Here is a 72,089-nt window from a genome sequence, read left to right on the forward strand (position 1 = left end):
AATTTTATCTTCCAAAATGAAATTTTTTTCAGAAATTTATATTTTCAAAGTTTTCTGAAAAATAATATAATATAATAAGATATGAATTCTATTCTTGTTGTGAAAAGCATAATAAATTAATTCCTTTTATTCCTTGGTTTATTAGAACTTACGTAATTGATTATATCAATGTTATTGAAAAAAAATTATAAACTTTCTTCTGGATCTATACAGAAATCCTGATATCCTCCACCAATAATCTTTTCAAATTGAAAAGAATAATAAAATCATAAATGTTGCTTCTTTCTCTAAACTGTTTGAGAATGATATTTTACAGGTTACTGTCAAACATATTAACCAAATTTTAGAAAAACAAAATTACACTAATTTATATTTAACTATTTTAGGAAAAGAAATTATTTCTTTACATAATAGAATTAAAATGATTATTTTTGCTATAAATCAAATAAAACCATATGTTCATATACAACATAAGGAAAAAACTAATATTGTTTCTATAACATCTTCTTCTATTCAGCCACCCCCTGAAATAAAAGATTTTAAATTAAAATCTTCAATGTCTGAATTATAAAAATTTATAGAAGAAAAATTACATTTTTTTAATGTTTCCACTTTAGATGGAAAGATGGATGAAAATTCTTCTATCTCAGATGATGAGATTAATAAATTAAAATGGGCTGATAGACCTACTCATAATAAGTATTATTATAGTAGACCTATTCCCATGGATGTTCTTCATGAAGAAAAATAATATATTATTTCTAATAATTATAATGATAAAAGTATATATGAATGGAATATTGATGATTTTGCGGATAAGCATATATAATATTGCTCACCATATGCTTATGTATAGCACTATTTGTAAGAATAATGGTAATACTGACAAAAATATTGCTAAAATTATTACAGCAGGTTTTACTGGCCAACTTAAAGGTTGCTGGGATAACCATTTATCTTAATCTCAAGGAGATGAAATTTTAGGAACTATAAAAATTGAGAATAATATTCCAATTGAAAATTCAGTTTATACTTTAATTATGACTGTGATTGAGCATTTTACAGGTAGATTTACTGATAATAGTGAGAATATTCGTATTTTGCTTAGTAATTTACGTTGCAAAACTCTCACTGATTTTAGATGGTATAAAGATACTTTTCTTTCAATAATTTATGAATTACTTGACTGTAGTACTAGTCAATGAAAAGCCAAATTTATTGATGGTCTTCCAGGTTTATTTGCTGAAAGAATTATAAAAATTTTAAGAAAAGATATTTGTCTATTCCTTATGATAGTTATACTTGTGAAAAACTTATTATTACTTGTGTCCAAGAAGGGCTAGCTCTTTGTAATGAATTAAAGCTAGATAAACAAATAAAAAGAAAAAATTTGTTAGAAAAAAGATAACTTGGTAAATTTTGTGACCAATTTGGTATTGATATGCCTATGTATAAGAAAACATTACCTGATCTAGGTAGATCTAATAGATTTAACAAATTTTATAAAAGACGCCGTCACTTATCTGAAAAAAAAAAAGATAAGAAAGAAAAAAAAGAGCTGCGTAGGCAGAAAATGACATATCCTAAGAAAAAATATAAAATTATTTATCATAAATGTGTCAAAAAAGATCATTATGCTAATAAGTATTGGACCAAAGAAAAGATTAAAAATCTTGACATTGATGATAATATTAAAGAAAAATTATTTAATATATTTTTAACTTCTGATTCTGATAATTGTTCGGAACAAGAATCTCATAGTTTTGAGGATATTAATGTCTTAGAAATTTATTCGATTATCTCAGATTATGATACTGAAAATTGTGATGCTTGTATTCAAGGACAAGTATGCACTAAGAAATATGATAATAATGATGAGTTTTATAAACTCATGTCTCAATTTGAGGATATTAATATTAATGTTTTTGACAATAACAATATTTTAGAATTCCTTAAAATGAATAAGGATCTCAGTTTATGATCAAGTATCATTGATAAAATGGATAGAAATCCATCTACTAGTAATATATAAGACATATAGTCTTATTAATCCTACTTATATTATGACAGAAGTCAAAAAGCTTCTTAAACAGAAGTATGAAAGCCAGAATCCTGTGACTATTCAAGATTTAGTTGATGAGATTAATAATCTCAAAAAAGAGATAAAATTTTACAAAATGAGAATTTAGTTCTACATAAAAGAATCAATAAAATTGATAAAGGGAAAGAAAAAGTGTATGATCAAGGAAATTTTCAGGATACTAAAATGATTATAATCAAACTGATTATTTTCAAAAAAAAATATCTTTATTTGAAGACAATCACCTTTCTGTGTTAAGCATGATAATATCTAAAAAAAAGGTATACTATTATTACCATTTTGATTGATAACTCTTATAAGAGAAATTTTATTAGTATGATCGATAGTGGTGCAGATTTAAATATTATACAAGAAGATCTTATACCCACAAAATATTTTCATAAGACTACTCATTCTTTATCTCATGCAGGAGGAGAACCTCTTGATATAAATTATAAATTACCTAAAGCTTATATTTGCAAGGATAAAAATTATATTGCTACAAGTTTTTTACTAGCTAAAAATATTTCTAGCCAACTTAAACTTGGTCTTTCTTTTATTTATAAAATTTATCCTTTAACTCACATAGATGAGAAAGGAATTACAGGTACCTTTGAAGGGAAACCTATTTCTTTTCAGTTTATTAAAAACCTATCAATAGGGTTTTAAATGAATTACAAGATAAAATTGATAGAAATATTTTTCATATAAATTTTTTAAAAGAGAAAGTCAATTTCTTAACTATTGAAGAAAAATTGAAGAATCCTAAATTACAGGAAAAAATTCCAATTTGTTCAAAACAAATTTTCTCCAGAAATCTTTAATGATCACCCAAATGCTTTTTGAGATAGAAAAAAATATATTGTTTCTCTTCCTTATGAAGATACTTTTGATGAAAAAAAGTATTCCTACCAAGGCTCGCCCTTGTCAAATGAATTCTGAATATTTAGAATTATGTAAGAATGAGATAAAATCTTTATTATAAAAATTTAATTACTCTTTCTCAATCTTCTTGGTCTTGTACTATTTTTTATGTTAATAATCATTCAGAAAAGAAAGAGGAGTTCTCAGGTTAGTAATAAATTACAAACCTCTTAATAAAGTTTGAAATGGATTAGGCATCATATTTCTAACAAAAAAAATTTCTTAGATAGACTTTTGAATGCTTTAATATTTTCAAATTTTGATTTAAAATAAGGATATTGGCAGATTCAAATACAAGAATCTGATAGATATAAAACTATTTTTAATGTTCTAATAGGACATTATGAATGAAAAGTTATGTCATTTGGTCTGAAAAATGCCCCTTCAGAATTTTAACAAATCATGAATGATATTTTTTATCCGTTTAGTAATTTAATAATTGTTTATATTGATGATATTTTAGTTTTTGCTAAAGATATTAAATCTCATTTTAAACACTTGAAAATATTTAGAAAAGTGGTTATTCAAAATAGTCTTGTTATATCAAAAACAAAAATGTCTTTATTTCATATCAATATCAGATTTCTTGGTCATATTATAATATCGAATTTTCGACATATACAATTTTTTTGGGTTCGATATATATGGTATTTCTACATTCGGTATTATTTCTCATCCCTAGTCACACATGTTATCAAATTTTAATTTTTGTCATATGTTAGTGACACAATAATGTTAATTCAAATCCATGTTGTAGTAAGTTTTCGAAGACGATTATTTTGTAAACTATTATAGAGTTTTGGGATAAAATGATTTCATAGTTTGGTATTTTTGGATTTGCATGGACTTGGCAATAGTTGGCATGACTCATTGTGAGACCGCTGTCCCACATGAAAAAAATAAAATCTTTAAAATGAGTTTAAAATGGATTACAATGAACTTCTATATCAACTTGGGTTAATCATTTTTGTAAAGCGAGGACGAATGCGAAGTAGTTGTTATAGGAGCCTATTGTACAATCGCGCTTGCGCGGGCCTGGGCCAGGGGCGTGACAGAATGGTATCAGAGACGGTCACCAGCCGGCAGACCCCGGAAAATAAGTGCTATGCGGGATAAAGTGCTACGTGCATGGGAGCCACCTCTTGAACCTGCGGGGCAAAATGCTATATGACGGGAGCTGCCTCTTGAACCCATAGGAGCCACCTCTAGATTCTCGGTGTTGGTGGATCGAGAGTTCAGGTCGCGACGAGGACGTCGCGTTCTGAAGGAGGGGTGATTGGGAGCCGCCTCTTGAACCCGTAGGAGCCACCTCTAGATTATCGGTGCTGGTGGATCGAGATTCTCGGTGCTGATGGATCGAGAGTTCAGGTCGCGACAAGGACGTCGCGTTCTGAAGGACGACGCGTTCTGAAGGAGGGGTGATTGTGAGACCCCTGTTCCACATGAGAAAAATGAAATCTTTAAAATGAGTTTAAAATGGGCTACAATGGACTTCTATAGCAACTTGAGTTAATCATTTTCGTAAAGCGAGAACGAATACGAAGTAATTGCTATAAGCACTCATTGTGCAGTCTTGCTTGCGCAGGCCTATGCTCGGGGCGTGACACTCATGAAGCAGAAAAAGTTTTTCAGAAGTCAAAACCTTTAAAGAGGAGCTGAAAATGTATGCTTATTTTAAGCCACCTGACGCCCAAATATTCAAAGTTCCCATTTTAAATATATATACTTTCCATTTCTTCTCTTTGACTAGTCTTATTATTTCGAAGGCCATTTCATTAATGAATATTTGTTTTCTGTATTCGATGCATATTTACATTTTTTTTTTATGAATCAATTCAGATTGCATGTAGATCCGTCTCATAAAAATAAACAATATAATGTTACGTTTTCATGAAAGTTTTTGTGTTAATTGAATATTCCATCAAAACTATGTACGTGCATTTTACCAATGTATATAATAGAATATATAAATATTAACGTGAAATCGAATTCAAATACAAAAAATTTTAAAAAAAAATTGACAAGAAAAATATTTTATTATTATGAAAAAGCCAACTTTCTATTTAAAGAAACCGAATTTAAATGTAACACCCGGAAATTTTAATACGTAAATTCGCATGCATAATTAGGAGAAATTAATTTTAAAATAAGGGTTAAATGAATTTATGTGTTATTATGTGATTTATATGCATAATTTAAGTTATTTTAGCATTTAACCCAAAATTAGTGATTTTTGTGATTTATGGAAATTAATTGGTTTTGATCGCGTAGACGGGACCGTGGACGGACGAGATACCAAAATATTTAGCCAAAAATATTTTATGAGTTTTATGAGCCTTAAAATAATATTTTAAGGTATTTTGTCAAGAAAATTTTAGTATTTAATTATATATTTATTTAAGGGGCTATTTTTAGCCAAAATTAGTCTCTTTATTGACTTTTATTAATTTTTAAAATTAGCCTATTTAATAATTTCGAGATTTGGAGTTATCTTAGCAGATTATTATTATTATGATTAGAGTTTTAATTATATTTTCTATGATATATTATCTATATTAATTAGTTAATATTTATTATACAAAAATTAATCTAAAAACCTAAACCTACCCCAAACCCCACCACCCACTACAAATTATTTAGCCGACACTCATCTCCCTCCTTCACGCCTCCATCTTCTTTTTCAGCAGAAAACAAGCCACCATAGCCGATCAACTTTTATTTGAGGATTTATTTGGTCGTTCGTCGTCCCGGAGTCCCGTAAACGCATCATCCGTTCGTCAATAATTTAAAGGCATGTCTAAAACTTTTCTTTGGCCACCATATGAGCTATTATTCATGCATGATTGTTTTTGTTCAGAAATTTCATAAGTATTTCGAATTTATGCAAACTTTTGATGTTTGATGCATGTATATGAGAATTCATGATCATAACTCATGTTTTTGCCTAGCATGGTTCGGTCCAGGGCTAAGGGCTTGGTCAAGGGGTGTCCTAGGGTCCCTAGGGTCGAGTAGTGTGGTCGGTTTGAGGCTGGAGGGGTCCAAGTCGAAGCCTTCCATTTCTGTTGCACAGCTCGCGCAGATTAGGGTCCTGAGGAAGAAGACTTCGTTCTCCTTCCTCAGGCCATTATTTTGGGTGAGGTTTGTTGGGTTTGAAAGCTTAGGATGTTGGCTAAGATTGAGGACTGGTTTCGTGGCCTTTGTTGGTCTGAGTCATCGGCACGAAGCAAAACGCTGGGACTGCTCCGGCTGCGCGCGAGCTGAGGAAGGGCCAACTTGCAGGGCTTCGTTCTCTGTCTCTAGGCAATGGTTTGGGCTGGTTCTTGTCGTGAAAGAACCGCCTAGGAGTTGGCTTGTTGAGGGTGGTGGTGCTCCGGCCATTTGTGGTCGGAGTTGGCCGGCCGAATGCCGGAATAGGGGGCTGCTCGCACGGCCGAAAGTAAGGAGAGGAGGGGGAATCGGGTTGGGGGTTCTGGGTGGTTCCGGGTCGGGTCAGGGTAGTGGGTCGGGTCAGTAGGGTCTAGGGTCGGGTCAGGTAGGTTCGGGTCCGGGCTAGGTGGGCCGGGCTCGAGTATTTTAATTTTAAAATGTTTAATGCTTTAATTGGATTTTTGGGCCATTTAATTAGAAATAAAATTCTTTGGGCTTCCAAATAATTTTATTTGGGCTTTTTAAATTTATTTTAAGTTAACCCAATAATTTTATGGGCCCGTGGGCCCATCGGAATTTTTGGGCTAGTCAGTGATTTTATTGGGCCAGTCTAGGAATTTTTATGAATTAATTAGTTATTGGGCCTAAATATTTTTATTTAAGCCCAATAACATTTAAGTATTTTATTTTAGTAAAAATTATATTTTTTTAAAAGTAGTTATTTAATTATGGGCTTTAAGTTAGTTAGCAGGCTTTAAGTCAGTTAAGGGGTTTAGTAGAGAGACCAGCAGTCGGGACCAATCCATGAAAATGAACTAAGTCCGGAATATATATTTAATTATTTTTATGCATGAAGTCTATTTTAAGTAAAAGTATATTTATTATTAAAATTAATTAAATATATATTACGGACATATTTTAAGTGCATGCATACATGAAATATTTTATGATGTGTTTATGATTAAGAATTGAGCATGAAAAATATTTTTATGGAAATTGAAGTGATGTGACAGCATAGAAGTGGTTTTACCACTGACACAGAGGTAGTTCTACTACCGGCATAGAAGTGGTTTTACCACTGGCACAGAGGTAGTTTACTACCAGCATAGAGGTGGATTATTCCACCGCCACGTACGATGGTTCTTTAGACTGATCAGTCGGCACAGTTATTAGTCACATTCATTGATATGACCATACTCAGTTTTTATGTTTATGACATGCTCAATTATGTTATGTATGATGAAGAAAGTTATGTTATGTATAAGATTTATGATTCAGCATTTATGTTATGAAAAATGTTTCCATGCATGCTCATATACATGTATATGTATTAGTATTTACGTGATGCATTATTTTAACCCTTGTTATAAAGGATTAGACATGTTGAGCCTCTAGGCTCACTACGCTTATATGGTGCAGGTGAGTATGATGTAGCTCCTACCGGTGGCGAGGACGTATGAGCGAGCATGGCAGTGGCCCCGTGACCGTCTCACTAGAATTTTATTTATGCATGAGTTATTTATTCAGGATATTTTTATGTTTTCAGTGGTTATGATTACTTATTGATTTTTCATGGTTTTTAGTAGACATAAGTTATAAATTTTCACCATAGACATTATTTTATCTATTGCATGACTCGAGATTTTATCAAATAACTGTTTATTATTTTATTAAGCGAGTTATGATTTGAAATATTATTTTTAATATTTATACATATATGTATGGGCGTATATGTATATAGTAGATAAAAAAAAAAAAAGTTTTTCCGCATTTTATTAGTAGTGGGCGTTTCAATTGGTATCAGAGCACGGTCCTCGGAGGGTGTCCATCTGCCACGTGAAGCTCAGAAATCCTGCTACTGGTCTGTAAGTTTTAAATGTTTTAATAAGATTTAGAAGGAGCATATGTATTAATTTTAAGTATTTCATGTTCAGTAAGATTTTTGAAACCCTTAGTTATGCATTGCGATTTACGTAAAGAAATATGTGGTGGTACAGAATGCCTCCCAGACAGATGAATAGACGCGGAAGACCTCCACCGCCACCGCCACCTCCGCAGAACCCTATGACAGCACTGGAGCAGGCCAGTGCTACGATGATGGCAGGGATTATTGCTCTGTTGGAGCAGCAGGCTGCACGTCCCAGACTATCCCATGAGGAGGACGTGGCTGAGAGGTTCCAGAAGAAGGGACCTAAAGAGTTTGCTGGGACCACCGATCCTTTGGTGGCTGAGGGATGGATTCGCTCTCTTGAGTCCATCTTTGATTACATGGGGATCACAGACACCGACAGGGTGAACTGTGCGACGTACATGATGAGAGGGGATGCAGCCCTTTGGTGGGAGGGTGCAGTTAGGGGAGTTCACTTGCCCACACTGACGTGGACGGAGTTTAGGCGTATCTTCTACGCCAAGTACTTTACTGAGGATGTGCGTAGCCGCATGATCCGTGAGTTCATGAGTCTCCGTCAGGGGGACAGGTCTGTTGTGGAGTATGTGAGCCAGTTTGAGAGGGGCTGTCACTTTGTGCCCATGATTGCTGACAGTCCGCAGGAGAAGCTGCGACAGTTTGTGGAGGGCCTGAAGGCTGAGATCAGGCATGATGTGCGTATGGCAGACGTCTTTACATACGAGTCTGCAGTGAGTAGAGCCTTGCGTTCCGAGGAGGGTCGGAGAGAGATCCAGAAGGAACAGCAGCGTAGGAGACAGCTCCAGCTGGAATCTTATCAACCATCTTCGCAGCCACCTACGAAGAAACAGTACACAGGGCCATCTAAGGACCTTAACCAGCAGAGTCAGCAGGGTCAGCAACAGCAGCAACAGAGGGGCGGGGCCCCTAAGGCAGGAGGAGTACCACTTTGCCGAAGTGTCAGAAACCACATTCGGGTATGTGCCTGAGTGGGTCGAATGTGTGTTTTCATTGCAAGGAGCCAGGGCACATGTCCATAAATTGTCCAAGGAAGAAGAACACCACCGGGAGGGTGTTTGTCATGCAAGCAGCTGGGGCAGACCCAAACACCTCTTTAATCTCCGGTATGCCCTAACCTATTCTTTTAAGGGAACTTTGGTGAAGTTAAAAATATTTTGTTATCAGAGTGCGCAGCAGAAGCATTACTTTTGGGATACCGAAACTTGGGAACTAGATATGTGATAATGAGTTTAGCGAATTGGATTTTGAAGAACTCCGTTATTAGAATTTGATCCGTCGGATTTCGAGGACGAAATTCAATTTAAGGGGGGGAGAATTGTAACACCCGGAAATTTTAATACGTAAATTCGCATGCATAATTAGGAGAAATTAATTTTAAAATAAGGGTTAAATGAATTTATGTGTTATTATGTGATTTATATGCATAATTTAAGTTATTTTAGCATTTAACCCAAAATTAGTGATTTTTGTGATTTATGGAAATTAATTGGTTTTGATCGCGTAGACGGGACCGTGGACGGACGAGATACCAAAATATTTAGCCAAAAATATTTTATGAGTTTTATGAGCCTTAAAATAATATTTTAAGGTATTTTGTCAAGAAAATTTTAGTATTTAATTATATATTTATTTAAGGGGCTATTTTTAGCCAAAATTAGTCTCTTTATTGACTTTTATTAATTTTTAAAATTAGCCTATTTAATAATTTCGAGATTTGGAGTTATCTTAGCAGATTATTATTATTATGATTAGAGTTTTAATTATATTTTCTATGATATATTATCTATATTAATTAGTTAATATTTATTATACAAAAATTAATTTAAAAACCTAAACCTACCCCAAACCCCACCACCCACTACAAATTATTTAGCCGACACTCATCTCCCTCCTTCACGCCTCCATCTTCTTTTTCAGCAGAAAACAAGCCACCATAGCCGATCAACTTTTATTTGAGGATTTATTTGGTCGTTCGTCGTCCCGGAGTCCCGTAAACGCATCATCCGTTCGTCAATAATTTAAAGGCATGTCTAAAACTTTTCTTTGGCCACCATATGAGCTATTATTCATGCATGATTGTTCTTGTTCAGAAATTTCATAAGTATTTCGAATTTATGCAAACTTTTGATGTTTGATGCATGTATATGAGAATTCATGATCATAACTCATGTTTTTGCCTAGCATGGTTCGGTCCAGGGCTAAGGGCTTGGTCAAGGGGTGTCCTAGGGTCCCTAGGGTCGAGTAGTGTGGTCGGTTTGAGGCTGGAGGGGTCCAAGTCGAAGCCTTCCATTTCTGTTGCACAGCTCGCGCAGATTAGGGTCCTGAGGAAGAAGACTTCGTTCTCCTTCCTCAGGCCATTATTTTGGGTGAGGTTTGTTGGGTTTGAAAGCTTAGGATGTTGGCTAAGATTGAGGACTGGTTTCGTGGCCTTTGTTGGTCTGAGTCATCGGCACGAAGCAAAACGCTGGGACTGCTCCGGCTGCGCGCGAGCTGAGGAAGGGCCAACTTGCAGGGCTTCGTTCTCTGTCTCTAAGCAATGGTTTGGGCTGGTTCTTGTCGTGAAAGAACCGCCTGGGAGTTGGCTTGTTGAGGGTGGTGGTGCTCCGGCCATTTGTGGTCGGAGTTGGCCGACCGAATGCCGGAATAGGGGGCTGCTCGCACGGCCGAAAGTAAGGAGAGGAGGGGGAATCGGGTTGGGGGTTCTGGGTGGTTCCGGGTCGGGTCAGGGTAGTGGGTCGGGTCAGTAGGGTCTAGGGTCGGGTCAGGTAGGTTCGGGTCCGGGCTAGGTGGGCCGGGCTCGAGTATTTTAATTTTAAAATGTTTAATGCTTTAATTGGATTTTTGGGCCATTTAATTAGAAATAAAATTATTTGGGCTTCCAAATAATTTTATTTGGGCTTTTTAAATTTATTTTAAGTTAACCCAATAATTTTATGGGCCCGTGGGCCCATCGAAATTTTTGGGCTAGTCAGTGATTTTATTGGGCCAGTCTAGGAATTTTTATGAATTAATTAGTTATTGGGCCTAAATATTTTTATTTAAGCCCAATAACATTTAAGTATTTTATTTTAGTAAAAATTATATTTTTTTAAAAGTAGTTATTTAATTATGGGCTTTAAGTTAGTTAGCAGGCTTTAAGTCAGTTAAGGGGTTTAGTAGAGAGACCAGCAGTCGGGACCAATCCATGAAAATAAACTAAGTCCGGAATATATATTTAATTATTTTTATGCATGAAGTCTATTTTAAGTAAAAGTATATTTATTATTAAAATTAATTAAATATATATTACGAACATATTTTAAGTGCATGCATACATGAAATATTTTATGATGTGTTTATGATTAAGAATTGAGCATGAAAAATATTTTTATGGAAATTGAAGTGATGTGACAGCATAGAAGTGGTTTTACCACTGACACAGAGGTAGTTCTACTACCGGCATAGAAGTGGTTTTACCACTGGCACAGAGGTAGTTTACTACCAGCATAGAGGTGGATTATTCCACCGCCACGTACGATGGTTCTTTAGACTGATCAGTCGGCACAGTTATTAGTCACATTCATGGATATGACCATACTCAGTTTTTATGTTTATGACATGCTCAATTATGTTATGTATGATGAAGAAAGTTATGTTATGTATAAGATTTATGATTCAGCATTTATGTTATGAAAAATGTTTCCATGCATGCTCATATACATGTATATGTATTAGTATTTACGTGATGCATTATTTTAACCCTTGTTATAAAGGATTAGACATGTTGAGCCTCTAGGCTCACTACGCTTATATGGTGCAGGTGAGTATGATGTAGCTCCTACCGGTGGCGAGGACGTATGAGCGAGCATGGCAGTGGCCCCGTGACCGTCTCACTAGAATTTTATTTATGCATGAGTTATTTATTCAGGATATTTTTATGTTTTCAGTGGTTATGATTACTTATTGATTTTTCATGGTTTTTAGTAGACATAAGTTATAAATTTTCACCATAGACATTATTTTATCTATTGCATGACTCGAGATTTTATCAAATAACTGTTTATTATTTTATTAAGCGAGTTATGATTTGAAATATTATTTTTAATATTTATACATATATGTATGGGCGTATATGTATATAGTAGATAAAAAAAAAAAAAAGTTTTTCCGCATTTTATTAGTAGTAGGCGTTTCATTAAAGGTGTAGGAAGAAGGTAAAGAAATGTCTAGAATTAATTGAGAGAAAATAATAATAAATAAATAAAAGGTTGTAAAAACTTATTTGAGAATTACTTTTTAAAATAAAAGTAACTTTATATTTTTAATACTTATCCTATCGATCGACGATCACTCACAATTCCACTTTCATAAATACCATCAAAATTGCATTGGACCTCTTTTTTCATTCTCGCAATCATGGAAATTTTATTGCAACTTATTCAACTTAACATTATTACAACCAAATATTAAAAAAATACGCATGAAAAAAAATATTTCGCCAGTTTAATTTCTCTACACATGTCTTATCAGAGTTTTAAAAATGTCAATTTTAAAAATTGAGAAAAATAAAAACACGAAATATATAACTTAATTAGAGTATTATGACAAAAATCTTATTGATCAATTAAATAAACCATATAAAACTGACTACATTTAAAAAATTATAAATTATAAATATTTATATTGGCTTTTTTTGGCTATAAATAATAAAAAATATATAATTAATAACATTAATAGTTTTTTACTTTTTTAGCCCGTATTTTTTATTTTTAAAAATGCTTAAAGTATTGCTAATTAATGGTATAATTTTGATATTTGAAATTATAAAGTGAATAGGAAAGATTGGAATTTTCATTTTTATATCTTATTTTTGTAATTTCAGTTAGCTATCTTCGAAATCGAATTTAATAATATATTTGTAATTTTCAACATATTTATTTTTTATGAGAAACGTCAATAGAATATTATAAAATATTGATGTTAACTCACAATGGTGATATGACTACGGTAACATCACATTAGAAAAATAAATAAATAAATAAAATTGTAAAAATACAAAAATGTGGAAATGACAAAAATTACAAAGATTGAAATCATTTGAATCAATATTACAATTTTCCCTAATAATTTTTTAGACCAATATATAATATAAATTGCAATTGAAATTACGTAAAAAGCAAGGATTGATTGCGCATGCCAAACGGCTCCACTGACGGCGTTTTGAACCGGTTTTTACGCGGCCCACCGTCTACCGTTTCGCTTTCCCATTCCAAACTGTTTTGTTTGCCCACGATTCTAATCTTCTTATCGGATAATTTTTACCGAAGCCAACCTTTTTTTTACTTTTATTTATTTATTCTTGGCGGATTATCTCTGGTTTAGAGTTGAAGGATCGACAAAGCGAGCATATCTACAAAGGGTATTATAGATTGTTATGGTATTCATTATTTTTTTGAAAGATGTATAATGGGTTTTGTTTGGGGTTGGTATAATGTAGGATCTCTTGTTCTTACTGGAGAAAGTTTTTCAATTTTTTTTTCTGGGTTTTCTGTTTTTTTGTTTGTTCGTTTGTTTTTTTGTTTGTTCGTTTGTTTGTTTGGATTGAAAGTAGAATTAACATTTTATGGTTGTGAATTATGTGATTCATGCATTGGCTCATAGGAAATTAGTTGTTTTTACCTTTTGATTTGTTGATTGATTATATGTTTTGAGCACATTTGTGGTATAGTTTGGAGTTTGACGTTGGAACTTGATTATGATGATTTTTGAAGAATATTAGTGTATTTATGCTTGTGAGTAATGGAGATAAGTTGGTTAGGTTACTTTTTTTTCAAGAAGTAAGAGCAAAATCAAAATTGTTGATAGCTTTTAATTTTTGTTCTTTCCCCTATTTTCGTTTAAGTTTTGTTCTAGATATGGTTAGAAATTCTAAGAGAAGTAGGTCGGTCAATTTGTGTTTGTGATATAAATCAGTTTATTGCAAAGCTTTGCTTTGTAAGACCTTCTAGATAATTATTTGGAGATTCTGTCTAGGAACATATCACTCTTTGTTATAATTGAAATTTTGATTTCGTTCATTTGTTATGTCTACTTACAAACTGGTGGTCACTCTTTGTTTTTTTGCAAGTCAATTGGGGGAAAACTAAGGATAGGATGGTTGATGTAACGAATATAAATATTGTGCGTCTTTGGGTAGGCCTGACCATGGTTCTGATACAAAGGGTTCCGATTTTAAAACTGATGATTTTGGTTCCGATGGTAGATCAAATCCGAGCTGAACTGTTTATATACAGTTTTAGTTACAACTCTGGATGGATTTGGTTTCAATTTAATTACAATTTTTACTGATTTGAATCGAAATTTATCTATTTGAACAGTAATGAAATGATAAATAAAAATAATAATGGTATGATTCTTCAGTAAATTGAATTTGTAACTTTGAACATTTGACATTTGTATTACTAAATATAAATATTTTGAATACTATTGCAGTGATTTTTTTTTAATCAAGAGTAATTTTTCTTTCGGTCATAAAGTTTATGTTTGAGTTTTTATTTATGGTTTATCATTTTTACTTTTTAGTAAAATTAACATTATGATGCATATTAAATAAGGTGTATTTTGAGAAAGAAAACTGGTATCTTTTGGAGATCAAAAAGAGTTAGTATGAGGGTCACATGCTTCAGTATAGAGTAGATATATATATGAAGTAGCTTATATGAAACTTTAAGTTCTCTGTATACTTCGGGATCTTAAAACTTTAAAACAGTTAATGGTTCCGGTTCCTGTGATACCCGTCGATTTCAGTCAGTTCTTATTTCTTGTTTTTACAACTGTTATCCAAACAGTAAATCCTTGCTTTGGGTTCCACTTTTAAACAAAAAGTTTACTGTTTTCGAGACTTGCACTCAGGCCTATCATTAGGTGTGGTTCTTGCGCATTCTTGGTCCTTTATTATTGCTGAAGTTGATTATATTAAGTCATATGATGGCCAGAGTGTTTGCAAGTTCATTAATGATGATAAAGACCTTAAATGCTGCGATCTCTGCCTTGGACTGCAACGTACTTTGTTCTGTCTGCAACACAATTAATTCCTTAATTTGAATCATTCAGTTTGAAGAAGAGTCAAGGGATGCCATTTTGTTTTACGGATAAAGGGCATACAGGAGATTTATACCATTATAATTTGTGTGGCATCTACAGCAAGATCATGCAAACATATTTATCATCTGGGTTTTGCTTTTTCCTAAATGCATAAAATTACTTCTTTATCACGTTGTGATCATAGGTTGTATTCTATCTGTACGAGTCAATTTAGCTCATCTTAACGGAGTAGAAAATGACTGTTTCGATGTCATTCTTTTTCTTAAACTTAATTAATTATGTTTGTGTGGAAAAAGGACTTTCTAAGCTAAAGCTGCATACATTTTCAGGAGGAAGGTAGCCGAGTTAACAAATCTTTGGTCACAAATCTTCAAGAAATAATTTGTTTTCTTCCTTCGATCCGATAGTGGAAGATAACATGTACAAGTTAGATCCTGATGTTGTTAGGTGGGGCCTCCACCTTTTAGATGTTTGCTCTCTTTCAAATAATGGTTCTCCAGAAACTCTTACCTGCTATGAGAATGATTTGTCTCAATCCGTTACTGTGGAGGAAGGATTTAGTGATCCGACAAGCTGTGTTGTGGATGAAGGATTTTGTTACCCAACACACTCTGTCGTGGAGAATGATGAAGTCATTGCTCATGCTCTTCAGGAAGAATTATCAAGGCTTGCGACTGCAGAAGCATCGGAAACCGCATCTGCTATGGAGGAAAATGAAAATGAATCTATTCTTTCTCAGGATTGGCTTGGCCATTCAAAAAGGTTTTTGAATTCTGGTATGAGAAACCCATGTTTATGCCTTTTTTCTTATGTTTACCTAACAGTTCTTTTGTTTTTCAACCACATGTCTGGGTTAAAAATAAATTTTATTAGAAATAGAAACAAGTGTATATATTTGGAAAGATTACTCTAAAGTGGTTTTTAGTAAGGAATACAAAATGAAGGAAGCCTATAAATAAAGAGACTAAAGAGGATGAAATTTTGATAAAATTTGAAAAGTAAAATGATAATTAGTTGGTAAAAGCAATCCAAGAACTGAAAGAAGGTGCTAGTGTTTTCTGTTTCTTCCGGTGTTTCTATTATGATTTCTTGGAAAACATGTGATCCAAGATGGTTTACCTGTTAATTTTAATAAATAAAGAAACAAAGAAGGAAAATTAACGTAGAAATTTGTTCCTTCGGCTCCTGAAAGGGCCTATGTTAAATTAGATTTATATGACACACACTAGTCATCAGGTGAGAACAATGATCAAGGTGCCTTGCCAGAGATAGAAGAGGAATCAGATCTTGACGGGGAATTGGGTAAAAGACTGAACCAGATGGTTTCCATTCCTGTGAGTTTACCGTATATATATCTTTTTAATTAATGAGAAAATTTCCTTTATCAATTTAAAACTTCGTATGCAGATAAAGTGGTGGGTTATTTTCTATGTGCCATATTTTAGGATCAATTTATTTCCAACTGGTTATGCTGCTAAAGTGGCGGGTTCTTTTCCACGTGGCATATTTTAGGATCAATTTATTACCAAAAAATGTATAACAATTAATTTATAGTTATTAATAATGTCCTTGACTTATTGGTTGATTTTAGGATCAATTTATTTCCAACTGGTTATGCTGCTAATGTGGCGGGTTCTTTTCCACGTGGCATATTTTAGGATCAATTTATTACCAAAAATGTATGACAATTAATTTATAGTTATTAATAATGTCCTTGACTTATTGGTTGATTTTATCTGTCGCAGCACATTCCTAAAATTAATGGAGAAATACCATCTGCTGATGAAGCCACATCAGATCATGAAAGGCTGCTGAAAAGGTCTTTTTGTCCCCTCCTGTCTCTCGCATTTCTTGTTTCAAGTGTTATATTATTTGGTTTGATATTGCAGTCAAATTAATGTTTTCTCGAGCTTTAACCTCAATTTACTAATTTAATGTCCGAGAAAAAAATTCGAGGTTAAAAGTCCCAATAAATACTATTATATAATTGAGCAAAATACAAACTGAAAGGTTGGATTTAAGTACTTTTTGAACAAAATATGTTTATTCTCTTGGGGAAGCCAAATAACCATGCATAAAAGAAGCCAACAAAACTAGGCTACTGGCTCATTACTGAGTCTGGTCCTTCACTAGTAAACTATTTGTTTCTGGAAAAAAGAGGGAAGCACGAAATAGGGAAATGAGCCAGTATTTTGTTGAATATGAATTTCCTTTCAATATCTAATATGTGTTGACTGTGCGAAACAGTAGCGAAGCATAGCTTAGGGAAATGCCAAGATTTTGTGTGATTTGCATACCAGGAGAGAAACGCTTGCCATGGCCCAGTTTTAATCTGTTTTAGACAAGCTGGGATTGTACGTATATAACATGTATATAAACTATTTCTTTTTATTAGGAAAATTTGAAGAAATTGATTGATTATAATTTTACTTTTTCCTTTCTAGAGGTTCAGATTAGGTTTCCCCTTGTATAAATAAATGTGATTGTAGAATCAATAGAACACCTAGATCAAGTATTCTCTCGTAGGTCTCCTTAGGTTTTCAAACTTTTTATTCCTACTCGTCTGGATGCTCATTTCTTTGTGTACTCACTCGGTCACTCCTGGTTGTTGTCCATAAACAAGTTCACAAAATCAGATGCATGGCACTTGTATAATCTATGTATGGAGACTGGTGATTTCTTCCACAAATTATGTTACTTGACAGTCCATTTTGATGTGTTTTTAAACTCCTGTTTTGCCATTTTATGATTCAGATTGCAGTTATATGACTTGGTTGAATTAAAAATTTCAGGAGATGGTAATTGTCAGGTGAGTCCTGGATATCTCTGTGCTCTCAACTACTTGCATACCTATGGAATTATACACCCAGATATTAGTAAAAAAAAATTTATGTTCAAACTCTTGGGGTACGCCTACGTCAGCCGAGCAATGATCAACCTTCTAAAGAAGTATTATTTTTTATACTAAGTATGCCCATTGATGGTTAGACAGACTCTTACCCATTTATTAGAAACTCGAATTATAAGAGGGTGACTTGGCCAAAATTACGAGTTTCGTTCTGTGACTGTAGATAGGTTCTAGCAAAGAACAGGTCCAAAGACCCTCCTGCTATTTATTTATTGCACAATTATGTCAACTGCTGGAAATAGAAATTATTTTTCTAAAAATTTTCTGTGAGCAGTGAATAGTTAGTTCCCTGTGAGTGAAAGTTATTCACGGTGAAAATTTACATGAAAAATGCCATTTCTTGTAATTGAACGGAAGATTTATGTGGAAACAATATTAGTGTGTAGCTCTTGGCACTAGTCATTTGTATGTTCTGTTATTCTTGCTCTAATTCAATCCATCACAACCAAGCCCCTTGTTCTGTCTACAGTTTCGTTCATTGGCGGATCAAATATACCGGACCCCACAATATCACAAATCCGTGAGAACTCAAGTAGTTAACCAGGTTTCTTGTGATTTGACAATACATTATGCTTTCATCCTTGAATTTAATCATTTCAGTTTTGCTCAAGTTATGCAGTAATATTCGTAAATTCTGCTTGTTGTATGTGCTTTCATCAGCTAAAGTCGCAACCTGAGTTATATGAGAATTATGTCCCAATGTTCTATGGCGACTACTTGAGGAGAATGAGCAAGTATATTTTTGTGTAAAGCTGTGTCATTTTCCTTTTCTCTTTTAGTTACATATACTTGAAATCTAATTTTCATGATTACAGAAATGGAGAATGGGGTGATCATGTGACATTGCAGGCTGCAGCAGATTTTGTATGATTTCTTTCTATCCTCATCTCTGGCCTTATTGTTCTTGTACCTTTTTTACCCGTTTGCATATTGATGTAATAAAGTGGATTATATTTTCTATCATGGTTTTGACCCGTTTCGTGTAACTGCGAATGATTTTAACTGTTGGTTATATTTAGATCAAATAGTTTATGGTTTCTATTAAATTGCAGTTTGGAATCAAGATCTTTGTTCTTACATCATTCAAGGACACATGTTATATTGAAATTCTTCCTCAGATGCAGAAGTCAAATAGAAGTAAGCATATGTGCTAATTTTTACTCTCTTTTTATTTATGCTTGTTTGGATCTAGGTTTTTTGCAATGCATTTGATCGATTTACAATGATTTCATTTCGTAGCTCACTGCAAAATAAGAACTGAACTCGTTGACTTTCGTTCTGTTGGAATCTTTCACATGTTCAACTTTTGTTCCAATGCAGTTATATTCTTGAGTTTCTGGGCTGAGGTGCACTACAATTCAATTTATCCATCAGAAGGTATTTATGTTTAACAACTGGAATTTCTTGTCCTTGCCTACTGAATCAGAATGGAATTCATACTTTCAATTTTATCGCACATGGTCATGTTTGTCATGTATTCTTTCTCTGTTTTTTTTTTCTAAGAATTTCCAATCGCGGAGAGCAAGAAGAAGAAGCGATGGTGGTGGACATGAAGGTGTACACATTTTCTGACCAAGATCAAACCATTGATGAATTAGCTTCTTTATTACATGTAGATGAGATGCCCTTTTTTTTGGCTTACATGTTATGCCTGAGCTGGCATGTACATATCAATTTTGACGACTTCTATACTCGTTTATTTTTTTTACACTAATTATTTTTTGTATATAAGAATCCACAGATTGTTATCAGCTGTTTCTTTTTTTCTTGGAGTAAATCAGCTGTTTCTGCATAAAGTAACTACTATATTTTAATATGGGGGGTAATTAAGTGCAAATACATAACTGAACTATTTGTAAAGAGTTGGAGGCCATGACAAGGTTAAACAAACACATATATATTCACATCTTTTTTAGACAACTATTCTACAAAACTTTTTAATTATCATTTAAACTGGGTTTTTATATATATATATTCTAAAAACATTCAAAAAACATGTGTCTCAATAAATTTTAATAACCACACTTGAACAACAATTTTTTAAAAAAATTAGAGAGCAATGATTTCTTTTTTTAAAAAGAGATGTTTTTTATATTATAGATAGATTATAGATATTTTAATAATAGATGGGTTTTGAAAAATGATGAACATAAAGTTGATATTTTCCTGTCAATAATTACAAGCGATATTTCAAGAAAATATGGCTGAAGATTAAAAAAAAAAAAAAAACATCTGTTTATTATAATGTGTAATGCATCAGCTATATACCAAGATCAGTTCTTTACAAAAATAATAACCCATATACACGAGAAAAAAACATGAATTTGGACAGTTTTCAAGTGATCATGCGAAGACGAAACAAAATAATCAAGAAGATCTAACCTACCTTATTCCAGCAGAACTACATCAACACAAAGTTCCATCATATACAAAAAAATAAATGCCCAAAACCGCCGTTCTTCAGCAGAAAAAATCGGATCATTTCGAAGAGGGATTAGACGAGGATTGCCCGCTGTGCTTCTCTGTAACATGAGATCTTAAAACATCAGTTGTTTGATCATAAAATAGAACGGTTTGACAAAAAAAAACTTCATTTATGTGAATTCTTCTCGTAAACGTAATCGTACACGTACCTCCAGTTGCAACGAGCTTTTCGACAAGGGACACGATGTGTTTGCCATAAGTATATTTCTTGAGTGTATTCAAGTGAACCTTGATTCGAGAAAGGATCAATTCACGGCTCTGATCATCACAAGTCTCCAGTACCCTTTGCACGACGTAATTTCCAAATTGATCTTTCATCATAGCCTGAAAATTTGCAATTTAAACAATTTCTTTTTTTCAGTTTTTTTTTCCATGACCTGAACTGAAATTTCAAATTGTTGTACCAACATTTCTAGCTACAAAAAGCGACGTGACACACCTGTAATGGCTCATTTTCATCGGTTGTACCAAGAATCTCATTCACCAAGAGTTTACGTTCTTCTGGAGCACCAAATGTCAAGCACTTTTCAATAACATTCGAGGCATATTTTTGTTGGCTCATCTTCACAATTTGTCCAGCAAGCTTTCGGATAATTTCTGCTCGCTCATGTGGTTTACCATGCTGCAAAACATGCTAAACAAAACAGAAAAGGATATTGAGTAAAACGGATATCACAATTCTTACGAATATATAACTATTGTCATCTAGATGGACATATGAAAAAATTTCCCAACATAAACAAAGTAGATAATTTAAGAAATGTAAATGCCCCAGAAAATTTACGGCATCCACAGCAGTCTAATATTCTGATATTCTGATGAAAATATGTTGTCATCAAGGGTTGATCCTTAACACGGGGGAAACATGGATCATTTACGTTTTAGTTTACACATTAGTAATATTACCTAAAGCATGCCACCATAATGGTGGACCGGTCAAATGAACGCAACATCAACTGAGAATCTGATGAAATAATAGGTTTATCCACTGAATTTATAGATTTTCTTGTATGAAAAAAGATTTTCAGGAGATGGAGAAGGTAGAGTGGGGCTTCACCAGATCCCTCGCAGTGTAACAATGACCAAAGGTTTTTTTGACAAAGAGCAAGATCGAAGTTTGAAATTCGATTAACCACCAACATCCAAATCAGTCACAGCGTAAAAGCATAGTAGACATCTCATTATATATAGATATAATCCCTATGGTACTCTGACGTAGTTTAATACCTGAATGACGTAATTCCCAAATTGGTCCAGCGCTAGGTTACAGACTGAGCTCATTATTTCATCCATTATGATCTGCTGATTCTTTGTGTCACCACAATACTCGAGAACCCTCTAATGACAAGAAAAATGATTGCACACAAATAAATAGGACCCAATGTCATATTCAACAAATCTATCTATAATACTAACCTGAATGACACGACAGCCATAAGCATGTGTGGATAAATTCACAACGTGCCCCAACAATGATGATATTATACTTTGAATTCGATCTTGAGGAATACACTCGATGCATTTCTGAATTACATGATTACCATTCTGATCACGAACACATTTGAGCACTGAACCATCAAGCTCCTTTACCATCTCAGTCTGCAGCTCGACATCAACCACTTCCAAGGCCTATTATCAGATTAACATGTTAGCATAATCCATTCAGGCATGTGCAAATCGGAAAAAATAATAGGAAAGGACTTCATTATCTAATCGTTGCTTTTTTTCCATGAATTGAAAATTTTTCGGCATTGAATCATCACTAATACTGAAAGGAATGGAAAAACTTCAGACGGTGCTATAAAGCATAAACATAGACCTTCTGAATAACTCTGCAACCATACATCTGTAGACTGAGAGGTAAAACATGGCCAATTAGGTGCCCGGCTAACTCCTTTCGTTGACTGTCAGTTCCATGCTCAAAGAACTGCCCATCAAAACAATAACAGTCTTGTGATTGGAACATTTTTATTTATAACAAAAGTTTCTAAGTAAAACATTACCTTTTGTATGACATAATTCCCAAAGACATCGGTCATCAAGTTATGAGCATGAGGAATAATCTCTGAGAATATCTTGATCTTCTCATTGAGAGTGGCAGTCTCTAGCTTCTGCTGAATGAAGCGACTTCCGTGCTGATCCATACTGCATCATACAAGGGGGAAAAAGGAACTCAGAGACCAAGTAAACTAAAACAATGTACCTGTTGCTGCTGATTCATACCTGAACTCAATAACATGACCGAATACATCTGAAAGTTCCAAAGATTTGGTCTTATTGTTCTTGACCAAATCTAATAGCGATTCCGACCTTCTTTTAATATTGCTTCCAGTTTGTGAATGCAGCAAACTGGTGGATTCTTCATTTACGCTTCGCAACTTTGAGGGATGTGATGAACTTTTCTCATCGTGGAACGTGGGACTTCTAGAAGTGACTGGGGAATGTGCCGAATTTAGCACTTGATTTTCGTGGTATGAAGAAGAACCGGGTCCAAATGCAGGGCTCGCATTGTACAGTTGATTAATACTGCCAGGCATTTGTAAAAAGGGCGATTGATATTGATGCTTATGTCGCAAAAGCAGTGCCTCAAGATAAGCTTTCTCCAAAGCTTGCAAATCCTCATGGCTATGGGGACTACCAGCATAGTACTTTCCTGGGTAAGAATTTCCTGAAATATTCTCAAAACTCTTTTCTTGATTGGATATTTTCTGTAAATATTGGATTAGTAGCGGATCCATAACAGGAAAATGAAGACCTGTCTGGTTGCTACTTGTAAATTTCAGTTGATCTTCAATAGCACCAGTCAAAAGTGAACCTACAGAATATTTCAAATCAAGTTATATTATAAGGAAAAAAAAGTCCTAAACCAAAAAAAATTGACAAAATTCATAGCCAAGTCAATAAGAATGACCTGGAAAAAGATAATTGTTAATCATCATACCAAATTTTGGATTAGCTGAGTATCCACTATGCCCATGGCCAGGCACATCAAGACCGGGAAAGTTACCACACTGACGCAAAATTTTTATATCATCCAATGTTGCGTAAGGCGCAGGCTTCAGTTGAGACTGAAGATTACTTGTAGAAGATGACCTTCTAGGAAAACTTGTCCGCTCATTAAGAAGTGCCTTTTGGATATTAAGTTCTCTCATTAACTCATTATCTCTTGCTAAGTTGATGTTATTAACCAACATTTCTGCTATTGACTTGTCAATGTTATGCTGTTGCCGATTCTGTGCGAAACCAGGAGGCATTCCAATGTGAGGAGAATACTTCAAAATATCTTCTGCGTGAAGTTTACCTTTAGACATGTTTAATCCAGAGAGAGAATCAGAAACGCCAGCCAGCTCAAAAATGCTGGATGAAGGAATACTATGGACTCCCGAAGTCACTGAATTGATGTCAGCTTGGTGACCACCATTACGAGCAGAAGATACAAACGAACTAGGGAGGCCTGAATCCATATTCTGATTGGTAGAGAAGTCTGTAAAAGCTTTCTTAGGAAGCATTGCTTCAGAAGATTGTTCTGTTTTTTGTATCTCTGCTGCTTTAGTATTAGAAAATTTGGTCAAATCAGAAGCTTCACTAACCGAGTCGTGGCTTGCAGCACGAGCAAGATGTGATGTCGCGGGCTGACCAGCCTTTTCCTGAAACAAGTTATACATGTATTCTTTATGACATGATGATATGAAGAAGTGATTAATTGTTTGTACGTGCAACCATTTATTGGCAGTGATCTTGGACAAGGCAAATGAATGCATAACTGACAACAATAAGATATACTATATCCCCGATGTAGCATACTAAACTTCTTGACATGTTTAAATATTTATAGTGAAACGAAAAATGTGTAAGGGCAGAGTATGTCCAACTTCTTCATCAATTTTTACAGCATAATGTGCGTATTGCAGTGACTTCTACACAATCATGAAGGCCCAATAGTCTCGTAGAGTCTTAGCTCTAGACTGTCAAGGTGCAATGTAATGAGTAATACATCAATAACAGAAAACAATACAGACAGACATCCTCGAAATTACGACACACTTTTACGCCTCAAAGCTGCACAGTGAAAGGTCAGAAACACTTCTGCTTGTGATTAGATTGATTTGGGTATGGCACTTCCGCAGGTGGCAAATGTGAACTGCTTAAACCTTCAGTGAGATGTTTTTTGTTAGATTGCAGTCAAGCAGTTCTTAACAAGACATGCAAACCATAATTTATGCATGTCTACTGTTGCAGGGCACCAGCTATAACCCTGACCTGATCTGGTTAGGTACTTTCACAACCCAATACAGCGTAATTTAATTACTAAAAATTATGGCTTATGGTAAAGGTGGGGTTGAATGACATAACTTATTTTGGTCGGGAATTAACTGCACAATCAAAATGTTACCAATTTACCAAAAATTATGGCTCATGGTGGAGGCGCAACTAATCTTTTTAACCATACACAGCCCAAACACTAAATTTCCATCTCTGGGACTCATTCCCTTACAATCTCTCTCCTAATAAATGCACCAACTTTTGTAACTCGAGGAATCAAACACGTTATTTTTTCTATAATGCTACTTATAGGATCAAGTATTTGTCGGTTTTTAAAGCTACGAATGGTAGTAACGGAATAAGTCAAATCGTTTTCAAACTGTATGGCTACCTAAATGCCGCGTTTTCCCCAAAGGATAATTTGGCTCCCTAGCATCTAGAATTTTAGAAAAATTGCCCAAATTGTAAAACCTTTTGGTTAAGAAAAAAATGAAAAATTGAAATATTTTGTTCAAGTAGAAAAATTCACTCCATTGATAGGTCTACCCTGATTGTTACAAGTTAACAAAAACAGAACATGATACTTAAATATTGCCCACAATTCTGCATGCAGCCAAGCACTTTGAGCAATTGCATCAACAAATAAGAGAGGAGATAAAAACCTGGAGTATATCCGCAAAACTCTTTCTTCTAGCTCCCATTCCAGAGCTCGAGCCCTCAATTAAACCGGTGGAACTTTTGTTGAGAAACTCAGCAGAATTTTTTCGTGAAATATTTCTTAAAGCAGTCTTCCTCAACTCCATTGTTTCGTCTTCCATTTTTTTGACAGGCAAATTAGGCTGCATTGAGAACAATGACAGATTGCCGCCATTATCCGCAAAATCTTTATTCTGCAAATCTCCAATGCCGCCCAAACCAAGCCCTGCTGCCCTGATCCTCTGGGCAACCCGCCAATCCTCTTTCGACAACAAAGGAGGGGGAAGTCTAGGATTAAGATTCTCATGCGAATAATAGTATTCCAAATACAAGGGATGTGATCGAATTTGCTCTTCCGACAACACGCCAAGGCTAGAACTGGTGTTACTGCTACTACCAGTTCCATCAAATTGCATAGCGTTGGGATACATAAAAAGATTTCCAGCACTGAGTAATGCACCCTCTACCGTCGGAGGGGCGCTGCCACTCCTATTTATATTCAACTCTCTCTCCCTCTCAAGAATTAAACTACGATTCTGCTGTTGTTGTTGCTGGAGAAGCAATAGTTCAAGTTCCTTCTCCAAGCCACCACCACTCCCTAAATTTCCCTGTCTCATCTTGATCCCACCACTTAAAACTCTTCCCTACAATCATTCACATTTCAGGAATATCATCTTCCATTCAAAATGCTACATAGCAAGAACCCTGAAAAATTCCACAAAAAGGGATTCATTTGAGACCCAAAATTCATGCTGGATTCAATACAACAATAACACAAATCCTTGCATGAAAAAGATGCAAAACTAAATTAAACAAAATAACGCAAGATCATAATAAAAATATCTAACAAAAAAATAATAAAACATGCACGCGAAATAACAACAATCCGCTCGAGAAAAGCCAATAAACTCTGATACCCATATCACAATCAATACGAATAAACATGATTTGAATTCGCATTGATCACAATCATTCAAAGAAAAATGCATGCACGGAAACCAAAAGAAAATTGGGCCGACGGCGGAGGAATAACTTACCGAAAAGGAAGATTGATCTGAATTGAATGCGATTATTGTATCAGATTAAAAAGGGTGTCCTATAATCTTGAATTCTTTTTGGTTTCCTGTATTTTGTTTTAGTTTGTTTACGTGTTTACATTTAAGGATGCTTGGAGCGTACAAGACGGATATTTTTCGAAAGGGAGAATAAATCAAAAAGGAAGTTGTGTCATTATTTTTTATTTTTATTTTTTTAAATACAAGATATAATAGCTTCAAAAAAAAATACAAGATATACTTTTAAATTTATTCATATTTATATATATCTTAACTGATAAATTTTGGAAAATATGACATTTTTCTAATATATATGAAAAAACCTATTCATTTGGTTAAAAAAAATTATGTAAATTCTTAGTTCGATTCGAAGTTCAAAATTTCAAATATTTTTGCTCGAGATCAGCTCAAAATGAAGTTCGAGTTTGACTCGAAATATTTTAACATATTCGTAAGCTATTCGAACTATTTCTTGGGTATTAATGTTTGAAAACTTCGTTCAAAAACTCGAAATATCCGAAAATATTCGAATGTGTATATATATGTATTGTATCATTCTATTATATTATATATACTATATATAAAGAATGTGGGACCCCGGGGCTCGTCTAATAAAAATACCATAATTAAAAAATTACAACATTTAAAAGAAGCAGCACAAGAAAACAAAATTATTTTTTTTTTAAAAGATGACCCTCGCTCGATCGGTTGAACTTCACCGATCGAGCGAGCAAAGGTTGCCAACTCTCGGGTTTGAGCAAAAACAGAGCCCGCTCGATCGGTAGAACTCTACCGATCGATCGGCAAGCTCTGTTCAGAAATTCTGCAGATCACTTGTGCTGATTTGCTGTTAAAAATAAACCATTAAATGATACCATTGGTTTCCCCTTCAAAACTTGAAGATTCAACAGCCAAGAAGCATGCTAAACTTACTCCCAACATAATCCAACAATACATAATCTATACAACTCTAGACTATGCAAAGCTATACAATACAAAAGTTGGATACCATCAAAATTCAACATGGTTTAAAAGTAAGTTCCCAACAACAAGCTACAACACAACCCGGAGCACCACTTTTAAACTCTTCCCAAACCTCATGGCGTCCTAAAACTTGGTCCTGAAACACCTGTTGTAATGCACACACAAAAACAAAGCAACAGCCGAAAAACCGAAAAGTCTAAAGACTTAGTATGAAATACAGAACATATAAATAATCACAAGTAGACATAGCATTCATTTCAAATCATAAATAACACCTTATGAAATGCAAAATAAATTAAATGGCTAAGAAGGAATAAAGCTCAAAGGCGACACCGGTTTAGATGCTAAAACACATCACTCACCATCAATGCTAAAACTCCTCATTGATGTTATAAACTCGGCTTTAGGTATCAATGCTTGAATCTCATCACTGATACACAATATCGATGTTTAAAACTCATCAACGATGTCAAGGCAAAACTAGAAGAACGTTTAGGCTCAACGGGATGACACCATACACAATCACCTCCTATATAGCCTAACAAACATGCCATAACTCAAGAACTCAAGTAAGGCAATCAAAGCACATAACTCACATAAAGCATAGTAAAGCACATAAACACATAAAATAGAAACTATTGTGTGATTTAAGGGATCGAGAGATGAAACACATCTCGATGCTCATTCCCTGCTTTGGTCATCGTCGAATCATACCTTCCAATCTTGATAGCTAAGTAGCTCCAATCCTCAAGCTACAATACACACCAAGCTTGTATCAACTCACTAGATAGAATGATAGCAATCTCAAAGCTAGAAACTCAAACCTTGACCAATCTTCAATTGATTCGAATCGGTGCTAACTCGAACTCGATATCCTTTGCTTCAACTCTGAAATGCATATCAAATCATTCAGTACAGCATTCTAACTTACCAAGAACACTATTCAGCTCAAACCAATGCTCAAGAACTCAAGGCTTGCTAATTTGATCAAAATTCAAATCGGCGACGTAACGGTTCGAAACCAATAATTCTAACAACTCAAACATCATCTAAACATTGATATATAACTCATATCAATATCATTTCATCACTCAAATCTCAAAATCAGCAGCATATATTTCCAGAAATTATCAAACGTAAACTGACGGCGTAACGGTACAAATTCGGTAACCGAAACTGAAATCTATCAAATCTTACCACCAAGTCTACTTCAAATATATCACATACCACCAGAATATCAACTTAAACCAGCATATCAGAAGGTTCAATCATTCGAAACATATTCTGAAAATCATAACAATTGCATATGTTGTCAAATCCTCATTCCGGTTTCGATATCGTAAAGAATATAACTCAAGAATACATATTCATTCAAATCCGATTTTCTCCAACTTCCAGCTTTCAAAACATGCTGGAAAGAAGATAAAACTTACATCAAATCAAAGCTCTTGTCGCAAGGATCGCAACACTATTTTCAGAATTGAAATCGGACAACCGGATCAAAAGATATCGGCGGTTGAAAGATCAAGAATAGCTTGGAAGCCTATTCTTCTTATCCTCTCGGTTTATGTCTGATAAATCTGAATAATTCCCATGATTTCTCAACTTACACGTATAAAGGGCCACTTGCATGAAAATTGCACTTTGGTCCCTCAAGTTTCCACTATTTGCAAATCAGTCCCCGGACAAGCGATTTAATTCAATTTCAATCCTAAATAATTTAAGAATATTAAAATTTAAATCTAAACTCCATATATTCTCAAATTAAATAATCTCGGATCAAAATTAAATAATTTCGTACTTATCACAGTGTAGTCCTTGAATTTCTCTATATTTGAAAATTGATCCTTGCTCGGATTTCACCATCTCATTAAATCCTCTAATTCCGAAAACATGGAATGTAAATCTTAAATCCCATAAATATCTAATTCAAATATCTTAATCTTTTAATTTAAGAATCCCGAAATTTAAATCTCACTATCCGTAAATTCTCAAATTAAATATTTTCAGCTCCGAAATTATTTCCAAATTAATCATTTCCACAATTCGGAATTTAAATCTCCAATTTCGTAATTAATAACTTAATATTTTCGGGACCTTACAATTCTCCCCCTCTAAGACATGATTTCGTCCTCGAAATCGCTTGCAATCATCCTGTAACAGATATAGGCTGAATAAATGACTGAAGTAACAACCTCTCTTCAGTGACCTAGCTCAGGATATCGCATCTCAATCTCAATATCATGGGTTGAATAAATACTGAAACAGTTTCACCTTTAAAAACGAGTTCCGGATACATCTATCTCATATCCTGCTCTAGTTCTCAGGTAGCTTTCTCAACACTGTATATATATACGGCTGCACATCACCTAGCTTAAAATCTCATCCAGTTATATCTCACTTGGATAGAATACATAGAAAGTATTTAACTCATACTTCCCCACAGCAACACGTATAACACTTCGTGTATAACGGATAAAGCGGAAGAGAAATTTAATCCCTCAACTAGGTGCATTCCGTAACTTTCTCTCGTCCGAAGACTCATAATTATACTCTATCTTGCTCCGCTTCATTCTAGACTGAATTAATCGAATCGTATCCGACATTTCTCATGATCATTCTGGTTCAATCATTTATGCTGCTTAAATCTCGTTTCAGATAAGGAAACTATGCATCTCCTACTGCTGAAGCAACAGAACAAATCATTCCACCACCTGAAAGACCTTTACTTTCTACCTCAGAACGCTACAACAAAATCACTATCATGATTGCTTATGAGCGTTCCTGTAGGAATCTATAAATGGTAAATAAGCTTACCAAACAAGAGTAATCTTGAACCTCAAATTCTCTCGCTGAGCTCATGTAGATGCTAACACTCGGCATCCTGACATCAATGCTATAACTCATCATGGATGTCATATCTCGGAATCACGGTATCAATGCTATAACTCATCATCGATACTCATCATCGATGTTATAACTCGTCATCAATGCTGCGAGAATATACATAGAGTCAGTCTATACATCCTCTCGAATCTAGATCAATTATCGTAATTGCCAATCAGTCTGAGGATGTTGCATTGTACTCTCAAGCAAACGAGTACCCAAAGATTCTTTCAGAGTGTGCCAAGAATACGAAATAAATCGAGGATCTCACTTAGAGATAGCAAACATCGGCACAACATGCCCTTTAACAACAACTCTGTCATACAAAGTGATCAGATGATCATGTCGAAATATCATCTGATAAGGAATACTCTATCAGAATTATTCAGTCTGTCATAAACTACCTTATTGTATTACTTCCCTCTAGGATTTCGGTAGTTTCGTGACACATTTCATCGTGTTCTGATCCCATTCTTATTTTGAACACGCCAAACTGTACAATAGACCACATGGTCGCTTTCGTTTTGCTTTCATTGCTGACAGTTTAGGCATCGGAACACAAATTCTATCATATCTGCTCTCATACTCTGATCTGGATAGATATAAAATTTATTGTAATGTGCCTCTTTCAGAATTTATTGTCCCACTTCTGAAATACTGTGCACAATTAAACCTGTAGTTGCAAACACCAAACTTCATCCATATTCAACTGATACTCAAACGCATGTCTAAGTCTGATTTTCTCTATCGAGATTCATATAATCTGAGTGGATTTCCGTGCTTCTGTAACCCTCATAATCAATACTGGTTCAAATTGGATTGCAAATACTCTACTCAGTTGCAAATCTAACACAAAAACTCAAGCTAGAAGCACAATAACTCTTGATCAATATAACCACATCAATAGTAGATAAGATTAAATCGCACATCTTTCTACTTAAGCTTCAGTGGTTGCATTACATCTATCTGGATAATACTCTTCCAGCAAATTCCTCAACTCGTTTATTTAATATCTGTTAGGGTTCATTAGGTAATAATCTTGCACTACAGGAGAACCCTCTAACAATCTCTGCTAAGACCTTAGTTATTCACTGTCTCAACCTTGCTAGGATTCATCACAATCCCGTCTTTTGACACAATAAAATCAAGAATCACAACTCTATCTAGTTAAAATGCACACCTGGACAGTTTGGCATACAATTTCTCTGTTTACTTCGGCTCATTCATCAAATAACTCAAGATATCATCGCTAAATAACGCAATAAATTCACCAATAAATCTTCGACAGATTCTGTTCCTTAAACTCATGAACAATGCTAAAGTATTCATCACACCAATAGCATAATCAGGTCTTAGGCACAACTACCTAACTGATTTTCACTTGATGATATCTAAACTTCAACAATCTTTGAATAGACAAAAGCACCATCCCACTGGTTAAACAAATCGTCTATTTACTGCAACATATACTTCTACTTTACTGTAGTCCTGTTCAATAGGCTATAGTCGAAATAAAATCTCATCGACCCATTTTTTTTCTCTCCTTTAGCAACAAAGGACTTCAAAGCATAATACCTAGTCTAACGTATTCTTTGACTAGCAATCTCTATCAGTTAGGAGCCATCACTTCCAAATATATGATTCTCTACTTCAACATCAGATAGTCTCGAAGGTAATTGCTCAAATCATGATCATCAAAATAAAGTAAAGGATGGATGCTTCCATGCAAGCTCGAGAAATAAGAAATATGAGCCAATCAACAATACACATAACTGGTGATCAATGCATCAATAATGCAATATTATAACAATACCCCAAATCAGGGTTGATAGCGCGGCTTTATGATGAGATATCTACACACGCGTATCAATTAGAACAGAGTTCTAAGCATTTTCAATTATTGCACAAAGACAAGGAGATCACCATGGATCCAAGGTCCAGAACTAAAAATTCAAATATCAAGAATATAACTTCTCAAGTTCCTACTCGGAGAACAATCGAGATCAATTGGTAAGAATCATAAAATTCAATGTCATGTGAATCAAGAATACATGACTACGATAAAACTCGAATATCAGCAAAATAATCGAAGGAAAGCTCAACTGTAACTGAATTCTGAAATCCCAAAACACTAATGTCATTAGCATACTCATCAACCCAAAAGATATCATAAAATCAATGTTCTTATAGGGTATATTTGGATCACTAAATCAGTTCTACTGGATCAATGAAACAAACTTAGCATTACCGCTATATCGATTCATCTACCTTTAGAAGGTTATAAACAATTCTAGCTTTGATCTCAAAGTGTTTACCACACTAGCACAAAGCTTATAACTCATTCCTGAAATCGAATTCAAACCATATAATTCTAATCTCAAGAATTCTTATCGCCATATTTAAATCACTAATCTAATCTGATCAATTTCCTGGACTAGTATGAAATCTATCATATCGAGGATTTATCTCTGTTTTGCTTGAGGTTATCTGATAAAATCAATTCAATCATCGATAGACATCACAATATCAGATCTTACCTCACTCAATTCCGGCCACAGCAGGTCTTAGGGAATGATAACTTAATCCCCTCGAGAAAAGATTTCATCTCTGTCCTTTCAACCTCATAACAGCACTAGCCAAACACATCCAGTTCTGACATGGCGTTTCCTTATCTATCTCATACAGACTCCTGCAATCAAAATCTCATGCAGATATACAATGGTCATGATTAACCACAATCAATTCTCTATATATACCGTAGCTATCACATAACCATGATTTAGTCCAGCGCTAAAGCTGAAGAGCATACAATTTCTTGCGTGACAAGGAGACGTACATGTTATACTGAGACCATACAACCAACAACATCAATACATCATCATCATAATCTCAGTTCCAGCATTTCTTAACTCAATAAACTCCATGAGCATACCCTGGCTTGCTTGACAAGGAGACGTACCTCATACTCCTCAGTCTTCTGAGTATTGCTCGATTCCCTACTCATAAAACTCATGAGTGTACCCTTGTCTTCCTCACACATCATTTTCTATTTACATGTGTAGCACAAATATCAATATGCTCAATAAACACATAAGCATATAATTTACAACACATAAGCATGTAATTTGATGCCAACATATTCAACATAAAAAAGAAAATAATAAACACATGCATATAATCAGGCAATTTGTCAAAGGTAGAAACATGCTCGCATTGAATTCACATAATCAAGCAATGCATTAAACTTATGCATAATGAACTCATGCGACTCAATCTACCCCACTCAGCTTCTAATGTCGACTCAAGACAACTTAAAGCTCTGATACCAAACAATGTGGGACCCCGGGGCTCGTCTAATAAAAATACCATAATTAAACAATTACAGCATTTAAAAGAAGAAGCACAAGAAAACAAAAGTTTTTTTTAAAAGATGACCCTCGCTCGATCGGTTGAACTTCACCGATCGAGCGAGCAAAGGTTGCCAACTCTCGGGTTTGAGCAAAAACAGAGCCCGCTCGATCGGTAGAACTCTACCGATCGATCGGCAAGCTCTGTTCAGAAATTCTACAGATCACTTGAGCTGATTTTGCTGTTAAAAATAAACCATTAAATGATATCATTGGTTTCCCCTTCAAAACTTGAAGATTCAACAGCCAAGAAGCATGCTAAACTTACTTCCAACATGATCCAACAACACATAATCTATACAACTCTAGACTATGCAAAGCTATACAATACAAAAGTTGGATACCATCAAAATTCAACATGGTTTAAATGTAAGTTCCCAACAACAAGCTGCAACACAACCTGGAGCACCACTTCTAAACTCTTCCAAATGCTCATGGCCTCCTATAACTTGGCCCTGAAACACCTGTTTCAATGCACACACAAAAACAAAGCAACAGCCGGAAAACCGGTAAGTCTAAAGACTTAGTATGAAATACAGAACATATAAATAATCACAAGTAGCCATAGCATGCATTTCAAATCATAAATAACACCTTATGAAATGCAAAATAAATTAAATGGCTAAGAAGGAATAAAGCTCAAAGGCGACACCGGTTTAGATGCTAAAACACATCACTCACCATCAATGCTAAAACTCCTCATTGATGTTATAAACCCGGCTTTAGGTATCAATGCTTGAATCTCATTACTGATACACGATATCGATGTTTAAAACTCATCAACGATGTCAAGGCAAAACTAAAAGAACGTTTAGGCTCAACGGGATGACATCATACACAATCACCTCCTACATAGCCTAACAAACATGCCATAACTCAAGAACTCAAGTAAGGCAATCAAAGCACATAACTCATATAAAGCATAGTAAAGCACATAAACACATAAAATAAAAACTATTGTGTGATTTAAGGGATCGAGAGATCAAACACATCTCGATGTTCATTCCCTGCTTTGGTCATCGTCGAATCATACCTTCCAATCTTGATAGATAAGTAGCTCCAATCCTCAAGCTACAATACACACCAAGCTTGTATCAACTCACTAGATAGAATGATAGGAATCTCAAAGCTAGAAACTCAAACCTTGACCAATCTTCAATTGATTCGAATCGGTGCTAACTCGAACTCGATATCCTTTGCTTCAACTCTGAAATGCATATCAAATCATTGTATAGCATTCTAACTTACCAAGAACACTATTCAGCTCAAACCAATGCTCAAGAACTCAAGGCTTGCTAATTTGATTAAAATTCAAACCGGCGACGTAACTGTTCGAAACCAATAATTCTAACAACTCAAACATCATCTAAACATTGATATATAATTCATATCAATATCATTTCATCACTCAAATCTCGAAATCAGCAGCATATATTTCCAAAAATTATCAAACGTAAACTGACGGCATAACGGTACAAATTCGGTAACCGAAACTGAAATCTATCAAATCTTACCATCAAGTCTACTTTAAATATATCACATACCACCAGAATATCAACTTAAACCAGCATATCAGAAGTTTCAAGCATTTGAAACATATTCTGAAAATCATAACAATTGCATATGTTGTCAAATCCTCATTTCGGCTTCGATATCGTAAGGAATATAACTCAAGAATACATATTCATAATCAAATCTGATTTTCTCCAACTTCCAGCTTTCAAAACATGTTGGAAAGAAGATAAAACTTACATCAAATCGAAGCTCTTGTCGCAAGGATCGCAACACTATTTTCAGAATTGAAATCGGACAACTGGATCAAAAGATATTGGCGGTTGAAAGATCAAGAATAGCTTGGAAGCCTATTCTTCTTCTCCTCTCGGTTAATGTCTGATAAATCTGAAGAATTCCCATGATTTCTCATCAACTTACACGTATAAAGGGCCACTTTCATGAAAATTTCACTTTGGTCCCTCAAGTTTCCGCTATTTGCAAATCAGTCCCCGGACAAGCGATTTAATTCAATTTCAATCCTAAATAATTTAAAAATATTAGAATTTAAATCTAAACTTCATATATTCTCAAATTAAATAATCTCGAATCAAAATTAAATAATTTCGTACTTATCGCAGTGTAGTCCTTGAACTTTTCTATATTTGCAAATTGACCCTTGCTCGGATTTCACCATCTCATTAAATCCTCTAATTCCGAAAACATGGAATGCAAATCTTAAATCCCATAAATATCTAATTCAAATATCTTAATCTTTTAATTTAAGAATCCCGGAATTTAAATCTCACTATCCGTAAATTCTCAAATTTAATATTTTCAGATCGGAAATTATTTCCAAATTAATAATTTCCACAATTCGGAATTTAAATCTCTAATTTTGTAATTAATAATTTAATATTTTCGGGGCCTTACAAAGAATCTGCTTAGTAGACAAAAAAGACAACATTGTTTTTTCAAATTACTCTTATATGGTATAGATATTACACTTTTGTTTTTTTATTTTGTTTTTTAAATTTTGACATTTCAAATTGCAGTTTAATCCCTACGTAATTTTTGTAACTATGATATTACTATTATTTGAAATTAAATCAAATTAATTTAAAAAATATTATATAAGCACGCAATGCGTGCACCTAAGGGTGAAATCGGGTAGGGACCCATCTCGTAACCTCTCTACCCAATTTTCGTCCCAATAAGAATCGAGAAGCTATTTTTTCTCTCGATCTCGTACCCGATACTTCTTCGGACCTGAATATTTGGGATCCTATCGGGTAGGGAGAGAATATCCCAATAATGTTTTTGTTGTTTTTTAAAAAATAATATTTAGAATTTTATTTGTCTAAATAAAAAAATTAATGTTTAATTAGAAACATATAATATTGAAATATTAAGGACAATAGTTCAAGATTTTTTCTAAAAACAAACAAAAAAAAAGTTACTATTTTTAATATTTTTTTTGAAAAAAAAGTATCTAAGAACTTATAAGAACCATACTTTCAATTAAAAACATATCAGTGCATATCAAGATCATTATATATGTTTATTAGTAAATCTGATGATTATAAAACTCAAAATATTGTACGTAAGAAATAAAATGAAGCAATTTTTCACAAAATGTTTCATGTAAAACCCAATTTAATAACAAAATTTGTGATCAAAATATGAAAATCTTGTATTTTCACATTTTTGTTGAAGAAAAACATCAACTGTGCACTAGATAATTATTATTGATAAAATGTTCGGATACAAATTACATTCAAAATACGAGTTAACTATTAAATTTTGTTAAATAAATGAAGGACATTTTGCATCTCTTATTCTATATTTGTTATAATTAAATAATTATAAATATGAATTAATAAAATTATTAATAATTTTTTAAAAAATATATAGAAAAATAATAATAAATGTTATTTCGAGATTCTAATATTTAATCATTTCAATGATACATAATTACGTGAAATAAATCAATAATTCATCTTTGTATGGGATGAAGCCCAATACACATATAGCCCAATATGTTAATAAAATTATTAATAAAATTTATTTTAACAATTACTTCAGGTCGGGTCGGGAATCCCGTTGGGAAAAAATATTTATTCCCGGGAAAAATCTCGATAATTTGGATCGAGAAAACGTCGGGTCGAAATTTTTTTGAGACGAGAATGAGATGAGATTCGAGAAAAGTCGGGATTTTGATAAATTTTTCAAGCCTTACGTGCACCAATACACTAATATTAATAAAATATAATTAAAGTTCGCTAACTACCGAACAAAATAATATTGGTTCGAGTTCAGATCAAAATTTTTTTTGAGCATGTTCGTATTCGACTCGAGTTCGATAAGTTCAATTACAAATCAAATATTTATTGAGGTGGTTCGAAAAGCTCGTGAACCGGCTCGATTCGTTTACAACTCTCGTTCACCAATAGCATTAGATTTAAATTTGAAACTAAGTTTTGGATTCAAAACCTAATAATAACGAACCAAACTTTAAAAAATACTTTAAAACATATTCATTTATCTAACAAATCTTGCATAATATTTTATCATATTATTTCTTTATCTTTCATTTTAATAGTATACATAACGTTCTGAAATTTAATGACACGATGTTATCTCATTCATTCATTTTACCTTATATATATTATTAATTATTCAAAGATGGTCTTTATGGTAAAAATAATTTTCATAAACACAAAAAAATTTGTAAGATAGTATTACGGGTCAATTTTATGAGATTGGTTTCTTATTTGGGTCAATTGTGAAAAAATATTATTTTTTATTGTAAATATAGACATGATTACAAGTCTCACGGATAAATATTCATCAATCTGTTTCACTAAAGATGCATTCTTTCATGTGTGTATATAGAAAACGCAAGTAATACATATCTAGTTATCTTATCAAATTTGAAACCTAATTAAAGTCTAAACAATATTGTAAAGTATGAAAAATATCATTTTCTCTATTAATGAAAAATAACATAAATATAATTTTTAAATTAGCAACTCGTATATAGAGCTACATTCTCTTTGTTTTCAAATTTCTAAATTTTTTTAAAATCTTTATTAATTATAAAATTATAGATTAACTATATTGAAGATTAGAGATAGATATAATGACGATTCGATGAACCGCACGAATGAGTCTGAAACTGCAAATTTGGTTTGAACTGAAAACTGAACTATTAAATCAGTTTGGTTTTCAGTTTTCAGTTTTTCGGATTTTCAGTTTTTGGTTCAATTAATGCTTTTCTTTAGCTCGGTTAACTTAGGTCCAAAACACTTTTTTCCTTTTTAAAAATCATTTTTGTATATTAAATCATGTATGTTCTTTGTTACTTATTTTTATTAATAATAAATATTAATATATAAATAATTTTAAAAAATTATAAAATTTGGTTAAACCAAAAAATTGAAAATATTTTGGTTTTTAACAAAATCAAACGTTGAATTTGGTTCAGTTCAATCCGAATGAACGCGCCTCTATATTTTAGAGGAATTATAAAAATAGTAAAAAATTGAAAATTTTAATTCGAAAATATAGATCAAATTATATTGATAATTAGAGAAATTATAAATAATTAATTATTTAATTTAAAAATATAAACCGGATAAACTTAGGCGCCCTTCTAAATTCATGTGCGGCATTTTATGATACTAGCAAAGCATCCAAGATAGTGATATCGATAGTAAAGTGTATAAATAAACATAATTAGCTTTGAGAATTTGTAAATAGGGGAAAACACTCGGTTGAGAAAAGAATAATTGTTAGATGTTAAGTTCTTCAATTGATTAATTTACAAATGACCTACACTTTCTTACTCTATGTATACTAGTTCTCTAGAATCTAGATCATTCTAATGTGTTCCACATTACTCTACACCATAGTCATAGAGTTTTCTAAATTTTCGTACATAGAATAATCTAGATATTCCAGAGTGTCCACATCGTAATAAAATGCCCTAGAAGCTTCTAGACTTGACATTTTTCCACAACAGTCAAAAATGTTAGAGTCATGTTTGGTCATTATGTTCTAAATTCTTCCGGACGAACCTAGAACATCTATGTTTGTTGGGTTGTGACAAACAAGCAATCCTTATTTTGTTGATAACAAAACTTTTATTGTGTTTCTAACATATTTACTCTAGTGTGAAGTTGATAACTCAATATAAAAGCCAAAACTAAAATTTAGCCAAACTAAATTTTTGCGAGCTTTAGTGTTTCGATGATATCTCACAGATAATTTAAGAAAATGATTAGTCGTCAAGATGAATTCATAGAAAACTCAATTTGGAACATATCGTATTTCACGTCAGTTGAAAAAAAAACGGATGTTATCTAGAACAAACTGACGTCTTAAGAACAAACTGAATTGGATCAGTCGAGAAAGAAAACAGAAGCAGTTGAGCTCAAGCAGTTCTAGTATTTTGGTCATATATTATAGCTCGGTAATCCAAATGGAACAATTCAGCTTGAGTTAGAAAGCTAAGACAAGATCTACAAATCATATTAAGAATTCAAAGTTTGAATCAGAGAATAAAGAGCTGCTAAACTGCATTGAAATTTATGGTTTGGAATTGAAATTCTGCATAGCATAATTTCTGGTATAGTTTGGTATTTTGAGCTTAACTCTATCATATGAAATTGAAATTGAGTGAATCTTAATGCTGTGAAAATCCAAGACAAAGAGCTACAACCTTCATGTTGATAACTTTGCCTAGATATCAACGGATCATGTCAAACTATATCCAGTTTGGCAATTCAATTTTGCTTGCTCAACTGCTACCAAACTGAAGTTTTCTCAACTACTACCAAAACTGCTACAATACCCAAAATTCTACAGTATTAGTTTCGCACCAAAGTTTCAGTTTTTCCCCAAAATCAGTTTTGGACCAATTTCAGTCTCGCTTCAACAGTACATAAATCTTACAACATCTATATTTATGAGTCTAACAGTTATATCATTCTTTGAGCCTATAAATACAACATCTTAAAGATCAAATATAAGCTTTTGAAGGGGATTCAAAGTATGAACAGATTATACAAGAAGAATGACGTCTAAACAAGATTTATCAGCTAGTTGAGAGTTTGCCCTTGGTGTGAAGAACACATTAAAATTCTTGAGCCTTAATAGTCTAGTTCTTCACACCCCAACTCACTCACATATACAAGAGAGATGTATTTCATAGATTAGTTGAGTGAGAGTCTTAACATAAATACGTTAAAGATTATGTTTTTAGTCTAGGCATAAGAGACGGTAAATATTATGCGGATTATGATGTTGCGGCCTATAATCGAATGTGTTAGGAGTACTTCTTTAGATAGTGGATAAGTCCTAAACTGGAGTGGGTTTGTACAAATGAGTTGTATAAATAAAAGTCTTCTAATGGATCTTTTCGAGGAAGAAGAAAAGGGTGACGTAGAAGATTGAGCTCGGAACATACATAAACAAATTCGTCTCTATTTATTGATCATATTTACTTTACTGTTGCAACTGTTTTTAAGATGCATTGTTGAATCATTTTATTTATTCTTCATATACCAAAATGTTGCATACTAATTGTTTGATAAAATGCTTTAACTAAACTATTTTTATTATTTCAACTTGAATCTTCTTCAAATGATTTATAAAATATTTAATCGATTTCTACAAAAGATTATTTTGAGTATCTTCCGCTTGGTTTGAAAACAAAAATAGATTTAATTTATCGATGGTCAATATTTCAATAATCCAGCTATTGTAGCTCAACATATTTTTAAACTTGTGTATTTTTCTCTCAAACCGATCTTATCAATGTCCCTTATCAAATTCTCTAGAAAAATCTATTGTCTTTTTCTTAGAACACTCGAGAAGATTTCGAATTTCACAAAATCTCTATGACAACCTCCTTTTCCTAATACCTTGCTTCTTGTATGTTGAAGTGAAAGAGTGGGTGCCCGATTAGCCAACATGTGGCTGAGGGCTTTTATGAGTCTATGTATAAACAATCTTTGTTTAATATAATTTACACTTTATAATGGCATTTTCTTTATCTTTCTTCATATGGTTATATTGTGATATACTATTGTTGCTTTGATAAAGACCTTGAATATACTATAGTGTAAGTAAGATGAGATAGTGAATATAGAGAGATCACTATCATGAGACACATCTTATAGTCACTGTATATTCTAAATAGTTCCTAGTCAATTGAGCCGTCCGCAAATAAGAATAAGGTTCACTCGAGATTGAGACTAGCATTTGCGATGCCAAGTATCACGTTTTATTGATATGGAACATAGAGATGTTCAAAGCATGCAAATGGATATTCATATGATGAATGATCGAACTACCCTATTCGGACTTTCCAAGTGGTTATCATTTATTGAGTGGATAAGTCCGTGGTTTTGGTTGTACACCATTACTCCTTACTACTTGAAACATCATGGAGACTCAATATGATAGTACTGTACTTTGACTCGTTTACCGACTCTATGGGGGTCATCAGGTGTCGGGATTGGGTACAGTTACAACATATATAGGAGTCGATGCTTTGTTGTCAAAAATTCATCACACGCTTGCGAGTGTGGATATCTTATGCGATCTAAGGAGATATTAGTGTGACAAATCTCTGGCCAGAGTACATGATATGCTTTAGGTTACTTGGTTTCCTAGTAGCACATGTGATGTCACTATTTGATCTTCAAGATACATTGCATAGTTATCGAATCTCGAACGACTCTCGATGTACCAATGATTGTTGATTCGATCGGGATATATGGATGAAGGGATCGTACTGTACGCTAACCAAAACCTACTGGTTCTTGCAGGCACTATCAGTGATACCTAGGGAATCATGGGGCGATGTTGCTAGGCGCTCTTACCATGATTCGATGGGTAAGTCGGAAATTATTGTTCCGAGTCACAAGGAGTTGTGAGCCCACGGCTAGTTGTATCCCTGAACCATTGAGGGTCACACAAGTAATGGATTACTAAACCCCGTTGAGATAGTTAAATTTAAAGAGTTAAATTTAATGAAAGAAAAGTTGGACTTCTTAACTAAAGGGAGTGGAATTTCCTAAAATAACATAGGGATGGACATTTTTGGAAATTACTGAATTCGGATTCAGAAAAATTATCTTGACTTTAAAAGGTGCAGAAATGGTTTCTAGGCACATTGGTGAAATCAGTTTATCAATCGGAGTCATGATGAATTTTATATTAATTTCTATAACAACGGGCTTGGCTTGTTGGGCTTAAGTTATGGATTATGGGCCCTAAGGAGTTAGAGTCCTAATAGAGATATAACTTAATCCAGTCTAGAAATTATATATATATGTGTAATATTTTGAAAACACTACATGAATTCCATCTTGAGTTTTCGAAATACACATCAAAATAAAAAGGATTATTTTCGAAATCTTTGAGAGAGTCTCAAGAGATTTTCGAAAATTCCTTCTCTCCTTTTGAGAAAATTTAGTCTGTGATTTTTCTGAAAAATTACATTCTGAATTGACAGATCAAATCTGTTTAATCTCAACGATAAACATCTGATTGATTTCTAGTGCAATCAATCAGAAGGTTTTAGTTTTTTGTTCGTGGACTTAATTCCGGATATTGATCGAGCGAGTCATCGGTTCCGGAGATTTACAACAAGAGCATATTTAATCTGTTGGAGTCCATAATCAAGCCGTAGCTTGAAGAGGTAAAATATTTAATTGTGATTATTATTTTACTTGCATATTTTAATCGTAGGATTTGATACCCATGATATGGAATCGTTCCATATAAAATTTTTAAACTTCCGCTGCATCAGGTATCACATCCGTTTGATCCGAGAACACGTGTTCCAACAGTGGTATCAGAGCCAGGTCGTTCTTAGATCAAGGGATTAAAATTAATCGATTGTACAAAATTTTTAGCCTCGGTTTTTTGGAAAACAAAACGAAAATTTTAAATTAAAATTTAAGGGCAACACGGGCAGCGATCGTCGCTGCCTTGATGGGCAGCGATGGGCTGCCCAAGCCCCACGTGTGGGTTCCCGGGCAGACCGGAAAATTAAAATCCGATTTTTTTTTAGAATTTGAAATTTTTGAAATTTTAGTTTTTGGTCCGATCGAAAATTGTTTTTGATTGGTCCACGAGGCATCGGATCAAATTGTTTGAGTCCGAAAGTTTTAAAATTGATTTTTGGATAAATTTGAATTTTGCAAAATTTATAAATTTTATCCGTTAAATTAGATTTTATAAAATTAATTATTTTGGTACAATTGATGATAAGATATGATCTTATGAAAGGATGAGATAAAATTTGATTTTATCTTTTTAATTATGATGTCATTGCATGTTATCCAATGATTTAATTATTGAATTAATTATTGGATAAAAGGATGATCGATTGCCATGACCAATTTTGTAGGTATATGTTAGGATATTTACATTTGTTTTTATTGTTGTTGGGTTTTATTAATGGGCTTGGTTTATGGCCCAATTTGAATTGTCATTTGTAATAAAAAGTGGGCCTGGTTTATAGCCCGTTACCACCCTTAAATGTATCCCCTACTTGTCATCGAAATTTATTGTAAATTTGTTAGACTTAGTGGGAGATAAAGATTTGAAGACAAAGGTGGGCCCAGCAAACAATAAAGACCGAAGAAATATAAATTGGAAGCTCAATGTAATAGGATTGCATTGCATACTTGCATATCACCTAGGATTGGACTTAGACTCGTGATTGGCAACCACGGGTCGATTAGTAATTGGGGTCGATCATCCTTTATATATAATATATGATATTATTGTTGTATGCATGTTTAGACTAAATTGTATGAATCCCGCAAGCATACAAACATTAAAATGATGAGACAATTTTTCAAAATTAAAAATCCCTCATTTTAAATATGATTTAAAATTGATATCAAGATTTATGAAAGGGAATTTAAATATTGTTTAAATGTTCCTACCTTCCATCAACGATCAATGTATGAGATGCTACTCGCGGGCACGGTCCGGCTCATATTATTGGGAGGGCCCGTTCGTCGAAAAGTTATAAATTGGATCGACACATGTTGTAAGTTGGGTGGAACTCCCATGGGATTGGCTCATATTATTGGGGATCCACATGGCGACCATCCATCACAACTTAATATTGATGGGTTATCTTGACATGTCACAATAAACGGCGTTATATTATTGGGCCCTTATTGGACATGAGGTAAAAACATGGGGGTTGCTTTGGAAGCAATTGGGCTCTACCTTTTGAAAATTATGGTTGGCTGATATTATTCGGGAATATAGTTTGTCAATTGGACTCCATGTTCCCACTAAGGAAACTAGTTTCCCGTTTTCACTAGAGGGTAGTGAAATCATTAAAATAGTAGGAGTGAAATTTATAAAATTAAATCTCGCCTTATTTTATGTCTTAATAAATTAATTAAACAATCATCGATCATTGTCTGTTTCATCTCAGTATATCATTATGATGAATCTTCGTAATCCACATGTTTTAATTCTCGAACAAAACAAACTTTCTGGCTCAAACTATACGGAATGGTTCCATAAGTTAAGATTGTCCTGAGTTTGGAAAAGATTTTCTAAGTGTTAGAAAAGGCTCCTCCGAAAACAGCCTCGGCTGATGTAACTTCGGAAAGGTTGGCCGAACTAGAGAAATGGTTGGACCATGATCTCAAGGCCAAATGTTACATGCAAACTGGACAAGTCTAAAGAAGTTTGTCATCACTGCAAGAAACCCGGTTACTGGAAGCGCAACAACATTGAATATATCGAGTAGTTACGAACTGAAAAGGATATATTATATGATGAAATAAATGTTTCATTTAATACAACTTCTTGGGTATTGGATACCAGATGTAGATCTCACATTTGCAATGAGTTGCAGATGATGATAAGAAGTAATAGGCTAAGGATGGGTGAGACCCAGTTAAGGCTCGGGAATGGTTCCAGAGTTAAAATCTATGGGAAACATTTGTTTAATTTTGCAAAACAATTTTAAGCTATATTTTGAGAGAGATGTTTTTATTTGTGCCAAGATTTCATTAAAACATTATTTCTATTTCTATTATTGATAGAGAAGATCTTTCTTTAAATTTTGCAAATGGGATTTGCAATATTTACAAGAATGAATGTTTGATTTGAAATGGACAATTTAAAAAAAATCTATATAACTTAAAATTAAAAGACGTTCTAATTAATTATGTTGATAAACCGGTAACAACAAATAAAAGGAAAAACGATAGTCAAAACCCGGCAAACCTTTGGCATGCTAGGCTAGGTCATATTTCCTCAAGGAAGATGAACAAGCTAGTGGGAGAGGGCATGTTTGATATGTTTGATATTAACTCTCTACCTACTTATGAGTCCTGCCTAAAAGGAAAAATGACTAAATCTCCTTTCAAAGGAAAACCTGAGCATGGTCAAAATCTATTGGATTTGATCAATACAGATCTTTGCGGCCCATTTAGTATTGGTACTAAATTTGGTCACACCTACTTCATTACCTTTACTGATGATTATTCAAGGTATGATTATTTATATTTGATGAAATATAAGTCTGAATCATTTGAAAATTTCAAAGAATTCAAGGCTGAAGTAGAAAATAAACTAGGTAAGAGTATTAAAGCACTTCGATCGGATCAAGGTGGAGAATACCTAAGTACCGAGTTTTTGAGCTATCTAAAAGAGAATGGGATTCTCTCTCAGTGGAATACTCCTATGACACCTCAGCTAAATGGTGTTTCGGAGCGTCGCAATCGAACTTTGTTGGAAATGGTTTGATCTATGATGAGTTTCACTGAGCTCCCACCTTCATTTTGGGGCTATGCACTTGAAACGACGATATTGTTGTTGAACAATATCCACACTTAAGCAGTGAATAAAACTCCATACAAGTTATGGAATGGCAAAGCTCCTAAGTATTCATACTTAAGGATTTGGGGATGTCCTGCTTATGTGAAGCAGACAGTGGGAGATAAGTTGGATAGTCGATCCACCTTATGTTATTTTGTAGGATATCCGAAGAACTCAATCGGATATTAATTCTATCATCCTACTGAAACAAAAGTGTTTGTTTCGAGGAATGACACCTTCATGGAGAAGGAGTTCTTACTTGATAAGAAAGGCAAGATGATGGAACTCGAAGAAATTCGAGAAGAACCCGAGATACAAAATAACGATCCTACACCTCAGGAACCATTAAAAGACACGCCTATTACTAGAAGATCCAAGAGGACTTCTAGACCTCCTATTCGATATGGTCTACTTCTTGAAGGGGATCAAAGTGAACCCGACATTGGATATGATCCAAGAAACTTCAATGAAGCAATTTCTGACGCGGATTCGAATTTATGGCTTGAAGCTATGCAGTCGGAAATAGACTCGATGCATACAAACCAAGTTTGGTCTTTAGTAGATCCTCCCGATAGAATTGTTCCAATAGGGTGTAAATGGATATATAAGAGAAAACTTGGGTTTGATGGTAAGGTACTGACATACAAGGCACGATTGGTCGCAAAAGGTTATACTCAAAGACAAGGAGTTGACTATGATGAAACCTTTTCACCAGTCGCAATGTTCAAGTCCATAAGAATCCTTATTGCCATAGCAGCTTGGTATTACTATGAGATATGACAAATGGATGTGAAGACTGCATTTTTTAATGGAAACATTAAGGAAGAGATCTATATGATGCAGCCCGAGGGATTCAAATCCATGGGAAGTGAGCATAAGGTATGCAAGCTTCAGAGATCAATTTATGGTCTCAAACAGACATCAAGAAGTTGGAACCAGAAATTTGATGAAACAATAAAGGAATTTGATTTTATAAATAACCCGGAGGAACCATGCGTGTACAATAAAGTAGTTAAGGATGCTGTGACATTCTTAGTACTTTATGTTGATGACATCCTACTCATTGGGAATGATGTAGGGATGTTGCAGTAAAAAAAGATATGGTTATCAGGTAAATTCTCGATGAAGGACTTGGGTGAGGCGTCCTATATTCTAGGAATACAGATCTATAGAGATAGATCTAAGAGAATGATAGGACTCACTCAATCAACCTATATCGACACCATATTGAAGAGGTTCTCTATGGATGAGTCCAAAAGAGGGCATCTACCTATGTGTCATGGAGTTTCTTTATCCAAGTCTATGTCTCCCAAGACTGACGAAGAGATAGAGAAAATGACACACATACCATATGCGTCAGCCATAGGTAGTATCATGTATGGGATGATATCTACCAAACCGGATGTGGCATTTTCTCTGAGTGTCACGAGCAGATATCAAGCCAATCCCGGTCAAATGCATTGGAAAGCTGTGAAGGATATTCTTAAGTACTTGAGAAGGACTAAGAATATATTCATGGTTTATGGAGGAAGAGAATTGAAATTGGAAGGCTACACTGACTCTAGCTTCCAAAGTGACGTGGATGACTCGAAGTCAACCTCTGGATTTGTATTCATGCTCAATGGCGGTGTTGTCTCTTGGAAGAGTTCCAAGCAGGACACCACAGCGGATTCCACCACTGAGGCAGAATACATTGCAGCATCAGCTGCTGCTAAAGAGGCCGTTTGGATGAGGAATTTCGTCCAAGAGTTGGGCGTAATTCCTGAAGCTGTTGGTCCAGTCCCGGTCTACTGTGACAACACTGGTGCCGTTGCTCAGGCAAAGGAACCAAGGTCTCATCAAAGATCCAAATACGTACTGAGAAAATACCACATCATCCGGGAGATCGTGGAAAGAGGAGACATCACCGTCGAGAGAGTGGCCTCTGCAGACAATATCGCTGATCCACTTACTAAGCCCTTTCCAGGTCCATTATTTGACAAAAATCGCGAAGCAATGGGACTACGTAGTATGACTAGTTGGCTTTAGGGCAAGTGGGAGATTGAAAGAGTGGGTGCCCGATTATCCATTATGTGGCTGAGGGCTTTTATGACTCTATGTATAAACAATCTTTGTTTAATATAATTTTGGCATTTTTTTTATCTTTCTTCATATGGTTATATTGTGATATACTATTGTTGCTTTGATAAAGACCTTGAATATACTATAGTGTAAGTAAGATGAGATAGTGAATATAGAGAGATCACTATCATGAGACACATCTTATAGTCACTGTATATTCTAAATAGTTTCTAGTCAATTGAGTCGTCCGCAAATAAGGATAAGGTTCGCTCGAGATTGAGACTAGCATTTGCGATGCCAAGTACCACGTTTCATTGGTATGGAACATAGAGATGTTCAAAGCATGCAAATGGATATTCATACGATGAATGATCGAACTACCCTATTCGGACTTTCCAAGTGGTTATCATTTATTGAGTTGATAAGTCCGTGGTTTTGATTGTACACCATTAGTCCTTACTACTTGAAACATCATGGAGACTCTATATGCTAGTACTGTATTTTGACTCGTTTACCGACTTTATGGGGGTCATCAGGTGTCGGGATTGGGTACAGTTACAACACATATAGGAGTCGATGCTTTGTTGTCAAGGATTCACCACTTGCTTGCGAGTGTGGATATCCTATGCGATCTAAGGAGATATTAGTGTGACAAATCTCTGGCCAGAGTACATGATGTGCTTTAGGTTACTTGGTTTCCTAGTAGCACATGCGATGTCACTATTTGATCTTCAAGATACATTGCATAGTTATCGAATCTTGAACGACTCTCGATGTACCAATGGTTGTTGATTCGATCGGGATATATGGATGAAGGGACCGTACTGTACGCTAACCAAAACCTACTGGTTCTTCCAGGCACTATCAGTGATACCTAGGGAATCATGGGGCAATGTTGCTAGGCGCTCTTACCATGATTCGATGGGTAAGTCGAAAATTGTTGTTCCGAGTCACAAGGAGTTGTGAGCCCACGGCTAATTGTATCCCTGAACCATTGAGGGTCACACAAGTAATGGATTACTAAACCCCATTGAGATAGTTAAATTTAAAGAGTTAAATTTAAAGAAAGAGAAGTTAAACTTCTTAACTAAAGGGAATGGAATTTCCTAAAATGACATAGGGATGGGCATTTTTGGAAATCACTGAATTCGGATTCAGAAAAATTATCTTGACTTTAAAAGGTGAAGAAATGGTTTTTAGGCACATTGGTGAAATCGGTTTATCAATCGGAGTCATGATGAATTTTATATTAATTTTTATAACAACGGGCTTGGCTTGTTGGGCTTAAGTTATGGATTATGGGCCCTAAGGAGTTAGAGTCCTAATAGAGATATAACTTAATTCAGTCTAAAAATTATATATATATGTGTGTATAATTTTGAAAACACTACATGAATTCCATCTTGAGTTTTCGAAATACACATCAAAATAAAAAGGATTATTTTCGAAATCTTTGAGAGAGTCTCAAGAGATTTTCTGAAAAATTACATTCTGAATTGACAGATCAAATCTGTTTAATCTCAACGATAAATATCTGATTGATTTCTAGTGCAATCAATCAGAAGGTTTTAGTTTTCTGTTCGTGGACTTAATTCCGGAGATTGATCGAGCGAGTCATCGGTTCCGGGGATTTACAACAAGAGCAGATTTAATCTGTTGAAGTCCATAATCAAGCCGTAGCTTGAAGAGGTAAAATATTTAATTGTGATTATTATTTTACTTGCATATTTTAATCGTAGGATTTGATACCCATGATATGGAATCGTTTCATATAAAATTTTTAAATTTCCGCTGCACCGGGTATCACATCCGTTTGATCCAAGAACACGTGTTCCAACAGTGGTATCAGAGCCAGGTCGTTCTTAGATCAAGCGATTAAAATTAATCGATTGTATAAAATTTTTAGCCTCGGTTTTTTGGAAAACAAAACGAAATTTTTAAATTAAAATTTAAGGGCAACACGGGCAGCGATTCTGCCCGGGGCAGCGCTGGACGCTGCCCATGGGAAGCGATTAGATCGCTGCCTTGGGCAGCGCACGGCACTGCCCTGATGGGCAGGGATGGGCTGCCCAAGCCCCACGTGGGGGCGGGGCTGCCCGGGAACGTCCCGGGCAGCCCGGAAAATTAAAATCCGATTTTTTTTAGAATTTGAAATTTTTGAAATTTTAGTTTTTGGTTCGATCGAAAATTGTTTTTGATTGGTCCACGAGGCATCGGATCAAATTGTTTGAGTTCGAAATTTTTAAAATTGATTTTTGGATAAATTTGAATTTTGAAAAATTTATAAATTTTATCCGTTAAATTAGATTTTATAAAATTAATTATTTTGGTACAATTGATGATAAGATATGATTTTATGAAAGGATGAGATAAATTTTGATTTATCTTTTTAATTATGATGTCATTGCATGTTATCCAATGATTTAATTATTGAATTAATTATTGGATAAAAGGATGATCGATTGTCATGACCAATTTTGTAGGTGTATGTTAGGATATTTACATTTGTTTTTATTGTTGTTGGGTTTTATTAATGGGCTTGGTTTATGGCCCAATTTGAATTGTCATTTGTAATAAAAAGTGGGTCTGGTTTATGGCCCGTTCCCACCCTTAAATGTATCCCCTACTTGTCATCGAAATTTATTGTAAATTTGTTAGACTTAGTGGGAGATAAAGATTTGAAGATAAATGTGGGCCCAACAAACAATAAAGACCGAAAAAATGTAAATTGGAAGCTCAATGTAATAGGATTGCATTGCATACTTGCATCACCTAGGATTGGACTTAGTGTAACACCCGATATTTTAAATACGTAAATCCACATGCATAATTAGGATAATTAATTATTTAAATTTTAGATTTATGGGTTAAATAATTATGTGAATAATTTGTGCATGATTTAATTTATTTTTAAGCATTTAACCCATAATTAGTGATTTTTATGATTTTTTTTAGTATTTTAAATTATTTTATCTCGTAGACGGGACCGTGGACGGACGAGATGACAACTTTCCACCCAAATTATTTTATGAGCCTTTTTAGAGCCCAAAAATATTATTTTGGGTTTTATTTCCTCAAAATTTTTAGTATTTAATTTTATATAATTTTAGGAGTCCGTTTTTAGTCAAAATAAGCCAAAATAATGACTTTTATTATCTTTAAAATTCTCCTAATTTCTAATTTCGGGATTTTATAAATTATAATTTAAGTTTCTGATTTGAACTTTTATTTAGAATGTTTAAATTTTATATTATTTTTTTTAAAACTTTTAATTATTATTAATTAACCTAAAAACCTATTTTCTTAAATATTAAAACCTAATCTACCCAACCCCACACACACCCACACGTCACTTTCCCATCAGCCGCCATCCCACCCCTCCACTCTCCTTCCTCGACCCAGCAGCTCAAGAAGACACCATAGCCAAGATCTTTGAAGCTCCAAAGTTCATTTTTTTCGTCCCGTCGTCCCGGAATCGTCCCGCGTTTTTCTTTCTCTTCGTTTACGGTGAAAGACATGTCTTTTTCTTCTTTTAAACACCATATATGATATGTATGCATTCATGGACAGATTTTGACAGACTGTTACGTTCATGTTTCGAATTTATGTTAGGGAATAATGTTTTTTTTTTCTTGTGTTAAACGCATCCGATGGTTTACATGCATATTCATCACGTTTTCACTCATGGAATGGTGCATGGATGCTGGTCCGTGCCTTCTTGGGTGCGTAAGGGCCTTGGGAGATGGGCTGGGTTGTTGGTTAGAGGCTAGGTTCATCGAGTGCAAGGCTGGACACAAGCTGGTCAAGGGTGGCTCACAGCAAGGGTTTCTGGAAGAAGGGTTCGGTCTAGGGCTGTGGACCATGGCTCGGGCTGAGCCATGGTGAGTTAGCACCGCCCAGACGTGGGCTACGTCTAGGCGGCAGTGCTCCGGCCAGGGGCGGCCGGAGCAGGGCGGCAGCAGCCCTGGAAGGGCTGCTGCCCGCGCCGAAGCTCTTTGGGAGGGGGCGTCGACCCTAAGGTTTTCAGGGCTGGTCCGGGTCGGGTCTTGGGTCCGGGTCGGGTCTGGAAGTCATGGGTTGAGTTAGTTGGGTCCGGGTCCGGGTTAGGTTAGTTGGGCTCGGGTATTTTTATTTTTAAGTTTTTAAGTTTAATTAAAGGTTTAATGGGCCTATTTAAATCTTAAAATTTTATTAGGCTCAATTTAATTATTTTGGGTTAAGTTTAATTTATTTGGGCTTAATTAAATTAATTAAGTGAGTTCAATAATTTTTATGGGCTTTAGGGCCCGTGAAAGTTATTGGGCCAGTCTTTGGACTTTTGGGCCCATTGGTCCAGAATTGGTTGTTAATGAGCTTTAATTATTTAATTGGGCTTAGGATAATTTTATTGGGCTTAAGTATGTTAATGGGCCAGATTTAAGAATATGGGCTTGAGTGTTAGGGCCAGCAGTCCAGTACAATCCATGAGAAATTTGCATGTGTCCTGAATATATATTTAATTATTTTTATGCATTGGAGTTATTTTTAATATTTATATGTTAGTAAGAAATTAAATTAAATATATATGAAGGACACACACATTTTATTTAAGTACATGCATTCATGAAATAATTTTATGCATAATTTAATGTTTAAAGGTTGAGCAATAATAAAATATTTTATGTTGGAAGTTGAAGTAGTGTGACAATTTAAGGGGGATTCGTCCCCATATGTGACCTATTGAAGGGCAGTTTACTGCCAATTTAAGAGGTGATTCGTCACCGCCACGTACGTTGGTTTCCACGCTGATCAGTATTTAATGTATGATTTAAGGTTACACTACGGATACAACCATGCGATGTTAGAAAATTAATTGCTCAACAATGTTATGTATTATGTTATTTAAGTTTATTTAAGTTAAGTTATGTTATGTAATTTTTAAGCATGCTCATTCATGTATATGTATGTATTAGTATTTAATTGTTTTAAATTATTTTAAACCCTTGTTATGTTAGCATGTTGGGCCTCTAGGCTCACTACACTGGTATGGTGCAGGTGAGGACGTTGAGGATGATGTTGTACCCACCGGAGGCGAGGATTTATGAGCGGACATGCAGTGACCCCGTGACCGTGATAGATGTCTGAGTCACATGCATGTTTTATTTATGTCAGCATGTTACATTTTATATTATTTTTTCAGCGGTTGTGAATTTTGAATATTTTATGGAATATTGTCAGTGCATGCAAATTTTAATCATTTTATTTATGCAGTATTTTTAATTAAATGTTTGACTCAGATGTTTATTTTATTTTAAGGAATGCATTTTTATTTAAGTATTTAATTGTTTATTTATTTATTTATTTATTTTAAATCTTTTTATTCTTTGCATATATGTATGGGCATATATGTACATATTTTATTTAGTAAGTATAAAAAAAAATAATAATTTCCGCATATTTATTTATTAATTACAGAGTTAGGGTCGTTTCAGTTGGTATCAGAGCCAGGTTCTTGGAGGGGTCATTACTGCTATGCGAGCTCAGAAATCCACGCTACCGGTCTGTAAGTTTTAAGTGTTTATAGCATGATTTAATTTTCAGAATTTAAGTTAGCATTAATTTGAAACAACTTTGTTATGCATGGCGATTTACGTAAATAAATATGTGGTGGTGCAGAATGCCTCCGAGACCAGTTAACAGACGTGGGGGACCTCCACCTCCGCAGAACCCTATTGCAGCATTGGAGCAGGCCAATGCAAATATGATGGCAGGGATTACTGCTCTGTTAGAGCAGCAGGCTACTCGTCCCAGGTTGTCCCACGAGGAGGACGTTGCTGAGAGGTTCCAGAAGAAGGGACCCAAGGAGTTTGTTGGTACCACCGATCCTTTAGTGGCGGAGGGATGAATTCGCTCTCTGGAGTCCATCTTTGCTTATATGGGGATCACAGACACCGACAGGGTGAACTGTGCAATGTACATGCTGCGGGGTGATGCAGCGCTCTGGTGGGAGGGTGCAGCCAGGGGAGTTCACCTTCCTACACTGACCTGGGCAGAGTATAGGCGTATCTTCTACGCCAAGTACTTCACTGAGGATGTGCGCAATCGCATGATCCGTGAGTTTATGAGTCTCCGTCAGGGGGACAAGGCCGTGGTTGAGTATGTGAGGCTGTTCGAGAGGGGCTGTCACTTTGTGCCCTTGATTGCTGATAGTCCGCAGGAGAAGTTGAGACAGTTTGTGGAGGGCCTGAAGGCTGATATCAGGCATGATATTCGTATGGCAGACGTCCTTACTTATGAGTCTGCAATCAGTAGAGCCTTTCGTTCCGAGGAGGGTCGGAGAGAGATCCAGAGGGAGCAGCAGGGGAAGAGGCAGTTTCAGGCTAGGTACCAGCGACCATCTTCGCAGCCTCCTGCGAAGAAGCAGTATACAGGGCCGGCTAAGGGCCCGAATCAGCAGCAGAGGCCACAGCAGCAGAGGGGCGGGGCCCCTAATGCCATAGCTTATCCTACTTGCCCGAAGTGCCAGAAGATGCATTCGGGACCTTGCCTATTGGGAGCAGGAGTTTGCTACCACTGTAGGGAGCCAGGGCATCAGATAGCTAACTGCCCGAGGAAGAAGAACACCGCTGGTAGGGTGTTTGTGATGCAGGCCGAGGAGGTAGATCCAGACACCTCCTTGATCATCGGGAGAATTCTAGTTGGAGGCAACTCCACGTTTGCGTTGCTAGATTCAGGGGCTACGCATTCGTTTATCTCCCTGGAGTTTATCATGCGGGTAGGCATCACACCTGAGAGTAGTGACGGTGGGTATGATGTTACTATGCCGTCAGGGCAGATTATTTCTACCTCGAAGGTTATTCGAGGATTGGAGTTAGAGCTGCAGGGACACTCCATTCGAGCAGATGTAGTAGTTTTGCCATTGAGTGGATTCGATTTGATTTTGGGCATGGACTGGTTGACAGTCAATGGAGCTTCGATTGATTTTTGTCGGAGATCAGTGTCAGTGAGACCTACAGTGGGCGACCCGTTCACTTTTCATGCATCTCAGAGCAGTGATATTCCTCAGGTGATATCTCATATTCAGGTGAGGAAGTTGTTGAGACGGGGTTGCCAGGGGTTTCTAGCGAGTATTGTCACGACTTCAGAGCCATCTAGCAGATCATTATCAGAGATAGAGGTGGTTCGTGACTTTCCGGATGTCTTTTCGGAGGATGTTGCAGGAATTCCACCAGTGAGAGATGTGGAGTTCAGCATCGACTTAGTGCCAGACACCGTGCCTATCTCTAAGGCACCGTACAGGCTTGCTCCTACCGAGATGAAAGATTTGAAGGAGCAGATTCAGGAGTTGTTAGAGAAAGGCTTTGTTCGTCCTAGCTTTTCTCCGTGGGGAGCTCCGGTGTTATTTGTGAAGAAGAAGGATGGCAGTATGAGACTGTGCATCGATTACCGAGAGCTCAACAGGGTCACAGTGAAGAACAAGTATCCACTGCCGAGGATAGAGGATTTATTTGACCAGTTGCAGGGAGCTTCAGTGTTCTCCAAGATCGATCTGCGATCTGGGTATAATCAGTTGCGTGTCAGGGATGCAGATGTGTCCAAGACTGCTTTTAGGACACGATATGGGCATTACGAGTTCTTAGTAATGCCATTTGGGATGACCAATGCTTCAGCGGTTTTCATGGATCTCATGAACCGAGTCTTTCAGCCATATCTAGATCAGTTCATCATAGTCTTTATTGATGATATTTTGATCTATTCTAGGAGCATCGAGGAGCATAGACAGCATCTTCAGACAGCCTTGCAGACTTTGAGGAAGCATCGGTTGTATGCCAAGTTCAGCAAGTGCGAGTTTTGGCTTGAGCAGGTGGCATTTCTTGGCCACATTATTTCGAGAGATGGGATTGCAGTTGATCAGTCTAAGGTTGAGGCAGTGCAGAATTGGGGTATTCCGAAGAATGCTTCAGAGATTCGCAGTTTCTTGGGTTTGGCAGGATATTATAGGAAGTTTATCAAGGGTTTTTCCTCTATTGCAGTACCCTTGACTTCCTTGACCAAGAAGAATGCGAAGTTTATCTGGAGTTCAGACTGTCAGAGGAGCTTCGATCAGCTGAAGGAAGCACTCACTACTGCACCAGTGTTAGCGATGACAGTACCACACGAGGAGTTAGTGGTGTACACCGATGCGTCTAAACTGGGTTTAGGCGCAGTGCTTATGCAGTGTGGTAAGGTTATTGTGTATGCGTCGAGGCAGCTGAAGATTCACGAGCAGAATTATCCGACGCATGACTTGGAGTTAGCAGCAGTGGTTTTCGCTTTGAAAATCTGGAGGCACTATCTGTATGGCGAGAAGTGCAAGATTTTCACAGACCACAAGAGTCTCAAGTACTTCTTCACACAGAAGGAGTTGAACATGAGACAGCGCAGATGGTTGGAGTTGGTGAAGGATTATGACTGTGACATTAGCTATCATCCAGGTAAAGCTAATGTAGTGGCCGATGCTTTGAGTCGGAAGTCGTCAGTGGTATCATGTTTGACCTTACAGTTACCACTACAGAGCGAGATTCAGAGATTTGGCTTGGAGTGTTATCCGAGCGGTAGTGCACCGAGCTTGTCAGTGTTGACGGTGCAGCCAGTTCTGCGAGATCGGATTAGGGAGGGACAGTCCACTGATGAGGAGTTGCAGCGATGGAGATAGAGAGATGAGGCTAGAGGTAATCTCTTGTATACAGTGGAGGATGGTATCGTTCAGTACCGTGGGAGGATGTGGGTACCGAACTTCGATCAGTTGAGAGCTGAGATTTTAGCAAAGGCTCACACATCTCCGTACTCCATTCACCCCGGAAGTACGAAGATGTACAAATACTTGCAGCTATTGTATTGGTGGCCCGGGATGAAGAGTGACATCGGGAGAGTGGTGTCAGAGTGCTTGACTTGTCAGCAAGACAAGGCAGAGCATCAGTGTCCAGCAGGACTTCTTAGACCTCTTCCTATTCCGGAATGGAAATGGGAGAATATTACGATGGACTTTGTGGTTGGCTTACCGAGGAGTGCCAGAGGTTGCACAGCGATTTGGGTGATTGTGGATAGACTCACCAAGTCAGCTCATTTCTTGCCGGTGAGGACTACTTATACTTTGACACAGTATGCAGAGCTTTACATCAGAGAGATTGTTAGACTGCATGGCATACCAGTGTCTATTGTGTCAGACAGAGATCCGAGATTCACATCTGCATTTTGGAAGAGTCTGCACACAGCTTTGGGGATGAGGCTTTTGTTCAGTACCGCATTTCATCCCCAGACAGATGGTCAGTCTGAGAGGGTGATCCAGGATCTCGAGGATCTTCTGAGAGCTTGTGTCATTGATTTTCGGGGTTCTTGGGAGACTAGACTGCCATTAGTGGAGTTTACCTATAACAACAGCTTTCAGTCGTCTATAGGTATGGCTCCTTATGCAGCATTGTATGGGAGGAGATGCAGATCTCCTGTGCATTGGGATGAGGTTGGTGAGCGGATTTTACTGGGTCCTGAGATTGTGCAGCAGACAGCTGACATTGTGACTTAGATTCGAGATAGGATGCGGACTGCTCAGAGTCGGCAGAAGAGTTATGCAGATGCCAGACGACGAGATTTGGAGTTCGCTGTAGGTGATCACGTGTTCCTGAAGGTGTCACCTATGAAGGGAGTAGTGCGCTTTGGCCGGAGAGGCAAGCTTAATCCGAGGTATATAGGGCCATTCGAGATCTTAGAGAGAGTTGGCACGTTGGCCTACCGGTTAGCTCTACCTCCAGGGCTAGCAGCAGTGCACAACGTTTTCCATGTATCCATGCTTCGGAGATATGTCTCCAACCCGTCGCATGTGTTGGAATTCGAGCCCTTGCAGTTGCCACCAGATCTAGTGTATGAGGAGAGGCCAATGCGGATCTTGGCTAGGGAGGAGCGGAGGCTTAGGACGCGGGTCATACCGATGGTCAGAGTCCAGTGGCTGAATCACTCAGAGGAGGAAGCTACTTGGGATACCGAGGCAGACACGAGGACTCGCTACCCGGAGTTGTTCGGGTAAGTACTTTAAATTTCGAGGACAAAATTCAATTTAAGGGGGGGAGAATTGTAACACCCGATATTTTAAATACGTAAATCCACATGCATAATTAGGATAATTAATTATTTAAATTTTAGATTTATGGGTTAAATAATTATGTGAATAATTTGTGCATGATTTAATTTATTTTTAAGCATTTAACCCATAATTAGTGATTTTTATGATTTTTTTTAGTATTTTAAATTATTTTATCGCGACGGGACCGTGGACGGACGAGATGACAACTTTCCACCCAAATTATTTTATGAGCCTTTTTAGAGCCCAAAAATATTATTTTTGGTTTTATTTCCTCAAAATTTTTAGTATTTAATTTTATATAATTTTAGGAGTCCGTTTTTAGTCAAAATAAGCCAAAATAATGACTTTTAATTATCTTTAAAATTCCCCTAATTTCTAATTTCGGGATTTTATAAATTATAATTTAAGTTTCTGATTTGAACTTTTATTTAGAATGTTTAAATTTTATATTATTTTTTTTTAAAACTTTTAATTATTATTAATTAACCTAAAAACCTATTTTCTTAAATATTAAAACCTAATCTACCCAACCCCACACACACCCACACGTCACTTTCCCATCAGCCGCCATCCCACCCCTTCACTCTCCTTCCTCGACCCAGCAGCTCAAGAAGACACCATAGCCAAGATCTTTGAAGCTCCAAAGTTCATTTTTTTCGTCCCGGAATCGTCCCGCGTTTTTCTTTCTCTTCGTTTACGGTGAAAGGCATGTCTTTTCTTCTTTTAAACACCATATATGATATGTATGCATTCATGGACAGATTTTGACAGACTGTTATGTTCATGTTTCGGATTTATGTTAGGGAATAATGTTTTTTTTTTTCTTGTGTTAAACGCATCCGATGGTTTACATGCATATTCATCACGTTTTCACTCATGGAATGGTGCATGGATGCTGGTCCGTGCCTTCTTGGGTGCGTAAGGGCCTTGGGAGATGGGCTGGGTTGTTGGTTAGAGGCTAGGTTCATCGAGTGCAAGGCTGGACACAAGCTGGTCAAGGGTGGCTCACAGCAAGGGTTTCTGGAAGAAGGGTTCGGTCTAGGGCTGTGGACCATGGCTCGGGCTGAGCCATGGTGAGTTAGCACCGCCCAGACGTGGGCTACGTCTAGGCGGCAGTGCTCCGGCCAGGGGCGGCCGGAGCAGGGCGGCAGCAGCCCTGGAAGGGCTGCTGCCCGCGCCGAAGCTCTTTGGGAGGGGGCGTCGAGCCTAAGGTTTTCAGGGCTGGTCCGGGTCGGGTCTTGGGTCCGGGTCGGGTCTGGAAGTCATGGGTTGAGTTAGTTGGGTCCGGGTCCGGGTTAGGTTAGTTGGGCTCGGGTATTTTTATTTTTAAGTTTTTAAGTTTAATTAAAGGTTTAATGGGCCTATTTAAATCTTAAAATTTTATTAGGCTCAATTTAATTATTTTGGGTTAAGTTTAATTTATTTGGGCTTAATTAAATTAATTAAGTGAGTTCAATAATTTTTATGGGCTTTAGGGCCCGTGAAAGTTATTGGGCCAGTCTTTGGACTTTTGGGCCCATTGGGCCAGAATTGGTTGTTAATGGGCTTTAATTATTTAATTGGGCTTAGGATAATTTTATTGGGCTTAAGTATGTTAATGGGCCAGATTTAAGAATATGGGCTTGAGTGTTAGGGCCAGCAGTCCAGTACAATCCATGAGAAATTTGCATGTGTCCTGAATATATATTTAATTATTTTTATGCATTGGAGTTATTTTTAATATTTATATGTTAGTAAGAAATTAAATTAAATATATATGAAGGACACACACATTTTATTTAAGTACATGCATTCATGAAATAATTTTATGCATAATTTAATGTTTAAAGGTTGAGCAATAATAAAATATTTTATGTTGGAAGTTGAAGTAGTGTGACAATTTAAGGGGGATTCGTCCCCATATGTGACCTATTGAAGGGCAGTTTACTGCCAATTTAAGAGGTGATTCGTCACCGCCACGTACGTTGGTTTCCACGCTGATCAGTATTTAATGTATGATTTAAGGTTACACTACGGATACAACCATGCGATGTTAGAAAATTAATTGCTCAACAATGTTATGTATTATGTTATTTAAGTTTATTTAAGTTAAGTTATGTTATGTAATTTTTAAGCATGCTCATTCATGTATATGTATGTATTAGTATTTAATTGTTTAAATTATTTTAAACCCTTGTTATGTTAGCATGTTGGGCCTCTAGGCTCACTACACTGGTATGGTGCAGGTGAGGACGTTGAGGATGATGTTGTACCCACCGGAGGCGAGGATGTATGAGCGGACATGCAGTGACCTCGTGACCGTGATAGATGTCTGAGTCACATGCATGTTTTATTTATGTCAGCATGTTACATTTTATATTATTTTTTCAGCGGTTGTGAATTTTGAATATTTTATGGAATATTGTCAGTGCATGCAAATTTTAATCATTTTATTTATGCAGTATTTTTAATTAAATGTTTGACTCAGATGTTTATTTTATTTTAAGGAATGCATTTTTATTTAAGTATTTAATTGTTTATTTATTTATTTATTTTAAATCTTTTTATTCTGTGCATATATGTATGGGCATATATGTACATATTTTATTTAGTAAGTATAAAAAAAAATAATAATTTCCGCATATTTATTTATTAATTATAGAGTTAGGGTCGTTTCACTTAGACTCGTGATTGGCAACCACGGGTCGATTAGTAATTGGGGTCGATCATCCTTTATATATAATATATGATATTATTGTTGTATGCATGTTTAGACTAAATTGTATGAATCCCGCAAGTGATAGTAGTGTTTTGTTTGCATTTTTTAGTGTCGTTTTGATTAGTGTTTTGCATGCATTTTGTGTCATTATTTATGTTTTAGTCTAGTTTGATTTTATGTCGTGCATTTAGCTTCCTAATGTTTTATTGGTTTATTATATAGGAATTACTATTTTGTTGGTTGAAGAAATTGGAACGCATCCATGCTTCGAAGAAAATAGGAAAATTCAAAATTTTCATCAACAAGTGATGCGCTCGATCCGAGAAAGTTGTAGGATCGAGCGCGGTCAAGGATTTCTGAAGGCAGTAGGATGCTCAAAGTTGTGCGCTCGATTGGGTGGAAGTCCCGGATCGAGCGAGCTCAAGGATTTCTGAAGGCAGACAGTTGAATATTATCGTGCGCTCGATCGGGTATTTTTCCCGGATCGAGCGCTCGAGTTTATTGCGGGAAGAATTTGTAATTTTGGAAACTTATTTTAATTTTTGCTCTAGACTTTTATTAGTCTTTTAATTCCGTTTTGGGGAGATTATCAGATTATTCTACACGCTTAGAACGCGAAGAACTCTCTGGACGGCTAGGTTTTCATCTTTCTTTTTCTTAATTTTATTTTCTTTCATGAATTTTTGTAGAGAATTCATGAGTATTGTTGGCTAAACTTTAATACTTGGTTGAAGTAGACGAATCCCTTGATTTTATTTATTCATGAGATTTTGATTTTCAATGTTTGATTTTTATCAAGTATCAAGAATTATTTTGAATTGATTGATATGTTTGTGTATGAGATTTTTAGATTGCCCATCTTAAGATTTCATTATACAGTCAAATGCTAAATTAGAATTCAAATCCGTAATTGTTTGAAACCTCTGATTTGCGAAGCAACTATGATTAATATTTTCTGTTGTTGAATTTGTTAAATCGTAGGAATAATAATTGACTAGGCTAAATTCATCCGCTTGTGTATGGGTTGTCTAACTTTATCAGTTTTACTAGTTTGAATGCTACCGTGGATTTAAATCTGATCGCTGGTATTGGGTTAGTTTATGGGGTAAGGGTTAACTTAGACTGCTGTTGTCTAGTTAACTAAAATTAAGGTGAAACAAGAATTAAATTTCTGATGATGAATAATTGATAGGATTAATTATTTTTAGATGATCAATGATTGAATGAATAATATCAAGGGTGTAGTCGACTGATACCAAGTTTTATTTCTTATTGATTTCCTCAGTTAAATTGTCAATCTTGCATGATAGTTATAGAAATTTATTATAAATTAGTTTTGAATTTTTAGTGGTCAATCTCAAACCAAAACCCCCTTTTTACTATTTTAGTATTTTTTCAAAGAACACAAATAAATTTTACTTTCCTCGTGGGAACGATCCCTACTCACACTACTACATTAAAATTGTTTATCTGATTGAGTCGGATAATTTGGGCGTACGCGATAAGCGCTACCAAATTTTGGCGCCGTTGCCGGGGACGGTGTTTAATTTTTTTTTGTGTTCTTTTTTTTTCTTTTATTTATTTTTATTATTTTATTCTATTCTTTCCCCAGTGCTTCTCGGGTTTGTTCATGCTTCCAGGTGATTCTGCTGAAGAAGATTTTCTCTATGACTCGGAAATAGAAAGGACCTTGCATACGCGAAGGAGAGAACTTCGTAGGAAACAACAAGAGGAAGCTGCTCGAGCTGAATTCCCAGAAGAAGAGATGGCTGCTAACGCCAATATGAGTTTGAGACAATTGGGCACTCTTGATCCTAACCAACAGCCCTTATGCATTACTTTCCCCACTCTAGAGAATAATGCAACATTTGAATTAAAATCTGGACTGATACATTTATTGCCTGCTTTTCATGGTCTCGCAGGTGAGGATCCCCACAAGCATCTGATGGAATTCCACGTGGTGTGCACGAGTATGAAACCCCACGGAGTGACAGAGGAGCAGATCCAACTCAGAGCCTTTCCTTTCTCTTTGAAGAGTGCTGCGAAGGATTGGCTGTACTATTTACCATCTGGATCTATCACCAACTGGACTGCAATGAAGAGAACTTTCTTAGAAAAATATTTTCCAGCGTCAAGAGCGGCAAATATTCGGAAGGAGATATAAAGTACCAAGCAGGATGGGGGAGAGTCGCTGCACGAGTATTGGGAGCGGTTTAAGAAACTTTGCGCCAGCTGTCCACAACACCAGATAAGTGAAAACTTATTAATTCAATATTGCTATGAAGGTTTATTATCTCGTGACAGGAGCATGTTGGATGCGGCTAGTGGTGGGGTTTTCGTGGATAAAACTCCAGTGCAAGCAAGAAATCAAATAGAGAATATGGCTGCCAATTCTCAGCAATTTGGCACCACCAGAAGTGATCCTGCGCCCAGAAAAAGTAACGAGGTAAACGCTTCGTCCCTTGAACAACAACTGAGCGAACTGACGTCTCTTGTGCGTCATATGGCTGTAGGGAATGGACAGATTCAAAGGGTATGTGGAATTCGCACTCAGTTGGGACATACAACTGACATGTGTCCCACTCTTCAAGAGATGTCTGCGGAACAAGTTAATGCGGCAGGAGGATTTCCAGGGCCACCTCAGCAGAGGTATGATCCTTACTCTAACACATACAATCCAGATTGGAAGGATCATCCAAACCTCAGATATGGCAATCCACAAGCGAATCAGCCTGGACCTCAAGCACCACAGCACAATCAATCTTATAGGTAACCGTACCCTCCACCACAGCGCCCTCAGATTCTTACGCCAGGTGAGTCCCTTGAAAACATAGTTCAGAATCTTGCCACTAACACTTTGGCTTTTCAACAAGACACCCGGACGAGCATTCAAAACTTAAATACCCAAATGGGGCAGCTCGCTGCAGCAATCAGCAAGTTGGAAGCACAAAATTCCAGCTGTTTGCCTTCACAAACAGTGGTGAATCCGAGGGAGAACGTGAGTGCTATTACTTTGAGGAGTGGAAAGGAGCTGCAGATTCAAAATGGATTGGTCAAATAACCGGTAGAGACTGAAGGGGACAAAGAATCTACGGTGGAGGAGAGTGAGCCCATCCCTAAAGAAGCACCGCGAGGTAAGTTCCCCCCTTTTTCTGAGTATAAAACTGTAGCCCCTTTTCCCTTAGCTTTAAAGGATTCTAGGAAAAATGAGGGGATTAAGGAGCTCTATGAAACTTTTCGTAGATGCGAGGTAAACATTCCACTGTTAGATGCTATTAAGCAAGTGCCTCGCTATGCTAAATTTTTGAAAAAATTATGTACTGCGAAAAGAAAACAAAAATTGAAGGGCTGTAAGAAAGTTGAATTGGGAGAACAGGTCTCTGCCGTTATTCAAAGAAAGGTACCTACAAAATGCAAGGACCCAGGTATGTTCTCGATTCCATGTAAAATAGGAGATGTTCAGCTTTGTTAGAACCTAATGGGGAGGCGGGGGGATTTAGGTTTATTGGCAACTTTAGCAATTTAAAGCGATTATGCAAGTACGCAAGCGGAAGACTTAAGCAATCAAATAATAAGTGCGGTAAATAAATGCGTAATGTAAATAAAGCAGTAAAAGGCATAAGAGATGTTTATGGAAGTTCGACGATAAATCGTCTACGTCTCCCCTTCTTGGTTAAGTCGATTAACCAAGGATCCACTAGCACTTCAAACGTCTTGGCCTTGATGGCTCCAAGGATAGCCTTACAACTTGACACGATCACCGCGCCGATACAACTCAACACTCTTAGCCTTAAGGGATCCAAGGATAGCCTCAACACTCGTAAAATACACTTGGCTTCACACACAAGTGTTTACAAAACCGAGCAACCAACTCACAAATTAACAACCCTCGATTTTACAACCCCGTATACAACTCGATATGTGAATATATTTTGAACACTCAAAAGGGGCTACAAATTGCTCAACAAATGGCTTGAATAATGCTTGAGAGGATTGAGAGACTTGAAGATGTTGGGATGGATTGAATGGCCTCGGAATGCCTCCTTTTATAGCTGAAATTTTGGCATCGATCGGAACTTCCGATCCCTACATCGGAGCTTCTGAAATTTGAATTCTGAGACACGCGGGTGTACTGGATCGGAACGTCCGATCCACTTCGGAGCTTCCGATCAGTGCAATAAATGTGGTGTCGGGCAAAAGTCTTCCGAACAAGATTATCAGGCGGCCGTTCAGGATCGGAACGTCCGATCACGTTCGGTGCTTCCGATCTGCTTCACTTCGTTGCCTCCGATCTGCTTCCGAACAATATAATATTCCTTAGAAAATGATCGGATCTTCCGATCATAGATCGGAGCTTCCGAACCTGTTCTTCGTAGCTTCCATTCTTCATTCCGAACAATATAAAACTCCCTGAAATAGATCGGAGCTTCCGAACCATGATCGGAGCTTCCGATCTACCCTTAGCTTCCGAAGATGCTTCTGATCATGATCGGAGGTTCCGATCTCCAATCGGAGCTTCCGATCCCGTAGCAGTAAACTTCTTCGAATTTTGTTTCTGATCTTGAGTATGAATTTAGTCTTAATTCATCTTGAAAATTTTAACTCTGTAATAAGCTCAATGTAAATATTAGTAACATTTTAACCTAGTTTTGTTAATCATCAAAACATAGAGAAATAAGACTTGTTAATGCATTAAAAATATTAATCTCATAATTCGAGATTTATATGCATTTAAGGCGTAACAATCTCCCCCTTTTTGATGATCACAAAACTTGGTTAAAAACAGGAGATAAAATATACGATAATCATAAACAATTTTTATAAACAACAGAGTTTAACGGATAAACAAATTTTATCAGATAAACAAATTTTATCCCAATTAATATTTTAACCATTAATTCTCCCCCTTTGTGATAAGAAAAAAGTAATGAAACATAGAATTAATTAATTAAAAAAATACGCAACAATTTCATTACAATAATAATTTTTTTTTTTAATACAACGCAAGAAAAAAAATACAAATAAAAATAAAATAAAAATCTAAGAGTCATCATCATGCTGCGGAGGAGGGTAGCGAGCGGCGAAGTCATCAAATCGAGTCTCCAGAGAGGCAACTCTAGCAGTCAACTTGGTAAAATGAGTGTGCATACTCGTCTCAATGCGATGAAGAGTCTCGAAGAGTCGGTCGCTAGGAAATTGGTTTATTGGTGTAGGAGGAACCTCAGGAACCTGGAAAGGAAGATCACCAATTGTAGATGCAAAGGCCTCAAAACTCGAAGAGGATGGAATATCAGTCTTGGCCGAACCAGTCGAAAAGCCTTTGGTTTGGATAGAGTGAGGAAGAGAAGAAAAGTCTCGATGAAAATCAGAAATAGGAGAAGATCTAGAAAAAGCTCGACTAGGATCATCAACCCATCGAGAATACACAGGATTCCAAGATAAATCCATCCTGATAATAGACTGATGGTTGATGATATGACTCGACTGGATTTCATGAGAAGGGATCCCCTCAAAATCAATATCAAAGTGACTCAAAATCCGGTTAATAAACCGGGCAAAAGGAAAGGAAACATTTTTAGCCGTCGTTGCCGTGTGATGCATAGTCTGCATAACAAGGCGCGGAAGGTTAAAAGGTCGAGAGGAGATGATATGAAAAAGAATATACAAATCCAGATATTTGCAAGTGGAGAGGTCTCCACTGTGGGGAACTATGGATGTGGTGATGAGTTTTTGAATGATTTGGAAATCAGGACAAAGACCCTTGAGAAGGATTCGATCGTCAGCAGCAGTGGCTTGACGACCGAAAATAGTAGTAAGAAAGAGATCACGATCAAATTTTGGATCATTTTGTGGCCAAGTTTGGGAAAAGTATTCACCGGGTCCATTCCTGGGAAGATCAAACCAGGAGGACAGATCAGCAGAAGAAAAGATGATATGCCTACCTTGAACGATGGTGGCAATGGTGATATCACCATGCCCTAATTCGAGTTCAAGGTTTGCATAGAACTCGTGAATCAGTGGAGGAAAGATTCGGTCGGGGACAGATGGCTGAAAAAAAGGATTCCCAATGTTGAGCATTGATTAAGTTCAACAGTAGGAGATGGGATTGGGCCAAGTAGGTAGTATCTAAGATACGACCTGGATGAATCTGACGATGCAAATAATCATCAGGAATGGGCCTAGAAACAGCTGGTTGGGTAGGATCACGGATAATAATAGGGCGACTAGAACTCGCCTGATTGCGACGGCGTTTGACAGGCATTTTTATAGGTTGGAATCGGATGAAATAGAGAAAAGAGAAGAAATTTAGGTGCAAGAAATCGGACTGAGTGATCTGATATTTATAGGGGTTGGAACGATCGGAAGCTCCGATTTGGATCGGTCGTTCCGATCGTGCGGTCCACTGAGGTAAGGCCACGTGTCGATCGGAAGCTCCGAACAGGCTTCGGACGTTCCGATCCTGAGGCGGTAATTAAAGATAAGGCGGTGAAAAGTAATTTGAAAAGTCGGATCAGATGGGGATCGGACGTTCCGATCGTGATCGGTGGTTCCGATCCGCATCTTGGAGGGAAAATTTACCGCGCAAGATGAAAAGTGGCGGGATACAGATCGAAAGTTCCGAACCGGATCGGTGGTTCCGGTCTGGATCGGTGGTTCCGATCTGCCTTAGGAAGAATGCATGATTTCGACTCTTTAAAATTTATTTTATTTAACATTTAAGCAAATAAATCACATAAAAATGTGAGCTTCTTAATTTTGAATAAATACAATTGATTTGTATTATCCAAAATTAATTTGCTCGAATTTAATATTAAGCTCCCCCTTAATATTACATTAAATTTAATTTATGCCTACAAGTGATTACAACTCAATCATGCCAAGTTCACCACGCAAACGAATAAAAGTATTTTCATCTAGTGGTTTTGTAAAAATATCAGCAATTTGATTAGTTGTGTCAACATATTGAAGTTCAACTTCATTTCGTTCGATGTGGTCACGAATAAAATGATGACGAATGTCAATATGTTTGGTGCGCGAATGTTGAATCGGATTCTTTGTAAGACATATGGCGCTAGTGTTGTCACAGAAAATAGGGATTTTTGAAAAAGAGACGCCATAGTCGAGCAATTGATGCTTCATCCAAAGAATTTGCGCACAACAACTACCAGCAGCCATATATTCGGCTTCGGTCGTTGATAACGCAACACAGTTTTGCTTTTTGGAAAACCAAGAAACTAAACAGTTTCCTAAAAAGAAACAAGTTCCACTAGTGCTTTTTCGGTCCACCTTATATCCACCAAAGTCGGCATCGCAATAAGCTTTTAAATCAAAGAAAGAATTTGTCGAATACCACAAGCCGAGATTTGGAGTATTTGAAAGATATTTAAAAATGCGTTTTAAGGCGAACAAATGTGATTTCTTTGGACATGATTGAAATCGTGCACACAAGCAAACACTAAACATAATGTCCGGTCTACTAGCAGTAGCATATAATAAGGAGCCAATCATACTCTACAGTTTTACCATTTTCATCCTTGTCGAGTCTGATTGCTGTGCTCATCGGTGTGGATGATGATTTTGTGTTCTCCATTCCAAACTTCTTTAGAATCTCCTTGATGTATTTGCTTTGGTTCACAAAGAACCCATCCTTGCACTGTTTGATTTGTAATCCGAGGAAATAGTTAAGTTCCCCCATCATACTCATCTCAAAGTGTTCCTGCATAAGTTTGGAGAAATCTTGACAAAGAGTTTCGTCAGTAGAACCAAAAATTATATCATCAACATAAATTTGCACAATCAAAAGATCATTTTTGACATTTTTGGTAAATAAGGTAATGTCGATCTTTCCTCTTGAAAAATCATTTGAAAGCAAGAAAGTAGACAGTTTATCATACCAAGCTAGAGGAGCTTGTTTCAAACCATAAAATGCTTTGTTTAGTCTATACACATGATCAGGTAATAATGCATCAACAAAGCCATCAGGTTGCTCAATATAAACCTCTTCTTTCAATTCACCATTAAGAAAGGCACTTTTGACATCCATTTGAAATAACTTAAAATTTCTAGAGCAAGCAAAAGCAAGTAGCATGCGAATGGATTCTATTCTAGCAACAGGCGCATAAGTTTCATCATAATCTATGCCTTCTTCTTGACTATATCCTTTAGCAACAAGTCTAGCTTTATTTCTAGTGATAGTACCATGCTCGACAAGTTTATTCCTAAACACCCATTTAGTTCCTATGATAGATCTATCGTGCGGCCTAGGAACAAGATTCCAAACATTATTGCGTTTAAACTCATTCAACTCATCTTGCATAGCAATAATCCAAGAATCATCTAATAAAGCATCATCAATACACTTAGGTTCAACATGCGAAACAAAAGCAAGATGATTGCAAATATTATTAAGAGAAGAACGAGTGGCTACTCCCTTCGAAGGACTTCCGATGATAAGATCCATTGCGTGATCTTTGTGAAGCGTCCAATCCTTCGGAAGTGATGTTTCCTCAACATAAACATTTAGATCATTTAGACTTGAGGAGGCCAACTCTTCTTCGAGTAATTCTACATCATCAATGTTAGTGCGAACAATAGTAGACATAGATTCATCAAAAATCACATGCATAGATTCTTCAACAAGTAAAGTACGTTTATTAAAAACTCTAAAAGCCTTACTTGAGGTAGAATATCCGAGAAAGATACCTTTGTCGGATTTGACATCAAATTTGCCAAGGTTGTCCTTACCATTGTTATGTATGTAGCATTTGGAACCGAAAGCTCGAAATTAAGAAATGTTAGGCTTTCTCCCTCTCCATAATTCATATGGAGTTTTCTTGAGAATTGGCCTTATTGATACGCGATTGATAATGTAACAGGCATTGTTCATTGCTTCAGCCCAAAAATATTTTGGTAGAGAATGCTCACATATCATGGTCCTCGCAATCTCCACAAGTGTCCTATTTTTCCTCTCAACGACCCCATTTTGTTGAGGAGTCCTAGGATAAGAAAAATTATGACCGATTCCTTTCTCTTCACAAAAGTTTGAAAAACTCTCATTTTGAAATTCAGTTCCGTGGTCACTACGGATCTGCTTTATTGAAAGATTTTTCTCATTCTCAACTTGTTTGAAAAAAGTTTTAAAATAATCAAAGGCATCATTTTTGTGGGCTAAAAACAATGTCCACGTGTAACGTGAAAAATCATCCACAATGACAAATGCATAAAGCTTCCCTCCTAGGCTAGCGTTCCTCGAGGGACCACATAGATCTAGGTGAAGAAGTTCAAGGGGCATAGAAGTAGATATAAAATTCTTGCTTTTAAAAGATTCCCTTGTATGTTTGCCAAGTTGACATGCATCACAAATAGAATCTAATTTTAAATTGAGTTTTGGCATACCAACAACTAAATCAAGTTTAAAAAGTTTTTCTATGGTACTAGGACCAACATGACCTAGTCGTCTATGCCAAAGAATGTTGTCATCAACATTCAAGGATACAAGGCTTTTAATATTTGATAAAGATAAATTGTTTAAAGAAACCTTGTAAACATTTTCACTTCTATATCCTTTGAAATTTATGGATTTGTCAATCGTGAGTGATATAGTGCAGTGTTGGGGAGTGAATTTGACTTCATAACCTCTATCGCACAATTGACTTATGCTTAGTAGATTATGCTTAAGTCCTTTCACTAGGAGTACATCATCAATTAGGCAAGTATTAGATATACCTATTGAGCCGATGCCTTCAATGACTCCTTTGCTGTTGTCTCCAAAGGTGACTGTTCCCTTCTCCTTAGGTTTGACTGATTGGAGTAGATCCTTGTTCCCCGTCATATGTCTAGAACATCCACTGTCTAGATACTATATGCTAGGGAGAACAGTTTTCCTAGTTCCCTGAAAAGAATTGTTTTGGTACCCTTTAGTTCTTTTGGGTCCACAATGTTAGAAAAGAGAGATACAAAATAGACTTTTAAGAGTTCAGTCTCTTATAGCAACATCATCGCCACTTTCTAAGAGTGTTCCCAGTAGTAGGTAGGGCATATGGCCACTTTAAAAACCTATTTCCTTGGACAGAGCAACGTTCAACAGGGAGACCAGCCGCAAGTCAAGGCATTTTTAAGCCGGTCTATATTGAACTCCCTTAGATTGTGATCTCATAATGCCGACTAATGAGTTGTTAAGTACTCTTAGGCCTCCATTTCATATAGCTCTTTTGAACATATTGATATTTCAATGATCTGAATTTATGTCTAACATGACCAGATTTGCAACAATAAGAACAAGTAGGGGGTGATCTCATCTTAGCCTTAGCTATTAGACTAGCAAAGTCTATAGACTTCTTACCATAGCCTATTCCTCCCTTATCAAAGCTACATTTCTGCATGCTAAGTAGGTTATTCAATTTATTGCTACTCACATTGAATTTATCGAATGATTTTTCTAAGTGATCTAGGTCATCCTTAAGTCTAAGATTATCATGCTCCTTAGTTTCTAATTCCTTTTTAAGATTTCTATTCTCTTTTCTAAGAACCTTAGCCATATCAAACATATCTTTATAAGCATGTAAGAGTTCATCGTAAGTAGGTACCTCGCCATCGTCGTCAGAGACGATGTCATCACTCTTAGCCATGAAGCAGAGGTTTGCTTCCTCGTCGTCGTCGTCGCTATCACTCCAGGTAGCTAGTAGGGCTTTCTTCTTTCCTTTGTCCACTTTCTTCTTGAGTGGGCATTCATTGGCCTAGTGACCTTGTTGTTGACAGTTGTAGCAGGTCACTTCTCTCTCAGGTTTCTTGTCTTTCTTGAATTTGTTTCCTCGCATGAATTTCTTGAATTTTCTTGCGAGGAGAGCCATGTCATCATCTTCATCTTCTTCGACTTGTGTAGTCAAAGCTATCCCTTTGTGCTTGACATCTTCTTTCTTTGATTCTTTTCTCGTGGACACTTCTAACTCATGGGTTTTTAGGGTCCCATGTAGTTGATCAAGATCATAGGCGGCAGTGTCCCCTTTGTTGGATTCGATGATGGCGGT

At 35.9% G+C, this 72,089-nt stretch overlaps 2 protein-coding genes across 3 annotated transcripts; one reads left to right on the top strand and one right to left on the bottom strand.

The window, feature by feature from the left end:
- Positions 1–13,345: 13,345 nt before the first annotated feature.
- On the top strand, positions 13,346–19,836 carry LOC140863378 (OVARIAN TUMOR DOMAIN-containing deubiquitinating enzyme 12-like). 2 transcript variants are annotated; one of them, XM_073266762.1, is made up of 11 exons: positions 13,346–13,476; positions 15,491–15,937; positions 16,398–16,495; positions 16,907–16,980; positions 17,916–17,970; positions 18,539–18,613; positions 18,730–18,803; positions 18,885–18,933; positions 19,122–19,206; positions 19,390–19,446; positions 19,573–19,836. In XM_073266762.1, the coding sequence occupies exons 2-11, from the start codon at positions 15,580–15,582 to the stop codon at positions 19,620–19,622; spliced, it is 975 nt and encodes a 324-aa protein (XP_073122863.1). In that variant the 5' UTR covers positions 13,346–13,476; positions 15,491–15,579; the 3' UTR covers positions 19,623–19,836. The 2 variants fall into 2 exon arrangements, with proteins under 2 accessions (XP_073122863.1, XP_073122864.1); XM_073266763.1 differs by having other exon boundaries at positions 13,352–13,494.
- A 485-nt stretch (positions 19,837–20,321) lies between these two features.
- LOC140862585 (pumilio homolog 4) lies at positions 20,322–26,681 on the bottom strand. Its single transcript, XM_073265614.1, has 11 exons — positions 26,550–26,681; positions 25,479–26,217; positions 23,495–24,200; positions 22,777–23,368; positions 22,557–22,698; positions 22,373–22,480; positions 21,970–22,182; positions 21,781–21,891; positions 20,993–21,187; positions 20,703–20,877; positions 20,322–20,591 (listed from the first exon to the last, which is right to left on the bottom strand). Exons 2-11 carry the CDS (start codon positions 26,127–26,129, stop codon positions 20,548–20,550), a joined length of 2,937 nt encoding a protein of 978 aa, XP_073121715.1. The 5' UTR covers positions 26,130–26,217; positions 26,550–26,681; the 3' UTR covers positions 20,322–20,547.
- Between the last annotated feature and the right edge of the window lie 45,408 nt (positions 26,682–72,089).

Source organism: Henckelia pumila, chromosome 4 (genome assembly GCF_033568475.1).
Source record: "Henckelia pumila isolate YLH828 chromosome 4, ASM3356847v2, whole genome shotgun sequence".
NCBI classification, from domain to species: domain Eukaryota; kingdom Viridiplantae; phylum Streptophyta; class Magnoliopsida; order Lamiales; family Gesneriaceae; genus Henckelia; species Henckelia pumila.

Bases quoted from the DNA above. Each gene is read 5' to 3' on its own strand.
- LOC140863378 (XM_073266762.1), top strand. From the start codon at position 15,580: ATGTACAAGTTAGATCCTGATGTTGTTAGGTGGGGCCTCCACCTTTTA. The intron at 17,971-18,538 runs GTGAGTCCTGGA...TTCTGTCTACAG, and splicing joins CAGGAGATGGTAATTGTCAG to TTTCGTTCATTGGCGGATCA. The intron at 19,447-19,572 runs GTATTTATGTTT...TTTTTTTCTAAG, and splicing joins TTCAATTTATCCATCAGAAG to AATTTCCAATCGCGGAGAGC.
- LOC140862585 (XM_073265614.1), bottom strand. From the start codon at position 26,129: ATGAGACAGGGAAATTTAGGGAGTGGTGGTGGCTTGGAGAAGGAACTT. The intron at 22,481-22,556 runs GTAATGTTTTAC...TTTGATGGGCAG, and splicing joins GGAATTATGTCATACAAAAG to TTCTTTGAGCATGGAACTGA. The intron at 21,188-21,780 runs GTATTAAACTAC...TGTTTTGTTTAG, and splicing joins TTGGGAATTACGTCATTCAG to CATGTTTTGCAGCATGGTAA.